A 72089-nucleotide genomic window follows, 5' to 3' on the forward strand; every position below is an offset into this window, starting at 1 on the left:
GTTTAGTTAGGTTTAAGTAGTTTTAAGTTATAGGGGACTGATGACCTCAGAAGCTAAGTCCCATAGCCCTCAGAGCCATTTGAATCATTTTTTTTTAAACCTAGTAATACTTCAAGATCAAGCATTCTATCGAACTCTTTCAGGAAATCTGCATTGAAATCCCAACAAACAATAATCTGCTTCCTTCTGCCTGACAGACTGCAGAACAAAGAATCCAAGTTTTTCAGAAATAGCTGAATATTTCCCAGTAGGGACCTATACACAGCTACAATTATAAAAGTACCATTCTTTAGTTTAAGCTCAGATGCACATGCTTCTACTTGTTGCTCAACACAAAATGAATTTCTCACACTGTGACAAATTTTAACATATATACCAACTCCTTTCTCCATAGTGCCTCTACTTACATGTTCCAAAAGCTTCTATCTATCCACATGTATCTTTTCCACATTTGTGACTATGTGTTGTTCAGACTGGCACAGTACATCTATTCCACCCTCAGTTGCTAAGCCTTCCAAATAAACCAGAAGCTAATCTAGTTTGCTTTTTTAATCACCTGATATTTTGATACAATTTACTAACATTATTTTACACTGTGCTTTTATGTGAATCTTCAGATATTTTAAAATCTCTAGTACCTGCCTTGTTGATCTTCTCATCAAGCTTACTTTCATTCAGTGTTACAAAATTGGACACTGATCTTATTCTAAAAAATAGGTACTCCCTTGAGTTTCAGTGATTCCCTCTTTTAAGATTTTGCTGTCATCCCAGTCAATTTATCCTTCCCTTTCCCGTTGAGATGCAGGCCATGCCTTTTGAAGTCCCGTCTACCAAAAGCAGCAACAGGAACCAAACATGTGTCTGAGGAAGTAGCCACCTAAAGCAGCTGATCTAGCTTGATATTGGACCTCCTGAAAGAGCTGTTCAATTAGGGCCGATCATACTACACGAAAGCAGCAACCAACGCAACATCTGTATGGTTCGCTGCAGATGTTATTTTTACCAGGTCACACTCAACAGTGTAGCCCTGATCCCTATCAATACTGTTTCCCATTCTACCCACTATCACAAAATGATCCTGCTTTGTGACACCCTTGCATAATGATCCTACATCCTCCATTACTTGGCTAAGACATGCACTGGACTTGAAAAAAAGTTGTTACCTGATCTCTCTCACCTAAATTTTCCTGCTAGATCTGGACCATACCTCTTCCATGGCTACCACATAACAACAGGACTTTCCTCCTACTTTCTACTTTTTTTAAACAGTTGGTTTCCTGGGTTGGTTTCCTGGTGAAAATTTGTCGAGTATTAACTACACTTACATTTACCTGAGACTATCTCTTAGTTAACCAAGGTAGCAAGGCAAATCTGTTGTTTGTGCCAATGATGTAACTGTCACATGCTGTTCTCTTTCTGTAGCTCCTCTTCCTTGCTACCACTTTCTGCCTTCTCCCCCCCCCCCCCACCCCTCAACCTCATTAGTTCCTCCCTAGCTCTATCCAGTACTGCCTTAAGGGCTCTAATCTCCACTTTCTTTTCAGTTGTTTTTATATCCCTTGAACATACTGTGCAATACCATGGAATTGGATCATTTACTTAACCAATTCCCTTGCCACTACATTCCCCCCAGTCTAACGATCTGTCACAGCCGCTGCATAGAAGGGCAGAATTAATCCCATCGTTGATTATTCTCATGGACACCTCCTCATTGGCAGTCCCACCTGGGAGTGTAGAACTCGTCTCTGTTTTATTGGTACTCTTATCCTGATGATTCATGGTTGACAGACAAGCACGTAGTAAACCACTGTTCACACACCTACGAATCTTGTGTCGATATCGGTGTACATGGGACCTAAAAACAAGAACTAGCGGCCTACCGTTTTCCAAACTTTATCACTAATATTCCCTTGCAGACCTTACATAATGATAGGCTGACATGAAGGAACACTACGTAATATGTTAATTAAGTGTTAAGCCCGATATATATTTCAATCAAAATGGAAATAGTTCTGTTCTGCACAGGATGTTCGCTCATAAAACGGTATAAGAAGGTAATAAGGGTTATAGCACTCCCTGTATTTTGAAGTTTTAAGCATTATAAAAGAAACGTGAAGACACAGATACTCTTCTGTCATGTTATAACTTTCCTTCTATAGCAAAATGAATAAGAAACTATTCCAGGCGTATGTAATTTCACATCAGTTGCTCAAATTTTTTAAGACCTAACAAATTTCTAAATTGTGCTAATCGAACTCTTATACGGTTTCATAAGAGCAAGGAACAAATTTATTAGCAAACAGAAGAGGAGGAATAACGGTAAATCAAAAATAAATTGAAAAGATAAGGGAATTATCATGAAGAGGTGATTCCCTGTTCTCTAGAGGTAATCGTTGTCACAAAAGTAATATGTCACCCAGATTTCCACCAGGGTTAACATGTACGAGTAATGAGATCTATAATTTATACCAAATGTTAAATAATAACTAAAATATTTGGCAAAGAAAGTAATATTTTTTCTTATAAATGCATTGCTTGTGAAGATACATTCTTCTTAAGGAATCAGAAATTCCTATGTGATCGTTCAGTTACATATTACTAAAACACTCTTTCTGCATCAGTTATTCATTCATCGATTTTAAATTTTCTTACGTACTTTTTCCGTCTATCACTGTTTTTAGGACACCTTATGCAAGAAGCATTGTGTGCAGGATCTATTGATAAACGTGATCACTTCTGGAAAAATATGAATAGTGTAACTAGCTTTGTGCACCACATTCCTTTGTGATCTCAGGCGCAGTGCAGACAAGTGTTTTCCACCGACAAGGAAGTGAAGTTTGCCCAATCATAAAGGTTGCCCTGTTGTTGACGACACCACTGCAACATATTTTATCGTCAACACCTCTCTGATTGACATGGGGCGCATTATCTGCTAAGTGCTGAAAGTAATTCGATTTGAGACTTGAGATCTTCTTTATCATTACGGTACCCCACCCTAAAAGGCAAAAGTGACGTTCAGTTATCGATAAATAATTATCATTTGACAATGCCGCTCTTTATCTACGTTTCAAAAGATAGAGTAATATTTCGTTTCCTATCTCATTTAACAAAGCATAGGAATGCGCAAATATTTATAATCACATTTCTCATCATTCATATATGTTATTGGACTCAGAACATAAACAGTTATTTTCGTTGTTGTTGAAGAGTGAAAGAATTGTTCCTTGTTTGCATTTGAGGATTTGAAATTCTGTAGCGTATGTAACAGTACGATTTATTTTAATATTAAAAAGAGGAGACATAAAACGTTTGGATGTATGAGAAATTTACAGCACCTGCTAAATATCTGTCAAAATTACAAATTTGGCACGTCACAGTAATGAAAATGCAGGAAAGGCATAAACAAAAAGTTACAATCATATTCACTGTCGTTCAGCCTGTACGTGTAGCAGCCACTTATGGATTAAAAGAAATGAGAATAACAGTTGAACGTGGTGAATAAGAATGTCAGTATTCCCAATAGTTTTGATATTATACAGTCAGCTACGAAAAACTGATGCAAATGTCGTTTAACGCAGCTTGGGTTATGGATGAAGAAATCTACAAAGAAGTCGTAAGTATAATAACACAGATAATATAGAAGAAGAGAGAATTTCCTATGTAAATGGAAGAAGGTACATGTTTCATTGAAGGAATGAGTGCTGAATACCATTGCTACATATGGTGTAAACTTGCTCTGTGAAATACTGGTATATGAAAGGGTGCTGCAGATAGTCCTGAAATTATGAAGGGCCCTCACGAATCGCTTTATTTCAGACATTCTACTGTATCGAAATGAACAGTCAGATCATGTAACATGAAATCACCCATTTTGTGCAAGTGTCTCTGTAGTAGATATAGATTTGATTTATAATTAAATACGTTAAGAAAGGCTTAGATTCTTCATTTACAACCAAAAGTTATCCCCATAAGTATTAAGTTGTACACGAATTATGATTTTTGTAATATTTGTTTCAGAACATTTAGCTGGAACAGCGAGCTCACCAGATCTTAGAAACAGAAACAATGTGCCGAATGAAATTCGCTTTCAGCCATTCATTTCTTTCTGCTGTAAGCAAAGCGCGTCCCTTAGATTATTTGCGGATCATTTAACTGAGACTTGCGATTATTTTGGAGAAGTCAGATTCGTATGATCTCGCCATTGTCTCCAAACTGGGAATCTGCTGCTCTCGCTTCTGTCAGATTCTGGCTCCACAAAAGAGATGGTGCTGCTACATTACTACGACTCTTAAACGCTAAACACTTCACTAACTAATTTTATTCTGAAATCATTGTATTGCTTTACCATTCATATGAGATGCAGAAGGAAGAATGAACGCAACTTTCAAGAGTAACTGTTGTTCCATTGCTCAGTGACCAAAGAACTAAATTAATTTAGCAATTTATCTTTAACTTGCTAAGCGGGAACAGCAGTTAGAGGTGTCAGCTTCTCTTCGGTTTAAATAAGGTAATATTTCTGATGGCAATGAGGTACTCCTCTGCATAAAATATTAACCGTGTGTATCGGGGTGGGACGAAGCCTCAATCGAAGTTTTTATTCTTGCTTGGGGATAAATTACATTGGTAACTTTACTCTGGATGGAGTTGATTAATCTTCGCAGCATCGTTTTTCTGACCTAGAGAGGAGGGAAGGTTCAAGCAGTGGCTTACATTGCGTCGTCGTAAGTCTCTAGCTGTACAAAGTTACAACAAATAATGCAGCGTGGAGTTAGCAAACTTCTGGCTATCAGCGACATTGTTTATCTGCGCTGTAGCCTAACGATTAAGTCCCAATGTTCCAATACAGTTTACCATAAATATTTAATCACTGTAACTTGATTGGACAGTGGTTTACGTCTTTAAATCAGTTTTGAAAGTAGCTTCTAATTTGCTGCAATAGATAAACTGGGGATGGAAAGAGACCTGTAGACACCGGAAGGTTTCAGATAGATATATAATGGTAAGACAGAGATTTAGGAAACACGTCCTAAACTGTAAGATACTTCCAGGGGCAGATACGGACTCTGACCACAATTTACTGATTGTGAACTGCAGATTAAAACTGAAGAAACTGCAAAAAAGTAGCAATTTAAGAAGATGGGACCTGGATGAACAGAAAGAATAAGAGCTTGCAGAGAGTTTAAGAGAGAGCATTAGCGTACAATTGAAAAGGACAGTGGAAAGCAATGCAATAGAAGAAAAATGGGTAGCTTTGAGAGATGAAATAGTGAAGTCAGCGGGGGACCAAGTAGGTAAAGTGACGAGAGCAAGTAGAAATACTTGGGTAACAGAAGAGATATAGAATTTAATTGATGAAAGGAGAAAACAAAAAAATGCACTTAATGTATTGGGCGAAAGGAATACAAACGTCTCAAAAATGAGATCGATTGGAAGTGCAAAATAACTAATCAGGTATGGTAGAGGACAGATATAAGGATATAGAATCATAAATCACTAGGAGCAAGGTAGATACAGCCTACAGGAAAATTAAAGAGACCATTGGAGAAAAGAGAATCACTTGAATGAATATCAAGAGCTCAGATGGAAAACCAGTCTTAAGCAAAGACGGGAAAGCAGAAAGATGGAAGGAGTATATAGAGGGTCTATACAAGGTCGATGTACATGAGGACAATATTATGGAAATGGAAGAGGAAGTAGATGAATATGAAATGAGAGATACGGCACTGCGTGAAGAGTTTGACAGAGCACTGAAAGGCCTGAATCGAAACAAGGCCCCGGGAGTAGACAACATTCCACTAGAACTACTAATAGCCTCGGGTGAGCCAGGCCTAACAAAACTCTTCCATTTGGCGAACAAGATATATGAGACAAGCGAAATACCCTCAGACTTCAAGAAGAATATAATAATTCCAATCCCAAAGAAAAAGGGTGTTGACAGGTGTGAAAATTACGGACTATCAGTTTACTAACCCACGGCTGCATAATACTAATGCGAATTCCTTACAGACGATTAGAAAAACCGGTAGAAGCATACATCGGGGAAGATCAGTTTGGATTCCGTAGAAACATTGGAACACCTGAGGCAACACTGACATTACGACTTATCTTAAAGAATAGGTTAAGGAAAGACAAATCTACGTTACTAGCATTTGTAGACTTAGAGAAAGCTGTTGACAATTTTGACTGGATAACTCTTTTTCAAATTCTGTATATGTCAGGGCTAAAATACGGGGAGCGACAGCCTACTTACAATTTTTACAGAAAGCTGACGGCAGTTATAATAGTCGAAGGGCATGAAAGGAGAAAGTGGTTGGCAAGGAAGTGAGAAAGGGTTATAACTTATCCCCAATGTTATTCAATCTGTATATTGAAAAATCAGTACAGGAAACAAAAGAAAATTTAGAATAGGAATTAAAATGAATGGAGAAGAAACAGAAACTCTGAGGTTTGCCGCCTGCGTTGTAATTCTCTCAGAGCGAGCAAAAGGACCTGGAAGAGCAGCTGAGCGGAATGGACACTGTCTTGAAAGGAAGATATAAGATGAACATCACTAAAATCAAGACGAAGGTACTGGAATTTAGTCAGATTAAATCAGATAATGCTGAGGGAATTAGATTAGAAAATGAGACACTGAAAGTAGTAGGTGAGTTTTGCTGTTTCGGGAGGAAAATAACTGATGATGATCGAAAAAAAAGTATATAAAATGCCGAGTGGCACTGGCAAGGGAAGCGTTTTGAAGAGGAGAAATTTGTTAACATTGGGTATAGTTTTAAGTGACAGGATGTCTTTTCTGAAAGTATTTGTATTGAGTGTATCCGTGTATGTAAAAGAAACATGGACGATAAATAGTTTAGACAAGAAGAGAATAGAAGCTTTCGAAATGTGATGCTTCAGAAGAATGCTGAAGATTAGATGGGTAGATCACATAACTTATCAGGAGGTATTGAATTGGATTGGGGAGAAGAGAAGTTTGTGCCACAGCTTAACTAGAAGAATGGATCGGTTGGTAGGAGATGTTCTGAGGCATCAAGGGATCACCAATTTAGTATTGGAGAGCAGCGTGGAGGGTAAAAATAGTAGAATGAGACCAAGAGATGAATACATTAAGCACATTCTGAAGAATGTAGGTTGCATTAGTTATTCGGAGGTAAAGAGGTTTGCACACAGTAGAGCAACATAGAGAGCTGCATCAATCCAGTCTCTGGACTAAAGGCTACATCAAAAGTTAAAATCTTAAATATTCCTGTGCGTATTTTATAAGAGATCTATAATTAGTCACGACGTAGTTCACAATTTACCTCAAGCACTTTTTCATTATTAAGCTCAATTATGTATCAGAAACCACATTTACAAATTCTGGCTTATCATATTTTCCCTTTCTGAAACGAAGAAATCGCTGCTATCAAGGTACTGTCCCACGAAACGTTCCCAGAATCAACTTCGTGAAAAACTTCAATCGCTATAAACTTCATGTTTTGCATGATACGAAACTTTTCAGGCAACGTAATTATGAGAAATGCCTTCAGTAATTTCAGTAGACCTCTGTTTCAGGATACATCTCACTATTGCCTTTCAACTTGAATTTTCTGCAGGCACTTCAGCAAAATCAGTGTTCAGAGTGTAGCTCTTCACTGCCTTACTAAAATAAGGATTTAGACGACAACAGAATTTTAACGATGAAGAGAGTGTTTTATATTTTGCGTTACAAAATACAAAAGTGTTAACATATGTACAGTTGGGAATTTCAACGAGAAGTCTTTACATTTTACAATATTCTATCTGGTAGACCTCTTTAACAATAAATTCATATAATTTTAATAACAGTGAAGCGATGTTCTCATCGATAACATCCGCCAGCCTTATCAGATGAAGTGGCCTGCACTGCCAGAAAGTGATTCATTGGAAACACCGTTGGAATACCTTCTCGGAAACTTCCTCGAATGCATGTAACAAAAAAAAGAAAGAAACAAATTTTTGTATTCATTTTAACACAAACTGTTTACAAAAATTATTCACATAAGCAGAACTTACATCAGTTCGCCTAAGCATAGAAGTATGGACAGTGCCCATTCAAATTGACGTAATATATCTCCTCACCCCAACCTAAGCGATCTCTGGTGACGGCTACTTTAACAGGTTTTTGGAGTAACAATTTCAATGTATTTAAATGCATCTACCATCTTCCTTTACAACCATGCCGCACCGAAGTGTCTCATCACTTTACTTCTATTCGTTTTACAGTTGCACTGGCTGTAATATGTATTACATTACGTTCCGCACTATAACCTGAAATCATAACTTTTATTAATTTTATCCAACATTGCTACTGTAGGGACTTCAGTGTTTAGTCGCAGTGACATTAATGGCCATTTGGCTGCAGTAACATTGTTACAGTTTTGGTAATTTTCTTGTTAATACATGAAATGCCTTTAAAACCTTGACTCTATTTTATTAATGTATAGTTTAATATTTTTACATCCAATTTCAGGAGACTTTTAGCTTAGTCTTACAGGTTAGGTCAGGTGCATATTTTAATTTTTTTCTTTTTCGAGTAGTCTCTAAGTTAGGCTTAGAAGTATTTATAAGATTAACTTATATATATTTGGGAACATCTCGTAAGCGGTTATACTTAGTGTAAAGTTAACGAAACTCTGACTAATTTGTTTTCTCTTAGATTATCTTTCAAATTTCGCTGCCTTGGCCAGTTCCAATCACTTTTTTTTTTACTTAAGATAAAACCATTCTTTAAATTTATAACGTCAGTAGAAGCACCCTAATCCGTATGTATCTGTTAATATCCTGCCGGTTGGAACTATTTCTTGGTACTCACTTATTTACCGAGGGTTAAAACTCTCATTATTTATTTATCCTCAAGAACAGAGTTAAGATTCACTTTTGATTAAATATTCCTAGGGTATTCTTGCAATGTCTGTCAATGCCACCGATGAGTGAAAACCACATGGAAGTCTTTCTTCATTCCATGGCCCCAGTGAAACACTGGCATTAACTCGCTTAGTACATACAACCACTTGTGGAATTCTTATGTTATATCAATATTAACCATTCTTAGGCTCCTGTGTAGGATCATCATAATCATTTTCCCTAAACCATCCGTCTTGGTCCACCTGCCAAATTACGCTTCATGGTAATGATCAGGGCAGAATATGCTTCCATGCGTTCCAAGCATAATGTCATAAATATTTCAGTATGGATTAATGATAATTCCATATTTCACCTGTTTGTCAAAGCGAAATATTGTACATAAGACTTTCCTTAATGAACAAACTTTATTTTCCTTGTAACATTAATACATCGTATAGTTACTATGCGTCATCTGGCTCCTAAAATTCTCGTATTCTTCACATCCCGACATTTGTATTAATCTCATTCATTATTACTCTGCATATGTGTTCATTCAACTAAGTTCTTGACTTGTAAGAAATTAACTACTGTTTCTGAGTCGGTCACTTTTCAGGCATATTTTTCCATTGTTGTACTTTCGCCTAGCCTATCGATCTGAACTTATCGTTATTTTATTCATTGCCATGCTAAGACACATTAAATTACTACCCTACCTAAAATTTCACACACATGTGTAAAGCCTGTAAAAATAAATTCCTTTTCATTATAAATACTATTCTCATTAAGGTTTATACAAACTAGAAATAAAGGCTTCATTCGCTTTTTCTCAGGCTATAGCTTCATACTGTAAAGAGCGTTTACAGTCTGACTGACTGGATCACACAACAGAAGAACTGTTGGATGAGGAACTCTTATGATTCCGCACATACCTTGGAACATTCCTTCTTCTTTATTAAGCTTAGAGCTTCCAGTATGTGTATAAACCATAACCTTCTCCCCTACCTTGAACCTAGGAATTGCAGCTATGACATTATACCTCTTGAGTCGTAATCTGAATTGGTATCTAGTTAATTTTTTACCTTTTGCCTGGTTAATTTCAATAACTTTTTCATTAAGTCTGGACCATTTCATTAAAGTAAAAAATGATTCACCTTGTACTTTTTTGCCTATGGCTTCTACAGGTACCTATCCTATATTAATATGTGGCAGTTCATTCAATATCACCTCGAATTCAGGAAAGATATCTGCCCACTTACTATACTTCTCTCACCAGTAAGTATGATAAACTTGTCCTAACCCTTTCATTATTCCATCAACCAGGTTACTTCGGGGATAAGTACATGTTGAATATTTTTGTGGCTAAGTACATTTTTAAAAGACTTACTCGTACACTATCATTGGCAAATAAAATTCTCTTAGGGATATGTATGTCTTTCTCCAGACATCTAGATACGCTTCTTGAATTTGCCTACTTTAACGTATATAGTCTAATGTATTTATACCAACATTCTGGCATCACAAATGTATACTGTTCTTCATCTCTGCCTTTCAGCAGTTTACCATAGAAATCGATAGCATACAGTTCAAATAATTTCTCAGGAATTACAAGTGAAGTATCTTTTACTTTATGATGCAGTTGTCATGAACAGATAACACTTATAACTGTCCAACTCATATTGTGCATGTAGTAAAATTTCTTCATATGTTTTAACATTTTTTACGCCAAAGAACCCATATCCTTGTGTATGAGTCTGGGTACCATATTTCTAGGAACACAAATCCATCAACGATTACTCTCTACAGAATTATTCCAGTATGAAGTATCATTACGTATTAAACCAATTTCCTGTTCTCCCAGGTAAGTATTTTCGGCTTGCATGATTGAGATAAGTAAGTTTAGTTTAGCATTCCAGCTTTGCTCAGTCATAACTTTCTTAGGCAGTGCTTTATACCACTATTATGTTGCCCCTGTTTCATGAAATTAATTCTAAATTTGGTAGTAGGATCATTTGTACCTGACCGTTCTTCCATACCAGCTGTTAATGTAGATAATACTCATGGTACAGTATTTTTAGAGCCCTCTATGTATCTAATTTCAAAATCGAATTCCTGCAGAATCAATATCCTTAAGTCTAGGATGCTGTAATTTACTATTCATCAAGAAAGTGAGAGCTTTATGATCGGCTTATGCTATAGCTTTATTCCCTGCCAGGAGACAACAAATTCTAGTAAAACTCCATACTATTGCTAACACATCGTTTTCTATGACAGAACAGTTTTTCTAACATTTGTTAAGTGTTCTACTAGTGAACGCTGTACTAAGCTGACTGTCTCTGTCTGTGGGAAGTCCTCCTTGGAACACTTCACATGTGATACCGTAGTCGAAAGCATCTGTGGAGGACGTAAAAACCTCCTTAAAGTTAAGATGTTGCGGAATAGGAAAATTAACTACATTTTCTTAGATTTTATCAAACACTATATTTTCTGCCTCACCCCAGCGGCAATTAACCCGTTGTTTTAAAAAACGCATGATTGTAGGGTGAGTAACAAGGTCTTCCATTAGAAATTTTCGAAACAAAATGTTTCATTTTGAGTGTATGGACAGTTTCTTATGGCCTCCACTATTTTTGGATCAGGATGAATTCCTCTAATATCTCCTATGTGCTCCAAGAACATAACATCCCTGTTCCCAAACGATGACTGATAATTTTATGGTAATGCCCTTTCACCAGAACGTAATAAAAATTTCATCCAATAATTCCTTATGTTCATACCAGATTTTAGAGATCACAAGCAAGTCATCACAGACGTAATATACGATTCTTTGTTTCTTAAAATCTAAAACTGCATTGTGCTGTGTCAGCCAGTCTACTCCTACTAACACAAGGATATTCATGTGCATTACCACTAACAACAAATGATAAAATTTTACCTTACCCAGCTTAAAGGCTATATATATTTCCTCTTTAATTTTCCTTCCCTTTCCTCCTCTAATGTCCACGATTTGAGCTCCTCTTATAGGTAACAATGGACACCTCCAGGATTCTCCATTACTCTCAAAGAAAACCTGATCTACAACACTAATATCACTACCAGAATAGATAATATCTTCGCAATAGTCTCATATACCTTTCCTGCAACTATTGTTTTCACATTACATTGCTCCTTATGAAAGGTGCTCTCCTCCAATAATTCGTTTCGTAATGTCCTCTCTTCCTCTAAGTTAATCATGCCTAAAAACCTGGGCCTGCAGTAATCCATTGCTGGTCTCTCGTTATGGCCCCTACTGGAAGACCTTCGTCGTTCTCCGCGTTTTTTATGATGACTGTAGCCATGGACACTCATCATTTCCTGAAAAAGTATATTTCTGTACTCTGTGAAGTTTTCAATTATTTCTTCTTGTACTTCTATTTCCATGAATATTACTAACAGGTCTTTTTAATTGACAATATTGACTATGCCTGATTTCTCTGTTCTTTTACTAATTATTTCCTCTTTTAAATTGTTCTCGATTAAATTTAGGTCTGTCCTCCTTTCTACACTTTTGTAGAATATCTAATTGTTCAAAGAATTTAAGGATAGAACTTTTTATATTCCACTCCCTACCGATCATTTTTTCTGTTATATAAATTGGCATATGACTAGTAAATACCTTAATTAAATGACTTTCACTGATAGGTTCATCTAGAAATTTGACCCTCGTTTAATGCCACTCAAAATGTTTTCTGGAACCTCTCAACTTCTTTTATGTGAATTCGGATCGAGCGGTTGCAAGGTTAGTTTTTGTTGCTCGCCTTCAGACCAAAACTTCTAATTAAAAAGCCTACTAAACTCTTCCCAAGGGTGAAATTCTTTGGCTTGCAATGCTCTCCGTACGGCTGCCTCGTTTTCAAAATAACCTATAGTGAAATTTGTTTTCTGTCTGTCAGGCCATGTACTTGGTAACGCATCTTCAAAGGATTTTTGAAAACTAATAGGGTGCACTGAAGTTTTTGTCTTAAATGCAAGGAGAACAGTACCTCGCTCACACACCCCTTCGTTGGAATTGTTACCGTCCTTCGTGCTGTACTTATCACTATTTATTCTATCTTCGCTGCCGGTTTGGTTAGCTACACGCCCACTAACAATAATTGAAGTTTCATTTTGTAATCTTGCACAAGGCATAGGGACTTCTAAATCAGTAAGTTTCTTATTTAAGTCGATTAGCTGTTGTTGATCGCTACCGTTTCGCAGCGTATTATTTGCTCCCTCCAGGCTATGCCCAGTTACATTGCTGGATTGCTTAAATTGCATTTCAGTGAGAAATCAAGATTGTATTGATACTTGTTGTTTAAGCTACAGTAGTAGTTGTCTACCCTTTTAAGCCCATCTCTTAAACTAGACAAACCTTCTTTCTTTTTCTTAACTGAATTCAAGTTTACTTCTTCAATAGAGTCTGTTGATTCATTTGTTACTGCATTAGTAATTTCATTCACTTAATTACGTAGCTCGTTTTCATGTTCTTCTGAATCTCTAATATAATGTAAACATAGATTTGCTAAATGTTTGGCAACCTTTTGAATTTCACTACAAAGTTGTCCCTTCTCAGTTCGAGATTCATTGATGTGACTCTAGAGTTGTTCGCTTAGGACATTTATGTGTTCAGAAAGTTCTAACGTAAGAGATAAACTACTATTACTACTATCTAATTTTTTGGGAATCGTGTGGTTACTTGCCCAGTAATTTGCACCGAAAGCTGTTCCTCCAGAATTTGGCTATGAGTAGTAATTTGTTCATTAATCTGCTGAGTACCTCAGCAGTATGTTCTTGATTAATATTAGCGAAACGTTTCCTCAGAACTAGACGTTTATTCAGTAAGACTCGCCATTTTCTCGCTCATCTGCTAAGACAACTGAATACCAAGATCCCGATTATTGTTAGCTAAACCCTCATCAAACCTAGATACTCGTTCATTAAACTCCGTTTTCGATTCCGTATTTTGCTTCTGTAATTCTCTTTTTTAAGAAAGGCCTCAGAATCTACCTTAAATTATTAACCATTAAATTCTTTCTAAGTACAAAAGATATCGCTGAAACAAATTTCTCACAATTTGTGTAAAATGTCCTCTTATATGTCTTTCAATATGTCACGGGAAAATCTGTTATCATAAATATTACTCCTCGTTTCGAAAACTTCTCACCGTTAACTCTAATTATTGCTGTTGAGACGGCCATGGTGAAACCTTCGACTGCAACACGACGTCTCCGATTTCTCGTAGCTGCGGCTCGTGTGACCGCTTACGGCTTCTCTGTCTTGACGGCAGAATGTTGCAGTAGCTGCCGCGTGGCCCGCGTCTTCCATCCGCATCTGCTGTCGAAGCCTGATAGTGGACACTCGGAACGCCCGACGCTACTGCAGGTGTACTAGAAGTCGACTGCAACTCCGCGTCGACAGCGCACGCCGACTGCTGGACCACACCTGGACAAACTCAAATTAACGCTACACTGAATTCTCGTAGACACTACCTTCTCAAGGCGACTCGTAACTCGAATATCTTTTGTATTTATTTTCTAGAGAGATCGTGGATATGTCCGTCGCCCGTGAGGTCGTCCCATTAAATGCTGAATTACCATGATAAGAAGCTGTCTTCTTTCGTTATATACTCCTAGGCATACAATCTTAACCGTATGTACCGGAGAGAAAGGACGCCACAACCTCAGTTTTTATCTTTGCTTGGGGATAAATTTAATTGACAATTCGATTCCCGGCGGGGTCAGGGACTTTCTCTGCCTCGTGATGACTGGGTGTTGTGCGCCGTCCTCAGATTAGTTAGGTTTAAGTAGTTCTAAGTTCTAGGGGACTGATGACCATAGATGTTAAGTCCCATAGTGCTCAGAGCCATTTGAAACATTTTTTAATTTACTATTTTACTCCAGATTAAGCTGATTAAATTTCGCTGGAACGTTTTTCTGAACTGGAGAGAATAATAGGTCAAAGTGTGGCTTATATTGCGTCGCCGTAAGTCTTTACCTGTACAACCTTACGTGAAACAATGCAGCCTCGAGTTAGCAAAATTCTGGTTATCAGCGATATTGTTTGACTGCGCTGTAGCGCTACTATTAACTCTCAATGTTCCAACACACTTTACTGTAAATATTTAGTCATTGTAACTTGATTAAACTGCGTTTTATGGCTTAAATTACTCTAGAAAGTTCTCTCTGGTTTCCTGAAAATAATGCTAAACGAACGATGAAGCTCTTGCAGTATCTTATAAGAGACGGATAATTATTCACTACGTAGATCAAAACTGGATTCAAGTACATTTTAATAAAAAATCTATTGAATTATTTTCACAAACCGATTTTAAAAAGTCTGACTTATCACTTTTTCCCTTTCTGAAATTAGTGAAATCACTGTTACTAACGTACTTTCCCTCAAAATGGTCTCAGAATCGACTTCGTAAAAAACTTGACTCTCCATCAATTCGTGAACTGCCTGATACAATACTTTTCAGAAAACATAGTTTAAGTATGAGAGATCTCTTCAACAATGTCAGCTGTTGTTCTTGTTGTGGTCTTCAGTCCTGAGACTGGTTTGATGCAGCTCTCCATGCTACTCTATCCTGTGCAAGCTTCTTCATCTCCCAGTACCTACTGCCACCTACATCCTTTTGAATCTGCTTGCTGTATTCATCTCTTGGTCTCCCACTACTATTTTTACCCTCCACGCTGCCCTCCAATACTAAATTGGTGATCCCTTGATGCCTCAGAACATGTCCTACCAACCGATCCATTCTTCTAGTTAAGCTGTGCCACAAACTTCTCTTCTCCCCAATCCAATTCAATACCTCCTGATTAGTTATGTGATCTACCCATCTAATCTTCAGCATTCTTCTGTAGCACCACATTTCGAAAGCTTCTATTCTCTTCTTGTCCAAACTAGTTATTGTCCATGTTTCACTTCCATACATGGCTACGCTCCATACGAATACCTTCAGAAACGACTTCCTAACACCTAAATCAATACTCGATGTTAACAAATTTCTCTTCTTCAGAAACGCTTTCCTTGCCATTGCCAGTCTACATTTTATATCCTCTCTACTACGGCCATCATCAGTTATTTTTCTCCCCAAATAGCAAAACTCCTTTACTACTTTAAGTGTCTCATTTCCTAATCTAATTCCCTCAGCATCACGTGATTTAATTCGACTACATTCCATTATCATCGTTTTGCTTTTGTTGATATTCATCTTATACTCTCCTTTCATGACATTGTGCATTCCGTTCAACTGCTCTTCCAAGTCCTTTGCTGTCTCCGACAGAATTACAATGTCGTCGGCGAACCTCAAAGTTTTGTTTTCTTCTCTGTGGATTTTAATACCTACTCCAAATTTTTCTTTTGTTTCCTTTAAGGCTTGCTCAATATACAGATTGAATAACAACGGGGATAGGCCACAACCCTGTCTCACTCCTTTCCCAACCACTGCTTCCCTTTCGTGGCCCTCGACTCTTATAACTGCCATCTGGTTTCTGTACAAATTGTAAATAGCTTTCGCTCCCTGTATTTTACCCCTGCCACCTTCAGAATTTGAAAGAGAGTATTCCAGTCAACATCGTCAAAAGCTTTATCTAAGTCTACAAATGCTAGAAACGTAGGTATGCCTTTCCTTAATCTAGCTTCTAAGATAAGTCGTAGGGTCAGTATTGCCTCCCGTGTTCCAACATTTCTACGGAATCCAAACTGACCTTCCCCGAGGTCAGCTCTACCAGTTTTTCCATTCGTCTGTAGAGAATACACGTTAGTATTTTGCATCCGTGACTTATTAGACTGATTGTTCGGTAATTCTTACATCTGTCAGCACCTGCTTTCTTTGGGATCGGAATTATCATATTCTTCTTGAAGTCTGAGCGTATTTCGCCTCTCTCATACATTTTGCTCACCAGATGGTAGAGCTTTATCAGGACTGGCTCTCCCAAAGCCGTCAGTAGTTCTAATGGAATGTTGTCTACTCCCGGGGACTTGTTTCGACTCAGGTCTTTCAGTGTTCTGTAAAACTCTTCACGCAGTATCATATCTCCCATTTCATCTTCATCTATATCCTCTTCACGCAGTGCCGTATCTCTCATTTCATGTTCATCTACTTCCTCTTCCATTTCCATAATATTGTCCTCAAGTACATTGCCCTTGTATAGGCCCTCTATATACTCCCTCCACCTTTCTGCTTTCCCTTCTTTGCTTAGTACTGGGTTTCCATCTGAGCTCTTGATATTAATACAAGTGGTTCTCTTATCTCCAAAGGTCTCTTTAATTTTCCTGTAGGCAGTATCTATCTTACCCCTGCTGAGATAAGCCTCTTCGTCCTTAGATTTGTCCTCTAGCCATCCCTGCATAGCCATTTTACACTCCCTGTCGATCTCATTTTTGGGACGTTTGTATTCATTTTCGCCTACTTCATTTACTGCATTTTTATATTTTCTCCTTTCATCAATTAAATTCAGTATTTCTTCTGTTACCCAAGGATTTTTACTAGCCCTTGTCTTCTTTCCTACTTGATCGTCTGCTGCCCTCACTAGAAAGAAACACATGTTAGTATACATTATTAACATAATCTGATTACAGAACTTATTACCGGCTGGTGTGGCCGAGTGGTTCTAGGAGCTCCAGTCTGGAACCGCGCGACCGCTACGGTCGCAAGTTCGAATATTACCTCGGGCGTGGATGTGTGTGATGTCCTTAGGTTAGTTAGGTTTAAGTAGTTCTAACTTCTAGGGGACTGATGACCTTCGATGTTAAGTCTCATGGTGTTCAGAGCCATTTGAACCATTTGAACAGAACTTAGTTGCATAAACAGAGCTTACCTGAGTTCAATGAAGCATAGAAGTAAGGACAGTGCGCATCCATATTTGTGCACTACAGTACGAAAACGAACTTCATCACCTGAGCAAGAACCGTTTTATGGGGGAAGAGGATAATGCATCATGTTTTTAATTAGAAAAATATAATTGACATTATTGACTGATATGTGCCTTCTCTTACTACTCTTTTATCATGACCGTTCGTGAGGGTATGTTCTGCTGATGTACTCGTACAAATACGAAGTTTCACGGAAGTCTGCCGCATTTATTGACAGGAAGTACAGTGCCAAGGTTCTCTAAAAATGTATGCGGGGTGTATCTTCATAATCAACTGTAAAATATTATCAATATCTACAGCAGATTTATTCACGAACGTCACGTTTTTCGACTCTTTAGCACATCAAAGCATACAAAATTATGTATTCAGGAGAGATCTTTAATGTGATGGGTCGTGTAAGTTTCAATACGTGAGTATGTTTCGTCAAAGCACTAAATACGATTTATAACTTCAAAAACACTCGCATATACATGTCAGGTGTTCATTTTATTTTTGTCAAAGACAATGATATATAAGGGTCTGATCGACGGAAATTTGATATTTGCACCGTAAGAGAAATGTCTCCAGTACATATCAAACTACGTAAATATTTCTTCTATTACATTACAAAACACATGATACGCTCGTGGCCTAGCTTACATGTTAAAGTGCGCTTGCCAACAAAAACACTTTGATTTTTGTACGATTCTTTAAAACAATCAAAAAGTATCTGTGCGTCGCTTATTCATGGTACTGATCTTAGCTTGTGGGTTAAAGTGCACTTGTAGACAGTAATACTTCGATCTTTGTACCACACCGTACGTAACAACTAGCCGCAATAAAATTGAAACAAAGAGCATCAATGTTGCCATTTTATACACTGTTACAGATAAGCATCAAAATGAATTGTAACAAAATGTGTCATTAGTAACTATTTTACACTCAAATCTGCAAATTCAAACACATTTCTTTCTTAACTTCATTGCTTTGACGCCACAGTAAGTATTTATATTGTTTTAACACGATCACTACAGCTTCTTTGTGTACTCGAGGAAAGTGGCAAGTTGACAGTGTATATGTTTGACCTGACACTGGTTTGTTAGCTACTGTACTGCATGAAGTATCCTAACACCAGAATCTGATGGCCGGTACTGTCTCCCTCCCAGCCTGGGGACTGCCGTGAAACATATATGTTCGCTTATCCAAGTTTCAGACGAGTGGGGAATGTTGACGCGTAAAATGGCAAGTGTTTTGTACTGCAAAATTAATGCTTAACATGGAATCACTATAATGTTTGGCTGACTTCGAAAAGTAGTTGAAAGGAATGTTTGATAGCATAGCAACCCTTGTTTCTTACCTGTTGCAATGTGCATTAAATTGAGATTTTAAAACTACTGTTCAGCATGTTATATCATCAATGTATAAGGCAGTTTCCATTGTGGAAGAGCATAAGTCAGTCCTCCTCTCAGACTACGGCACAAATATCCACACACACAGACTCTGTCAGCTTCGGTGTGGGAATACTATTGAAGATACAGTAACTGGCACCCACTGCCAAGTTATGTCAGACACGCTATCAACTTCTGGTACCACAATAATATCTGAAATTCAATAGGTGACACCTACTGCCAAGTAATGGCACATACACTGTGGGTTTGAGTGTTTTCTCCTGCACAAGAAGAGGCTCTAGCTGATCATGTCAAATGTTACCAAAGCTTTTCAATAATACACAATAACATATTGACGAAAAACGAATTTGAATATGCAGAACAAAAAATTTATTTGAGATGGTGACGTAAGGAGCAAAATGTTACAATTTTCTATAATCCTTAATTTTTTACTGAATACACAATGGTAGCATATGGCGAAATTTGGTACAATTTTGTTGATGCTAATTATTGCTTGGTACAAAGTTCGAGGTACAATTTCATTTCAACTTATAAGATCGTCCAGTACTACCAATAATTGACCCAAGTGTGTTTTGCTTAATAATACAGAGAGTTACTTACATTTCTCAGAGTAATGGTACGAACCAAATCAAAGTATTGTTTTTACAAGTGCACTTTAACCTGTAAGTTACAGTACTAGCGCAACATATGTTTTGCGTTTTTATAGAAATCTTCATGTAGTTTGATAAGAAATAGAGACAGTTCTATTTTGAAGCTAAGACCAAATTTTCGTAACTGCTCTCTGTTAAATCTTGACCATCATTTTCTGACTCAAACAAAATGAGCATTTTCCATGTTTATACACGTGTTTATGAAGCTAACATATCATGTTTACTGCTTTTCAAAAGTTATACTTGTGAAACACTCTATTAAACGTCTCTTCTAAACACATCTTTTATGCTTGCTTTGCTGTGCCAAAGTGTCGCGAAATGTGATATCGGCGATTTACATGCTATAGATACTGGTATTATTTTAAACTTGATTAAGGAGAGCCGTTGAACCATATTTCCGATCAGTTAACATTGCAGTCTTTCCAAGTTTGTATTTGCACACGAGCGCGGAACGCCACCCAAGGTAGGGCTGCTATAAAACAGTAACAAAAACTTACATCAGCCAGTCTCAATAGGGTCAATTATATTTTTCTAGTTTAGAAATTGGTGCATTATCTTCTTTCCGGCTAAAATGATTCTCATCCACTTGATTAAAGTTCTTTTCTGAACCACCAGTAACGTAATTTATTTTCAACCTAAGATAAACTGCATCTCCTACTTACCAAGTTTTTTTAGCTGTATGTGTTTCGTACAGTTGCAGAACAGTAATACAGACAGTTTAGGTGTTGCAATAGTATTGTGGCACTTAACTTCAGAGTGCACAATAACAGGCACCAAGAGTAACTCCGTAAGTTACACAGTAATAGCCCTCTTACAATAGCTGACGCCTACCATCAGGTTATGGCACAAACACGCTGTCGTAATTTGTTCTTAGAACATCATTTGAGGTCAGAATGTCTGTTTGTTTATCTGGAACCGTCAACTATCGCTGTGTTGCTTGTTCAAATTAATAGTGGGAAAGCAACAAGGAGACTTCATCCCCAACCGCAGGTATTTCGACAGGTGTCCACCTTGTCATTTTCAATGCAAAACTGCAGCAAATAAACGCTGAGCAAAATGACAGGGTGTGTACCTCCCGAAATAATGGCTTTTGTCGAGGAGTTCACTCACATGCATTACCGTAAGTTATCTGAACATTATGAATGCTGGGAGGAACTCAGGTCTCACATCACAGTAGTGGCCATTTAGGGAATTATTTTAGGTAACATGTGTTTGTACAGCAACCGAGCAGTAAAGATCAAAATTTTTCTGTCGAAATGCTTAATATGGGATCCATTGCTCATTGCACCATGTGGGGTACAAAGACTGAATTTGCTTAATATCATGTGCACCTTCTCTGCAAGTTACTTCAATTATAGCATGCGTATTTCTACAAAAAACACACACAAATTAGATGTGGAAATACTGTAAGATATACCACCGTTTTCAATATCTTTACATATTTCTGATCAATCAAACGGGCTTTTAGACATATTTTGCACCCATTACAGCTACTACTAGCACAATATGACCATTTATGATTCTTAACACATGTCCTATCAGCCTGTCCCTTCTGCTTTTTAGTGTATTCCATATGATCTTTTCTTCACTGATTTTCGTTCCATGTATTATACGTCCATCTAATTTATAACATGCTTATAATACCATATGTCAGTCATTCCGAATCTCTTCTTTTCGGTTTTCCCTCAGTCCATTATTCCCTACCATGAAAGTATGTGCCCCAAATGCTCATACCCAGATTTTTTTTCCTCAAATTACTGCCTATGTTTGGTAACAGTAAAATCTTCCTGGCCAGAAATGTCCCCCTTGCTTGCGCTAGTCGGCTTGTTGCCTCCACCTTGTTTCGTTCATCACTTGTTATTTCACTTTCTAGGTAGAGTTATTCCTTAATTTCGTCTATTTCGTGATTCCCAGTGTCGATGCCAAGTCTGTAAGCAGTCTGTGCTACTTTTCAGTGTTGTTGTCATTGTTCAGCTTACGCTTAATCCGTATTCGATATTCATTATACTATTCATTCCTTTCATGAGACCCTGTAATTTTCCTTCAGTTTCATTGAAGATAGTAATGTTGTCAGTGAATTTTATCGCTCATTCCTTTCCCCTGATTTTAATTCCACTCATGAGTCTTTCTGTGATGTGTAGACTGAATGATAGCAGTGAAAGGTTGCGTCCCTTTGTTACACCCTTTTACTCTGGGCACTTTCGTGTTGTGCTGTGACTCGCATTAGTGATGTTTGTACGTTTCCGCCCTCTGCTGGAGGCCAGACGGTATCGTTTAGTGCCATGGTTGCGGATGTTTGTCGTCTTCTCGTGTTGACTGGCGCCACTCGGTTTTGCAAGTGTTGCCTGTCCGCTAGTGGCAGCAGCGGCGGCATCCATATGTAGTAACTGTAGCCCTATCTTTTTGGCGACGTCGTTGTTTTCCAGGTAGTGTGAGTGGGCAGTCCGGTAGGGATCTCAGGAAGAGCCAGGTCCGTGCAGTGCAAGAACACGCCGGGACTACTGTTGGCGCGCATGGACTGCCGGATGGAAGGGCTGTGGTCACGAGTGAGCACGACCTCGTCGTAAACCAGACCAAGCAAGCTTTAAGATGAGTGCATTTCAATCCAAGAAGAGCGGAGTCAGTCACCCGAGTGGGCCCCGTAGTAAGTATGTGATGTTGAGACAGATTATCATCGCGCCGCCATGGGCAGTTTGGTGGATCCGCAAACCGCTTAGCACTTGAAGACCCAACTGTGAATTAATAAAGCAGTGAAAAGATTTGTTTCATTCTGCCAGCCGTCGTCAGAGTTGTCACAGTGAGCTCAGTGTGCGTTGTGTGGCTAATGAATTTGATGTCATTCATCTGGTACTTGGTTTTGGCTCGCCTTGTTTCCGCAATGACATGTGGTTGCTAAACCTGGTTGGCCACATTTCAGTTTTGCCTCGCACGCAAATCGGGTGGGGTTTTAGTTACTGTTAGTTAGTCTGGTGTTCTGTACTGTGACTTGTTGCTTCTGATTTTCGGGTTTGTGGAATCGGATGGAAATCTGGTAGTGTTTCATTCTCATTCCGAGCGCTCTAAACACAGCATTCTGGGGACGTAGTGCACATCGCCGGTTCCGGATTTGGCGTATTGTTCCATCCTTGCATTTCGTTTATTGGACATCAGGTAACTTCAGCAAGATTATCATTGTTGTTGGTGATGTTGTGGTCTTCAGTTCGGAGTATGGTTTGATGCACCTCTCCACGCTACTCTATCCCGTGCAAGCCTCTTATTTCCCCAGTACCTACTGCAGCCTACATCCTTCTGAATCTGCTTATTGTACTCTTCTCTTGGTCTCCCTCTACGATTTTTACCCTCCAAGGTGGTCTCCAGCACTAAATTGGTGATCCATTGATGCCTCAGAACATCTCCTACCAATCGATCCCTTCTTCTAGTCAAGTTGTGCCAGAAACTCTTCTTCTCCCCAATTCTATTCAATACCTCCTCATTAGTTACGTGATCTATCCACGTTATCTTCAGCATACTTCTGTAGCACAACATTTCGAAAGCTCTTCTTGTCTAACCTATTTATCGTCCATGTTTCCCTTCCATACATGGCTAAACTCCATACAAATACTTTCAGAAACGACTTCCTAACACCTAAATCAATACTCGATGTTAACAAATTTCTCTTCTTCAGAAACGCTTTCCTTGCCATTGCCAGTCTACATTTTATATCCTCTCTACTTCGATCATCATCAGTTATTTTGGTCCCCAAATAGCAAAACTCATTTAGAACTTCAAGTGCCGCATTTCCTAATCTAATTCTCCCAGCATCACACGATTTAATTCGACTACATTCCATTATCCTCGTTCTGCTTCTGTTGATGTTCATCTTATATCCTCCTATCAAGACACTTTCCATTCCGTTCAACTGCTCTTCCAAGTTCTTTGCTCTCTCTGACAGAATTACGATGTCATCGGCGAACCTCAAAGTTTTTATTTCTTCTCCATGGATTTTGTTGTGGTTGGCAGGAGAGCCAACCCGTATAACTAAAGGAGGCCGAAGTGCACGCGTTTTAGCTCACGCAGGCTGGCGTGAGGTCTGGAACATGACAAGGGAAGTAGAATTGAGAAAAACGGATGTAGCTGGTGGAATACTTAACTTTAATCCATTAATGGAGAACGTCGCTCTTTATGGTACATGATTTACAATATCAATAGTGCGGATACTGGAGCCTTGCTAGGTCGTAGCATATTACGTAGCTGAAGGCTATGCTAACTATCGTCTCGGCAAATGAGAGCGTAGAAGTCAGTGAACCATCGCTAGCAAAGTCGGCTGTACAAGTGGGGCGAGTGCTAGGAAGTGGCGCGCTGGGTCTGCAATTACTGATAGTGGCGACACGCGGGTCCGACGTATACTACCGGACCGCGGCCGATTTAAAGGCTACCACCTAGCAAGTGTGGTGTCTGGCGGCGACACCACAGATTTTAATACCTACCCGAACTTACCTTTCGTTTCCTTTACTGCTTGCTCAATGTACAGATTGAATAGCATCGGGGAGAGGCTACAACCCTCTCTCTTTCCCTTCCCAGGCACTGCTTCCTTTTCATGTCCGTCGACTCTTATAACTGCCATCTGCTTTCTGTACAAACTGTAAACAGCCTTTCGCTCCCTGTATTTTACCCCTGCCACCTTCAGAATTGGAAAGAAAGTATTCTTGTCAATATTGTCAGAAGCTTTCTATAAGTCTACAAATGCTAGAAACGTAGGTTAGCCTTTCCTTAATCTTTCTTGTAAGACAAGTCGTAGGGTCAGTATTGCCTCCCGTGTTCCAACATTTTCACAGAATCCAAACTGACCTTCCCCGAGGTCAGCTTCTACCAGTTTTTTCATTCGTCTGTAAAGAATTCGTGTTACTATTTTGCAGCTGTGACTTATTAAACTCATAGGTCGGTAATTTTCACATCTATCAACATCTGCTTTCTTTGGGATTGGAAATATTATATTCTTCTTGAAGTATGAGGGTATTTCGCTCGTCTCATATATCTTGCTCACGAGATTGTAGAGTTTTGGCAGGACTGGCTCTCCCAAGGCTGTCAGTAGTTCTAATGGAGTTTTGTCTACTTCTGGGGCCTTGTTTCAACTTAGGTCTTTCAGTGCTCTGTCAAACTCTTCACCCAGTATCATATCTCCCATTTCATCTTCATCTACCTACTCTTCCATTTCCATAATATTGTCCTTAAGAACATCGCCCCTGTATAGACCCTCTATATACTCCTTCCACCTTTCTGCTTTCCCTTCTTTGTCTAGAACTGGGTTTCCATTTGAGCTCTTGATGTTCATGCAAGTGGTTCTCTTTTCTCCAAAGGTCTCTTTAATTTTACTGTAGGCAGTATCTATCTTACTCCTCATGAGATAAGCCTCTACACCCTTACATTTGTTCTCTAGCCATCTCTGCTTAGTAATTTTGCACTTCCTGTCGATCTCATTTTTGAGTCGTTTGTATTCCTTTTTACCTGGTTCACTTGCTGTATTTTTGTATTTTCTCCATTCATCAATTAAATTCAGTATCTCTTCTGTTACCCAAGGATTTCTACTAGCCCTCGTCTTTTTACCTACTTGATCCTCTGCTGCCTTCACTATGTCATTCCTCAAAGCTACCCATTCTTCTTCTACTGTGTTTTTCCCCCATTCCTGTCAATTGTTGCCTTATTCTCTCCCTGATACTCTGTACAATCTCTGGTTTAGTCATTTTAACCAGGTCCCATCTCCTTAAATTCCCACCTTTTCGCAGTTTCTTCAGTTTTAATCTACAGTTCATAACCAATAGATTGCTGTCAGAGTCAACATCTGCCCCTGGAAATGTCTTATAATTTAAAATCTGGTTCCTAAACCTCTGTCTTATCATTATATAATCTATCTGAAACCTTTTAGTATCTCCAGGGTTCTTCCATGTATACAACCTTCTTTCATGATTCTTGAACCAAGTGTTTGCTGTGATTAAGTTATGCTCTGTGCAAAATTCTACCAGGCGGCTTCCTCTTTCATTTCTTAGCCCCCAAGCCATATTCAGCTACTACCTTTTCCTCTCTTCCTTTTCCTACTGTCGAATTCCAGTCATCCATGACTATTAAATTTTCATCTCCCTTCACTACCTGAATATTTTCTTTTATCTCATTATACATTTCATCAATTCCTTCATCATCTGCAGAGGTAGTTGGCATATAAACTTGTACTACTGTAGTAGGCGTGGGCTTCGTGTCTATCTTGTCCACAATAATGCGTTTACTATGCTGTTTCTAGTAGCTTACCCGCACTCCTATTTTTTATTCAATATTAAACCTTCTCCTGCATTCCCTCTTTTTGATTTTGTATTTATAACCCTGTATTCTCCTGAACAGAAGTCTTGTTCCTCCTGCCACCGAACTTCACTAATTCCCATTATATCTGACTTTAACCTATCCATTTCCCTTTTTAAATTTTCTAACTATCCTGCCGGATTAAGGGATCTGACATTCCGATCCGTAGAACGCCAGTTTTCTTTCTCCTGATAACGATGTCCTCTTGAGTAGTCCCCGCCCGGAGATCCGAATGGGGGACTATTTTACCTCCGGAATATTTTACCCAAGGGGACGGCATCATCATTTAATCATACAATAAAGCTGCCCTCGGGAAAAATTATGGCTAAAGTTTCCCCTTGCTTTCAGCCGTTTACGGTACCAAAACAGCAAGGCCGTTTTGGTTAGGGTTACAGGGCCGGATCAGTCAATCATCCAGATTGTTGCTCCTGCAACTACTGAAAAGGCTGCTGCCCCTCTTCAGGAACCACACGTTTGTCTGGCCTCTCAACTGTCTCGCCTCTCATTAGTCATTCGTAGGACTGCCACTGCCCTGAGTTACCATCTTGTGAAGTGAATGGAACCCTTGGGTCTCCATCTCATCCCTCGCGAAAGTGTTTGTTGCCAGACCTTCTCACAGGTCGATTGCTGGGGCATTTTCTGTGACTGGTCCTTGTGTTTTATTATTGTATTATTTATTACCATAGCTTGTAATGCCTACATTAAAGGTTATGTATGTCTAGTTTATAGTTCCGTTCGCCTTCTGGAATAAATCTAGCAGTGTATGGGTTGTGTTACAAGGTTACCGTCATTTTATTTCACCCATTTGATGGTCAGTTGCTTGTTTCTTTTAATTAATCTTTGTTTGTATTTGCTGTTTTATAGCAGGTTTCTAAATTTCTTATGTAATTGTCGTTCCTGGCGTGTAAGGCCGTCAGCAGTGATTGTGGCCATTTGCTTTTAAAAAAATAATTCGCTATTTTCATTTTAGCAGTAAGCCTTAGAACCTTATTCCTGGCGTCTGATACCTTCTGCTGTGTCTTTCAATACCTGTAAGTTGTAACTGCAGCGAGTTGTTAAACATTCTTGATTTATTGCCAGTCTTGGCGTGTAAGGCCTTCAGCTGTTATCACAGTGGCTTGCTTTTTTCAAACATGATCTGTATCTTTTTTTATGGTTATTTGCTAAATTGTAACGCACTGAAAACACTATTATTTTCCCTGTCGTTTATTCCTTCTTTAATAACGTGTGGTATTTTTTTGTTTATTGTTGAGTCTAGAATTACTGTTTTAAAAATAAATGTGTGTAATTGTAAACGGCCACCAATAGTAACTGATTACGGCCCCGTCCACTATCGTAACCGAATTCTGCCTTCCCTTGACTACCATCAAAGTCTCAATCATATTTTCCCGTCTTTCCCTCCAGCTCACTCTTGTTTTTCTCAGAATCTGGGCATTTCTGCACCGTTTTACATAGTCCAATGCCTCTTCAACTTCTACAAATCCTGTGAACATGACTTGATTTCCTTATTTGCTGCTTCCATTATCAAGCACAACATCGGAACGGCCTCTCTAACACCTTTACCAGACCAAAAAAAAAAAATGATCCCCATCAAAAGACAATGAATTTTCTTTCCCTTTTTCTGTTTGTTATTCTTAGAGGCATGAACGATCAAGCTAAATAGCTGAATAGCAGTTTGCTTGCCACCTGACCCAATGATATTAGCAATTTCGGAGAAATACAACCTAAACCATTTGCTTTATATGATCACAAGTCCTCCGAAGCTCTGCTAAACTATGACCGTAATACTGTATCCCTTGTGTCTTCCATATCGACTGTTGTCTCTCATTCTATAACGTCGTCGGAAGGTTCATTCCATTCTCAGAGACATTCAATGTCTTTTTTTCTTCTTGTCTGTTATCTAGTCTCCGTTTAACACTGGAATTCCAATTGTACTCTTAATCTTGAAACCCTTGCTTTTAATTTCACCTACGGTTGCTTCAATTTTTCTACGTGCGGAATCAGTCCTTCTAATGACTTTTCTTTTTTAATTTCTTCACATTTTCCTTGCATCCATCACTTTGCATTAGATGCGTTTCCTATTTTCATTCCTAAGTGGCTTATTTTGCTGTATTCCTGACCTTCGCTGAACCTTCTTATCCTTTATTCTTTTGTAGGTCAGATGGAGTATTTTTTCCGTTAACCAAGATTTATTTGCAGTTAACTTCCCTGAACCTATGCTTGTCCGTCCAAATTCTGTAGGTACCCTTTTAAGAGATAGCGATGCACCTATAACTGAACTGCATACAACGATATTCACTATCACAATGTCTACAGCCTTAGAATCTCAATTACATCTCATCATGCTAAGTAGTTCAGGATACCAACAAAATTAGACGTATATCTTATAAACGGCATATTTATTGAAAGCCATTCTTCACGCATCAGTAACGTATTTCTGTTTCAGTCAGTCAGATGTACTCAAAATCATAAGGTAAGTCAATGTAATCGCTGAGTTGATGGTCGACATGTTCAACTTCGATCAGATACAGCTTTTGAGGTATCAAGAACTGTTGTGTACATGTTATAGGTATATGCTGTCTTCTGCTGAAACTTCTGCAGTATTCATCGTGATACTTCAGTTTTATAATAACTATACATTTATAAGTGTAGACGCGTCCGTGCTTACTTAGTTGACGTATTCACAGTGATGCTATTGACTACTTATTTTATTCTATCATAAGTAAATCATTTATGTTCACAACTTTTATGATGAGCTACTACTACCTTTGACTTTTAAACTCATGAAGTAATATTTCTTTACATGAATAATTTGCAAAACATGTTACATGTCAGGACTGAAAAAACAATATACACACATGCAATCGAATCATATACGTGAAATAATACCATCATCTCATTTAACTCAAGCGCCTGTGTTCCAGATTTCACTCTCGCGTTTCCAACAGAAACAAGCATAACTACACTTAACCACACCTCTCTCAATTCTAATAAGAAGTAGTCTACGAATGTACAGCGTGTGATTTTAAGTCTTGGAAAGAAGTATTTATTGTGTGTTTTCCCCACAAATAAAATTCGAATTTCATGAAAGTCCACACTAGACAGAGAGCTTCAAACTCCGTTACTGAATATGATCACTTGCATCCAGTAAGAGGTCGTCTTACAATCCAAATTATCTTGAGTGTTTGTTATCCATATGTCTAGCTAATCTGGAGTAGGTATGCCCCCAGGCACTGCAAAAACACATCAGAGGCTAAATCAGATTGTTGTGACATGTCTGGGTGATACAATATATTTGCATTGAGTAGAGTTTTACGTTTTCAAAGCCGGTTTGACACTGATTGGTCCATATCTAGGATTATTCTGCCGCAACAAGTTTAACAGGGCATCGCTGATCCTCAACTGAACAGGAATAAATGTTCTAAAGAAAGACACTAGGCCCAGATAAGTTCTGGGTTGTTTTTTGTTCTGAGATCAGGGAAAATGTCTAGTTACATCTCGTTTCCCGGGATCTGGGAAAATACCTTAGGGTGATACGATGTGTCCTAGGAATTTGACCTTTTCCTTTCCAAATGCAGACTTCCTTAAGTTGGCTGTGACACCGTATTCTGAGAATCGGTGTAGCACATGTCCTAAAAGTCGTAAATGATGCTTTTCCTAGGTATACGTTGCTACTAGTAAGCCATCCACGTAGGCAGCAGCTTCATACCTACTTCTAGATCTAAAATTTTGTCTGACGTAGAAATGAAGATACCTGCGATCACATTAAAGCCGAAAGGCCAACCACAAAATTCATATTTTCTGCCCCCACATACAAAGGCTGTGGACTTCCTACCGTCTCCATGAAAGTTGACAGGCAGGAGAACGGTCTGCTACTGCCATTCCATTGTTCAGCTGCATATGGGTATACTCCGTGTATGCTGCTGCAGATGCTATTGACACTGGAATTTTACACTCACCCTTCTTTCCGCCTAAAGGACTATTGGTAAACGGCGGATAGGTATTGCAGCTCCCTATTCTGCCAGACTGCACCTGATTACTAGCAATTAGAGGTTCCTATGCCATATCAGTACCACAAGTTAAACTGCTTCGCTGTTTTTCTCACCCCTCCCCCCCCCCCCCTTTAAACCTGATCCAGTCATGGCGAGAGGTTCATTTTCCTTATCGTTAACTAAGTTTTCGACCCCTTCTGCATAGGTCTTACGCTCTTGCTCTACCTGCTGTGCTAATGTCGTAACCTTATGCAGTAGCCCAGATTCGAATCTCTCCATGAAGTTCTTTACAGCCATACCAGTTCCTTCCTGTGTTTTCTTTACGAACTTACTTCTCGGTTTCAAATTATTCAGTTCTACAGACAGTTCCTGTCCTCCCTCAGGCAAATTCTTACATATAATTTGCAACTCGGTAATAGTACCTTGCATCTCCTTTACACTTTTAATCTGCGTGTCACTCTCATTTTTCACCTTTTATTGTAACTTCCTCCTGTACCTTGTCAAAATTCGATACCTTTTTACCTAGCTTATCTACTTCCTGAAACAGATTAACGAATAATACTATTTTTAATTTTTTCCCTTTTCAGAATGATTTGAGGAATCAGTGCGCAACTTATTACTTACGTCATCAAATTTTAAATTGTTCATTTGAATCTTCTTCCAGTTTTTGTGTCACATGATATCTAAAGTCATTAAATTTTTGTGTTTGTTGTTTTGAAAAATCTTCAACATTTCATATTAAATTATTAAATTTCTGTCTTAGACCATTAAAGTCTTTTGTTTGTTCGTTAAATTTTTCTGTTTGTTCATTCCTAACGTCTTTAAGAGTTTTCACCATCCCTTGCATAACTTGTACCAACGTTGCGGCATCATTCTGAACACCTACTGAGTCGCGTCTGACTACACTTGGGTCCGTTTCGCCCGAAGCACTAGCCTCACGTGAAAAAGTACTTCCCGCTGATATTTGTGAATTTATTTTGTCTGCCGTAAGTAAAATCATGTCATTGAAAACAAAATTACTATCCTCAATCGCAGTTGAGCTTAAACAACGGTTTTATCTGTCGTCCTTGCTTTATACATCTTAACAGTGTTGCTTTCCTTCTCCAGATGATTTTTTATGCTATTGGCAGAACCTGTATTTTTAAAAAGTCGTATTTGGCCGTATCATATGAGAGTTCTCATGTCCGAAAGAACAGACACCATATCCATATAATGTATATAGTTCTGGTAACATCGGCCATGACCTTCTTCTTCTGTGCGGATGCATACGTATTCCCCGAACTCTTTCGGGACTTGGTAAGAACGTCTTCCACGAGTAATGAGTGTGTTGGGGTGGGGCACAACGAATGTAGCCAGTGGACATGCCAGGTGAGAATGTGGGCCTCGTGGGAGGCGTGAGCGAGATAGTCCCTGCAGTCGCACAATCCTCTGTGCCCTCGGTGGCTCAGATGGATAGAGCGTCTGTTCTGTAAGCAGCAGATCTCCCGTTCGAGTCCCGGACAGAGCACACATTTTCACCTATCCCCGTTGACATATATCAATGCCCGTCAGCAGCTGAAGGTATTAATATAATTCAAATAATGTCGTTCTTCTTTCTGGTGCAAATAGGGACTATCAGCATTGTTCCGTATTTTAGCGTTATACATGCAGTTGGCCCACTTTTCCTTGGGTGTAATGTTATGCGTTTGGTTACTGATTTCATAAGATGATTATTTAGCCGTAGTTCGGTAAGTGTTACATTTTATATTTCATACCATTGAAGCCAGTACACGCTTTAGTCACTACTCCCTCCCCCGTCCCCCTAAACGTAATTTTGGACGTATAACTTTTATGTTGTAGGGTTGAAGAATTTTTACGTGGTTTCATTTTTAGAATTTTTCTATATTGTCATTATATTTGTACTGGGTTTTACAGTTTTCCTAGATTTCCTGAAGATACCTTTCAAAACAGATGAAACCTGTCGCAAATGAAGAACTAATAAGTCCTTCTTTCTTGCAACCACGACTGAATTCTCTGTATATTTTAGGTATGTCAACTGCTTCACTTACCTATGCCTGGCACCGTTCTTCTTACGGTCGGCAGTTATACTTGTCATTTAAGTACTGGTGACGTAAGGGAGGTGCGAATAATGTGGATTATTTCGTGGTGTGCGGCTGGCGGGTATTTTCATCAGCAGCAATTCACGACCGTCTCTCGCTACGATTACCACTGAAACAGTCGAACTGTTAATATATTAATTCTCAATTTAACAGAATGATATTTACCTCTCATTTCTTTAAGAGAAGGATACATCTGCCTCACCGCGATAAATGACCAATGGAGATTTTAATTTGCCGGATATAGACTGGGAGACTCAAACGTTCATAACGGGTGGCAGGGAAAAAGAATCGAGTGAAATTTTTTTAAGTGCTTCATCTGAAAACTACCTTGAGCAGTTAAACAGAGAACCGACTCGTGGCGATAACATATTAGACCTTCTGGTGACAAACAAACCCGAACTATTTGAATCAGTTAATGCAGAACAGGGAATCAGCGATCATAAAGCGGTTACTGCATCGATGATTTCAGCCGTAAATAGAAATATTATAAAAGGTAGGAAGATTTTTCTATTTAGCAAAAGTGACAAAAAGCAGATTTCAGAGTACTTGATGGCTCAACACATAAGTTTTGTCTCAAGTACAGATAGTGTTGAGGATCAGTGGATAAAGTTCAAAACCATCGTACAACATGCCTTAGATGAGTATGTGCCAAGCAAGATCGTAAGAGATAGAAAAGAGCCACCGTGGCACAACAACCGAGTTAGAAAACTGCTGCGGAAGCAAAGGGATCATCACAGCAAACATAAACATAGCCAAAGCCTTGCAGACAAACAAAAATTACGCAAAGCGAAATGTAGTGTGAGGAGGGCTATGCGAGAGGCGTTCAATGAATTGGAAAGTAAAGTTCTATGTACTGACTTGGCAGAAAATCCTAAGAAATTTTGGTCCTATGTCAAAGCGGTAGGTGGATCAAAACAAAATGTCCAGACACTCTGTGACCAAAATGGTAATGAAACAGAGGATGACAGACTAAAGGCCGAAATAGTAAATGTCTTCTTCCAAAGCTGTTTCACAGAGGAAGACTGTACTGTAGTTCCTTCTCTAGATTGTCACAAAGATGACAAAATGGTAGATATCGAAATAGATGACAGAGGGATAGAGAAACAATTAAAATCTCTCAAAAGAGGAAAGACCGCTGGACCTGATGGGATACCAGTTCGATCTAACACAGAGTACGCGAAGGAACTTACCCCCTTTCTTGCAGCGGTGTACCGTAGGTCCCTAGAAGAGCGAAGCGTTCCAAAGGATTGGAAAAGGGCACAGGTCATCCCCGTTTTCAAGAAGGGACGTCGAACAGATGTGCAGACCTATAGACCTATCTACCGTCGATCAGTTGTAGAATTTTGGGACACGTATTATGTTCGAGTAGAATGACTTTCTTGGAGACTAGAAATCTACTGTGTAGGAATCAGCATGGGTTTCGAAAAAGACGGTCGTGTGAAACCAGCTCGCGCTATTCGTCCACGAGACTCAGAGGGCCATAGACTCGGGTTCACAGGTAGATGCCGTGTTTCTTGACTTCCGCAAGGCGTTTGACACAGTTCCCCACAGTCGTTTAATGAACAAAGTAAGAGCATACTGACTATCAGATCAATTGTGTGATTGGATTGAGGAGTTCCTAGATAACAGAACGCAGCATGTCATTCTCAATGGAGAGAAGTCTTCCGAACTAAGAGTGATTTCAGGTGTGCCGGAGGGGAGTGTCATAGGACCGTTGCTATTCACAATATACATAAATGACCTGGTGGATGACATCGGAAGTTCACTGAGGCTTTTGCAGATGATGCTGTGGTGTATCGAGAGGTTGGAACAATGGAAAATTGTACTGAAATGCAGGAGAATCTGCAGCGAATTGACGCATGGTGCAGGGAATGGCAATTGAATCTCAATGGAGACAAGTGTAATGTGCTGCGAATACATAGAAAGATAGATCCCTTATCATTTAGCTACAGGTCAGCACCTAGAAGCAGTTAATTCCACAAATTATCTTGGAGTACGCATTAGGAGTGATTTAAAATGGAATGATCATATAAAGTTGATTGTCGGTAAAGCCGATGCCAGACTGAGATTCATTGGAAGAATCCTAAGGAAATGCAATCCGAAAACAAAGGAAGTAGGTTACAGTACGCTTGTTCGCCCACTGCTTGAATACTGCTCAACAGTGTGGGATCCGTACCAGATAGGGTTGATAGAAGAGATAGAGAAGATCCAATGGAGAGCAGCGCCCTTCGTTACAGGATCATTTAGTAATCGCGAAAGCGTTACGGAGATGATAGATAAACTCCGGTGGAAGACTCTGCAGGAGAGATGCTCAGCAGCTCGGTACGTGCTTTTGTTAAAGTTTCGAGAACATACCTTCACCGAAGAGTCAAGCAGTATATTGCTCCCTCCTACGTATATCTCACGAAGAGACCATGGGGATAAAATCAGAGAGATTAGAGCCCACACAGAAGCATACCGACAATCATTCATTCCACGGGCAATACGATACTGGAATAGAAGGGAAAACCGATAGAGGTACTCAGGGTACCCTCCGCCACACACCGTCAGGTGGCTTGCGGAGTATGGATGTAGATGTAGATGATACAGTAATAAACGAGGTCGCCTTTACATTCGAAGACTGCAAATGGCTCTGAGTACTATGGGACTTAACTTCTAAGGTCATCAGTCCCCTAGAACTACTTAACTATCCTAAGGACATCGCTCACATCCATGCCCGAGGCAGGATTCGAACCAGCGACCGTAGTGGTCGCGCGGATCGAGACAGTAGCGCCTAGAACTTCTCGGCCACCTCGGCCGGCTCGAAGACTGCAGGTTGTGGTGTTTCCAGGTATCATTTTCAGGGTGAGTAATTTCAAAATGAAAGAAGCTGCGTCGCCTTCCAGAAGACACACTGTAAAAAAAAACGTTTACACAGATACTCAAAGGTGCCGACACTCATGTATCACGTCTACTCAGGATCATGCACGGGAGGAGACAGACAGTTCAAGGAAGGAAGGAAGGAAGGAAGAATGGGTTCAACACCCCGTCGACATCAAGGTCATTAGGGACGGAACAAAAGCTCGGATTGTGCAAGGATAGGGAATCGAGAGTGCCCTTTTAAAAGAACCATCCCAGCATTTCCATGGAGCGACGTAAGCCAATCACAGAAAACCTGAATCTGGACGGCAGGACGCGGGTTTCACTATCGCTCTCCTGAAGAGCGAAAAATTTGATATCGGTTTAATGAAACATAAAGAATATAAGTACATGTTCATTTTGCCTTTCGAACGTCACTCTTTATGGCACGTGCATGTTTATATTGTATCTATAAAGGGTTGGGGTTTAGTGATACTAGATATTGTGCGTCAGTGACAGAGGAGAGCAAAGGTCATTATTTTGTCAGGGATGGCGGTAGGGAAAAGGCAGTTTGTGGGTGGTGGGGTGGGCTACTTCTTTGGCTCAGTGGATGAGGTGTGAGTGAAACATTGGTGGTTCCACTAACAGTTATTTATTGATACATAAGACCCTTTGAACGAACATAGTGGCACAAAGTGCTTTTACTCTCTCAGTTCCTAGCGGCAACGGAGCGGTGGATTCGTAGCGTGCAGGTTTCGGTGACAGCTGATGCGGCGATGGCTCGGGTTGCAGCGGCCGCGGCGTATTCTTCCACTCACTGCTATACCCGTGACTCACAGAGGCGGAGGCGCTGTCTTCTCCTTGTGAACTGCGTTATTAACAAGCGGCTACGGCGTAGCGCGGAGTGCTCCGTCCCAGAATCGAAACAGTGACTCCCAGTTTCGGCGTCTTCTGGCGGAGTTTATCAACCTCTAGGTTCACAGGTGAGGCAGCAATCCCTTCGTCCTCACCAGCCACTTGAGTAAGCAACACACGAGCTACTCTCTGGTAACACCGGGGATGGCATCTTCTGCGTTGACCTACTGGCGCGGTAACGACATCTTCTTCTGCTGACCAGTGTAGCGGCTAAGCCGTTGTAGAGAAGTATGACGTCCGCTGACCAACTGTCGGCCTGTCCGTCCAAGCGACGTTTCTTCGTGTCTTCTTTCTCCCCTCGATGGATCTCCTCCAAGGACCCCTCGAAAGACCCCTTCACGCCCGTTTGTCGCAGGTAATTTATTGGGTTTTTGTGCCAATACCGCGAAGTTTCTAGGGCGGCATCTGACTCTCGGTCGTTTGTCTATGTTTCTAACGTTGGGCAGAAAACGTGACTAACGTCGGCACACGTGCCGGCTTTCCTTGTTCGACTGCTGCCATTTCCGAACAATGTGGCTTAACGTGTCAAAGTCTCTAAAATGTCACTTAAACCTATAATAAGTCTTTGCGTATTCTGTTACCATAAGTAACTAGTGTTATACATATCTATTATACGCCTTATACATCTTTTCCCCGCACCGTATTCCGGTACGTATTAAATGACATATGCTTTATGGGTAAACCAAAATAAGATCTATGACACACTAAGCAAAGACGTCGTCAGTCATTTCATTGACTTGATGCATCCTGTCCCACAAGACAGAACATAGATGAGCAGAAATAATCCCATTGCTAGTATTATAAGGAATTTCTTTAGAATTCACTATTATCTTTTATTAAAAATTTTGTTCTGGTTCATCCTCATTGGAGGTTTTACTTTCTTATCGAAGTGTTGTAGCTGTGAGAACGTTCCTAGGATTGGTATCCTCTACGGGCCACAATTTACTGAGACATACCCTGCCGAATTGGCAGAGCGGTTCTAAGCGCTACAGTCAGGAACCGCGCGACCGCTACGGTCGCAGGTTCGAATGCTGCCTCGGACATAGATGTGTGTGATGTCCTTAGGTTAGTTAGGTTTAAGTAGTTCTAAGTTCTAGGGGACTGGTGACCACAGTTACGTGCCGTAGTGCTCAGAGCCATTTGAACTAACACATCTGGGATGAATTTGAAGCCGACTGTACTGTCCAGGTTGTGCAGAAGGAAGGGGACGGTCGACTAAAAACATCAACAAGTCCAGCTTTCAGCGTTGCTGTGTTTCAACAGTTTAAAAGGTCAATATCAAAAATCTCTGAAGCAGGCTGCACGTAAAAGTGGGGTAAGCCGGTCAAGTTAACGGTGAATTCTGAAGGCTGAAAAGTGGAAACTGTACTTTCCAAGATTGCTGCCCAAGGAAGACACGGATCCAAGTATGGAGTACTGCGAGTGGTTTGTAGGCATGTTTCGAGAGGATGAACGGTTGGCATGGACGGTTATGTGGTCCGAGGTTCAAATGGTTCAAATGGCTCTGAACAATATGGGACTTAACATCTGAGGTCATCAATCTCCTAGAACTAAGAACTACTTAAACCTAAGGACATCACACACATCCATGCCCAAGGCAGGATTCGAACCAGCGACCGTAGTGGTCGCACCGTTCCAGACTGAATCTCCTAGAACCGGGTACGAGGCACAATTCAAACAGGACACTACTGTAAATCACCACATCTGAGTGTACTGGGCTCCCAAAAATCCTCTTCTTCATATGGGCAAACATGTTAATCTATCGGTTGTTAATGCGTGGGGTGGTCTGTCATCGCGGGGTTTGACTAGCCCATCCTTCTTTGAAGATACAGTAAGTAGTGATGTATATCTTCAAATGGTGCAAACATGGATTTTACCTGCCCTCCCAGAGGTGTTTGTAAATGAAAAATGGCTCTGAGCACTATGGGACTTAACTTCTGTTGTCATCAGTCCCCCATAAATGAAAGTTTTTGCCTACCACAGTACGACGGGCGCCTTCTTACCACAGAGGTGTCAGAACCCACTTGGACGAAAATCTACCTGGACAATGAATACGTCGAAGCGGAGCTGTTGAGTATCCACTGCGGCCTCCAGATCTCACGCCTCTTGACTTCTGCCTAGATGGATCCTGGTAAAACGAAATTTATCGACGGGCGCCAACTACACTGAACGAGCTACGAGAAACGATTGAGGTGTCCTGTGCAGGTATCACACTGCAACACTGACAGCCGTAGTTCAGTCAACAGCTCAGCGGCATCAACGTTGTTTGGCTGCTAATGGGGGACACTTTGAATATGTGAATTATCCTTTACCCCTGCAATGATTGTAACGATATGTCATTCTGATCCATTAATTTTGACTATCAAAGATCATATACATTTTCTTGGAGCTCTCTGCATGTCCTCTGTTGCTAAAACAACCACGTCGTTTGCAGACCTCAAACGCCATATTCGTCGTCCTCCAGTTTTTATCCTTTTACCCTGTTGTCATCAAGTGGACAGTGGACCATTAAATTTTCAAAGTTCAGACTGAAAAGTGTACGAGACAAGCAGAAGCCTTGAATTACCTCTTTTCCTAGTTCTTCGTATTTTGTACTATCTTCTCTCCCTCTCACTGACGCTTTTTGGTTGAAACATAACCAGCCTATACATTGCTTGGTTTTCTAGTCCACTCTCTTTTCTGTCATTATAGGTGCAAGCTTAACCTAAGCCACACTATTAAATTCCTTGTCTAGGTCTGTAAGACATATAATGACTCTTCTCTTTCCAATCAGCCTCTCTCTCAAAATTTCCGAGAGTCCTATTCTATGAGTTGTGCATGTATTCAGTCTAAAACCAAATTTCTGCTCAGATTCATCTCCATTACCTGTTCCAGTCTTTTATTAATGTTCCTTAACAAAACTCTGGCTGCCTGCAAAATGAGGCTAGCTACACTGTGCTCACTGGATTTCTTTGTTCCTGCTTTCTTTGGTATCTAAATCGTTACTGTGGTCATTCACCAGCGTCTTATATTATTTTTACTTGCAAGGAGATCGCGCCTACTCATCATCACTGATTTCGCCCGAGTTTATGAGTATGCAAGGCCTAGTCAGAGATGAAACTGACTAGAGCAAGAACTCCGGAAACCCAGGCTTTTAGAAAAAAAATAGCTCTTTTGGCCCAGGTCGCGTGAGACATGAGCCATTTATGTTAGGGTTTATGTTAGGGTAATTTCCAGACAGTGCATGGCACAGAGGACAGATAATCCGATGACGGTAGTGTCGAGTACGTACACGGAAAGTTTTTTATTTTCAATTTGTACTTTATTTAGACAGTAGACAAACTAAAATAACGCTGAGTTCATTAATATTTGTAGCAAAGCCATGAAAAGGAAAGGCAAAGGCGAAGTTTTGAACAGGAAATAAATTTCCAGAAAACGACTGCGAGGCGTACACGAGCACTTCTTATGCAGTTTAGATAAATATATTATTTTACAGTTCATGATTTAATCGCCCTGTGGTGATATATATCTCCCAATTGTGTCACTTTCGTTCCTGGTGAAGCCCTGCATATACCAAAAATTTGGGCAAAGTCGGTAATGACGAGTAGGAGAGTTATCTTATTTGTACCACAGTGTGAGGCTGCTCCTATAATATAATTTATTTTATAAATTTTAAGTGTACTAGAACTCAACAGATAGCAGAAGTAATTCGATGCCTTGAGCAGCTGTGCAGTAAACTATGACAGCATATAGGAAGATGGTTCCCTGAAAGGTATAGGTGACTAATTGATAATACGGTGCGAGAGTGAATCATGGGAGTGGGGAGAAGTATGAGTACCTAGAGAATGACTCTTGCTTCGCAGCCAACTTCAATTATTCTGGCTCGGAATACAGAATTTTCTTTATTAAATTTTAATTATTAAAGTCCACTTTTGACGTTGCAAATACTAGGTCATCAGGGCTCTAATAAGGCAATATCGCTATGCAGTAAATCAGTTAATTCAGTACAAAAATCAATACTGTTGAATTACCAAAGATGAACGAAGAACTAGGAAAATTTTACGATGTAAGCAAGAGATTTCGGCCGTGCGTCAATCTCGTCAGTCAGCGATAAGATGTATTCAGAACCTGTTCTTTTGTGATATTCTGCATTATCATGCTCTCGAAATTTACTAACTGTTTGAGATGAATCGTTTACAAAGACTGCGGTGTTTGCTAATAAAAGCTTCATAATGGCATCCAGGAACTTATTTCAAATAAATTAGCAACCCACACGTCCACTTATAATCACAGGTATCCGGCTTGCATCTTCTGGTGCATTCAGTGCAGAACTGCTTCGAGGGACAACATGCATGAGATATTCTCAGAAAACAGGTAGGAGGAAATCCTACGTTCCAATTTGGTATTATAATCCAGGGAGGATATAGTTACCTAGCGCCGTCTCGGTGGGAAGGTTTAGCCAGCTATACTGTATGTCACGGATACCACTCTCCGTGGAATCATGGAAAAAACTGAAAAACGTTTGTGAGAGTTAGTACAGCAAGACGATTTTTCACATGGAATCCCAATACTGGGGATGATCCTATTCTCCTGAAAAACCGATATGAAGAGTAGAAAATGGTATTTGAAAAAGTTCAAATGTATGTGAATTTCTAAGAGACCAAACTGCTGAGGTCGTCGGTCCCTAGGCATACACACTACCTGGTCTAACTTAAACTAACTTACTCCAAGGACAACACACACACACACCCACGGCCAAGCGGGGACTCGAACCTCCGACGGGGCCAGCCGCGCGCACCGTGGCCAGGCTACCCCGCTCGGCATGCTGTTTGAAATCAAGTTTGTCAGAAATACACTCCTGGAAATGGAAAAAAGAACACATTGACACCGGTGTGTCAGACCCACCATACTTGCTCCGGACACTGCGAGAGGGCTGTACAAGCAATGATCACACGCACGGCACAGCGGACACACCAGGAACCGCGGTGTTGGCCGTCGAATGGCGCTAGCTGCGCAGCATTTGTGCACCGCCGCCGTCAGTGCCAGCCAGTTTGCCGTGGCATACGGAGCTCTATCGCAGTCTTTAACACTGGTAGCATGCCGCGACAGCGTTGACGTGAACCGTATGTGCAGTTGACGGACTTTGAGCGAGGGCGTATAGTGGGCATGCGGGAGGCCGGCTGGACGTACCGCCGAATTGTTCAACACGTGGGGCGTAAGGTCTCCACAGTACATCGATGTTGTCGCCAGTGGTCGGCGGAAGGTGCACGTGCCCGTTTACCTGGGACCGGACCGCAGCGACGCACGGATGCACGCCAAGACCGTAGGATCCTACGCAGTGCCATAGGGGACCGCACCGCCACTTCCCAGCAAATTAGGGACACTGTTGCTCCTGGGGTATCGGCGAGGACCATTCGCAACCGTCTCCATGAAGCTGGGCTACGGTCCCGCACACCGTTAGGCCGTCTTCCGCTCACGCCCCAACATCGTGCAACCCGCCTCCAGTGGTGTCGCGACAGGCATGAATGGAGGGACAAATGGAGACGTGTCGTCTTCAGCGATGAGAGTCGCTTTTGCCTTGGTGCCAATGATGGTCGTATGCATGTTTGGCGCCGTGCAGGTGAGCGCCACAATCAGGACTGCATACGACCGAGGCACACAGGGCCAACATCCAGCATCATGGTGTGGGGAGCGATCTCCTACACTGGCCGTACACCTCTGGTGGTCGTCGAGGGGACACTGAATAGTGCACGGTACATCCAAACCGTCATCGAACCCATCGTTCTACCATTCCTAGACCGGCAAGGGAACTTGCTGTTCCAACAAGACAATGCACGTCCGCATGTATCTCGTGCCACCCAACGTGCTCTAGAAGGTGTAAGTCAACTACCCTGGCCAGCAAGATCTCCGGATCTGTCCCCCATTGAGCATGTTTGGGACTGGATGAAGCGTCGTCTCACGCGGTCTGCACGTCCAGCACGAACGCTGGTCCAACTGAGGCGCCAGGTGGAAATGGTATGGCAAGCCGTTCCACAGGACTACATCCAGCATCTCTACGATCGTCTCCATGGGAGAATAGCAGCCTGCATTGCTGCGAAAGGATGATATACACTGTACTAGTGCCGACATTGTGCGTGCTCTGTTGCCTGTGTCTATGTGCCTGTGGTTCTGTCAGTGTGATCATGTGATGTATCTGACCCCAGGAATGTGTCAATAAAGTTTCCCCTTCCTGGGACAATGAATTCACGGTGTTCTTATTTCAATTTCCAGGAGTGTAGATGCTGGAAGAGATCTTTGAGATAAAATTCACTAAAATTTGCAGTTTGCGGTTAGCAACATCGAGTTAAAGTTGTGTGTCCTCGCCGAGCCTAGATAGAGTGCCGCGAAACGTACAACTTCGTTTCGGGGAAAAGTTAAATCGCGTGTACGAATTTCGAACATTTTGAGAGTGAATCACCAAGAATACATAATACAGGGTCTATCAAGAAGAATAATCCAATTCGGCACGTCTGTATTTCTGAAACTAATAAACATATAGAATGGGTTTTGTTTTTTTAATGAACGGGAAGCTAAAAAAGTTTTTTCGGATCTTTTGATAGGTGTTCAATACGCCCCCTGAGATGCACGGAATACGTCACTGCGGTATTCTGATTGTTCCCACACTACATCGAGCTTGTCTTGAGTTACAGATTCCACAGCTGCTGTTATGTAATGTCTCAGTTCATTCATTGTTGTTAGTAATGGAGGCACATATACAGAGTCTTTTACAAACCTCCACAAGAAGTAATCACATACAGCCAGGTCCGGTGACCTTGGAGGCTAGTAATGTAAGGCTGAATCATTTGGTCCAGTGTCACCCATCCCTCGTTCAGTAATCCTATGATTTGAAATTCTCTCATTTTCTGATGACAGTGTGTCAGTGTCTCATCCTGTTGATAAATGAAGTCGTTCGACTCAGTCCCCAACTGTGGGAAAAGAAAGTTCTCAAGCATATGGAGATAAGTGCTTCCTGTAACAGTGTTCTCTACAAAGAAAAATGCACCACACACCTTTTTCCGTGAAACTGCCCAAAACACATTAAATTTTGGGGACTCTCTCTGAGTTAGTTCAACTGCTTGTGGTTGTTTCACACCCCATATTCTCATATTACGACGGTTCACCATTCCTTTTAAATTGAATGTTCCCTCATCATTAAACTCTAAGCATGGAAGAAGACTGGCATCCTCCATCTTGCCACGAACGAAATTACAGACCTCTACACTTCGTTGTTCGTCACCTTCATGCAGCGCTTGCAGTAGCTGAATTTTGTTTTGTTGCACCTGCAAACGTGGACACAATACATGACAGACGGACATCAGTGGCATGTTGAGCTGTCGAGTTGCACGGCAAACGGATTTCTGCGGATTCCTTGTGAAACTAGGGCGGGTGCATTCGACCTCTCAGTCAGACACTTTGGGGGCAGCCCGCCGATTTGCCCTTTCAAAAACAACCTGTTTCTCGGAATTTCTCATACCATCGTGTAATGCTCTATGCAGTAGGAGGATCCACACTGTACCTAGTACGAAAGTCACGCTGAACAGTTATTACTGACCCCCACTGCGCAAAACGTACAACATAAAACGCTCTGTTGTCCCCACACCAATTTTACTATGACTGAAGTGGGCGCACAATGCTGATACCATTCTTGAACCATGTACAACTAGAGAGTTTGCTCTTTCCAACAGTTTTCTCTTCACATTCAAACCTCAAGTAACGTAACAGTTATGTCTTTTTAAATCGGATGACTCTCTTTGATATCCCCAGTACAGTATAATGAGTTTTATCAAATGTTTGTCATCATACATGAGGCCATCTGAGTGAAGTGGTAGGAAGGTGAAGTCTGGAATAGCGGAAGGACATGTCAGCTCTCCGGTGCTAATGGCCTCTCGGCAGGTGGCGTCCAGATGCCATGGCCGAAATGCAAAGGACGTAAACAGGCATGTGTACACTGTACGAGGTGTTTGTAAACTGAAACTGCAAATAGTGTTCATGTTAAGTGATGTTTTTAAACGTGTTTTTCTGAGTATGATTGTTTTCTCACTGGCTCTGCTTTATAATGAAACAGTATAACTGAAGAATACGATTCAACGTCCAAAGGAAGGAGATTCATTAATTTATTATTTGAGATGCTCAAACACTTTTGTGTGCCTTCTGGCCAGAGAAATAAAATAGTTAATAATATATAAATAGCGTGGAAAAAATAAAAGCTTATTAGTAAGTGCAGTCTAAAACAATGTCTTAGTTATATGTAATCATAATAAAACTGATGATGCCTAGAATCATGGGAACTCTGGACCCATAACAAAAGTCACAACTGGAGCCTCAACCAGTAAAGAAAAGGGCATGGTTGAAAAATGTGCAAATGGTGGCTGCCAACGATGAAGAATAGTGCGACCGCAGTCCAAGGCATCAGTAGATTCAATAAACGAGTAAAGCATGATTTAAATAAAAATAATTTCTCTGTGGCATCTGCAATAAAAGAACGACTGTCGAATAATAACTTCTTGTTAAAAGTGTTGTGATAGACGCCAGGTGCTATTACAGAGTAAAGGGAGAATAAATACCCCATATATTGGGTAAATGAACATCTGGAGCGATGATAAGTCGCTAATAAAGGCACAGATTTTTATATTAGTGTTTATGTTATTTTTAAATGTTCAATAATGCTTTCATCGGTTCTATGACATGGTAAGCAGATCACAGAAAAATGTGAGTCAAGTACATAGTTTTGAATGTATAAATTTAATGAAATGACATATCACTAGACATTACCATCAAACAATTCATTGTCTTGAAAGCTAAATTTAAAGTATGGCATTTGCTATATTACTTTTTATTCGCTGTTTATCATATTAAAATTAGTAATGCATGGAGGTGTTACAAGAATATGAAATGTGGAATGAGCGCATTGTGTGGATACTAAGAAACTGATAACTAATATGCTTTTGATAGTTAGATAAACCTGTAAAATCTGCTTCTCCTTTAGTAAATGTTGCAACAAAATTAGTGCAGGTCATGATGAGATACTACATCTGTTTTTGAAGTTTGGAAAGAAACCTACATAAAGAAGTAAGGACCAATTGTAATTGTTTAAAAAAAACAGTTTTGAAAAGAAGTCACAAAAGGGGATGTGTGAGGCATTTAGAAGCCTTAAGTAGATCTGCAGAATAGGACAGCAGCGAGTAGAAAGCTGGTTCTCACGAAGTTGGTGCTGACGAGTGGACAATATGGCACGGAAGTGATCCATGGGAGTTGGAGAAGTATGCGATCCTTGAGAGTGAATTTTTGTTCACAGGCAGTGCCTACGGGCACTACGAATGTCCTGATGCGACACTGAAAACTTCTTTATTAGATTTTAGTTATTAAAGTCTACTTTTGACATAACAAATACTAGGAGGAACCCACAGATCATCGGAGCTTTCACAATATAATACCACAATGCAGTAAGCCAGGTTAATTGAGCAAACAAATGAAAATTTTTAAATTACCGAATATTTACGAAGAGACAAAAAGTTTTTACGATTCAAGCTGGAGACCTTGGCTCCACCCCAAGTTCACAACCCGGTGATACAATGTGCTCAGAGCCGGCCCTTAAACAGCAGTCAGCTTTACCACGCTCAAGAAATTTACTGTCATTTTGAGACGAATCGTTTCAGATTAGTAAATTACTTCTATTTTACAGCAGTAGTTTTATTTCAAGTAAATTAGCAATTCGCATGTCGACTTATAATCACAGGTATCCTTCTCGCATCTTCTGAAGAACCCACTGCGCTAACAGAATTCCTTCGAGGAATAATATTGTAGTGGCGACTTCTGCGACCGAATGTATCAGAGTGACAAAATGTGGCCGGAAGACACCAAATGTAGTGGGTGGGTGCAGGAGGTACCGTATGAAAACTCAACGACAACTTTCAAAGTGATTTGTTGATTTTTAGCTACACTACCCTTGTTGCTCTTGGTCTGCGTCACAGGGCCCCTCAATGCAGAGAAAGCACCCCAGCGGCCCGTGTAATGCAATGCTGTGTCGAGCAGGCCTTCTACGGCACCTGCAGAATTCCGATTACGTCAGGTTGGCTGCGCCAGCAGCCGACGCAGCAGCCACCGTCCTCTTTGGCTAAATGCTGCTCCGCCCGCGGTAGCAAGCCAAAGAGTGACCAGCCGCTGGCTGGCTGCGGACCCCGCGACTGCCTCAGAGGGTCGAACCAAAGACCCGCCGCGGACTGGGACGCTGGTGCCCCACCTGTTGCTGCGTGTAGCCCAGCGGGGTGATACGCCCCGTCGTCCAAGAGAGCTGCCACGCCTGAATACCCCGCGTCGCCCTCAGAGGGTCGGACAAGTGACCGCCGTGGACTGGAATGATGGCGCCGCATCTGCTCTACGTGTAGCCGCTGGTGCGACACAACCCGCCGTCCAGGGGAGCCGTTACATTGCAATGAATCTCGTTAGAAAACGGCACCTATTTATACTCGGCTGAGCGGCTCTGTTTTGCTGATGCACCGCTCTGAGTCAGGTACGCACAACACTTGGGTTGCGCCGGTGGGCCGCTTCTGCCTGTAACTTGCGACACGCAAATCGCTGCTTTTACTTTTTTCAGCGGCTCGACGGAACTGTGGCCTCCATTCTAGTTCGCAACCGTTGGTGCACACAGCTCACTGCAGTCCGACCCACACCCGGCTCTATCTTGTGCGCTCAGAGATGTTGCACCGAATCTAACTTTATTATCTTATGTCTACGACGTATACACAAAAAGCAGATAAAATCAAATACTTCGCGCCTTACAGGAAAGCGTTAGCTAACTAGGACTGTCTCGAGTGGGAAGGCATGACCACCGTAAGTCATCTCTACCACTTCCTGTGGAATCGCGGGACAAATCGGTGTAGTACAGCACGGGTAGTTCGCAACCGCTCTCCCATTTTTAATTGAAGCTGTTGCACTATTTACTTCTTGCACACATGTGTGTTCCCATCTCTTACAATTGTTGATTGACCTCCAAACACGACTAATGAATTGGCAAGCTGCACCGAAGTTATTATCAACAATTTTATCTTAGTGAGTTATCAGTGGGTGAAAGGTGTTATATTCGTAGGGATTAATGCTGATGATATGTCAGACTTTAAGGGACGATGAAGAACGGTAACTGTACAAAATTGTTAAGGCTATTGTGACCACTTGTTAACAAATTTCCTGTTGGTCTCTCTCTCGGATTATTTAGCCGATATTTGTTCGACAATTTTTCTGACGTTTCTCCTGCACTACTGGCTGGCATAGAGAAATCTCCACTCTTCATTTCTGATACGAACAGGTGTCGTGCTTGCGGCTGCAGATTATATGTCCTTCAACGTCCGAAAGCTTTTCCGCGGTCAGTATCGCTGTGGTTCTCCCCTTGCTACTTAACAACGGAAGTTCATTGCAGCAAGGGGATCCAGCTCCTTTCACCTTGAGGCATTCATCTTTGTTATTGATACAATTGTCATGAGGATTTATACAGCTTTCAAGAACAAAAAGGTGTGGTTGCTTTTCCGCAAGAACTTCCATGCTGGTGAATTTTCGAATGTGGCCGACACTGCAAATAGGACGCTTTTATCATTTGCAACGTAATACACTATTTGTTCTCTTTGTCGATTAATATACAGACTTTACGCCGACTTTGCGGAATATATGGCCGACTAGGTGTTAGCCGGTCTCTGTGGCCGAGCGGTTCTAGGCGCTTCAGTTGTAAGTAGGCTGTTTAGTTTTTTTTTATTGGTAACGCCGCCGCTACGCTCTGTATGAAAATCACTGGCTGTGCCGTGTCCAGTCTGTGGCTGGTTGGCATTGTTGTAATACTCGCCATTGTAGTGTCGGGCAGCGGCAGCTGAATGCTAACAGCGCGTAGCGTTGCGCAGTTGGAGGTGAGCCGCCAGCAGTGGTGGACGTGGGGAGAGAGATGGCGGAGTTTTGAAATTTGTAAGAATTTGTGTCATGAACTGCTATATATATTATGAATAGTGAGGTAAATACATTGTTTGTTCTCTATTAAAATCTTTCATTTGCTAACTATGCCTATCAGTAGTTAGTGCCTTCAGTAGTTTGAATCTTTTATTTAGCTGGCAGTAGTGGCGCTCGCTGTATTGCAGTCGCTTGAGTAACGAAGATTTTTGTGAGGTAAGTGATTTGTGAAACGTATATGTTAATGTTAGTCAGGGCCATTCTTTCATAGGGATTTTTGGAAGTCAGATTGCGTTGCGCTAAAGATATTGTGTGTCAGTTTAAGCACAGTCGTGTATAATTGTTCAAAGAGGACGTTTCACATAGACCAGTCTTGTATAATTTTTCTAAGGGGACGTTTCACAGTCCGGAACCGCGCTGCTGCTACGGTCGCAGGTTCGATTCCTGCCTCGGTCATGGATGTGTGTGATGTCCTCAGGTTAGTTAGATTTAAGTAGTTCTAAGTCTAGGGGACTGATGACCTCAGATGTTAAGTCCCATAGTGCTCGGAGCTATTTGATTCCGGTGCGTATAGCGACCTAGAGACGTATGTATAAAAAAGAAGTATGCAATGCCCTTATGTAGTTACGTAATCGATTTCTATTTTTTTTCTGTGTGCCGAATCTGAAAGCAAGCATTACACTTTCGAATTTAAAAAATGCCTCGATTCATGACATTAGTGCAGAAGTAGGACATTTACGTACTGCTCTGGCTCACCTAGTGCAGCAACAGCATTCAGCCTCACCAAAAGCCTCCCACGGTCCATATGGAAACGTGCGACTATGTGTTTGTCCTTCTGTAGTTTTGAGTGAGTCTTCAAGCGTCTTGGAAGCTATAAGAGACCCTCGGCTTCTAAAATGCGACGGGCTTGAGGCTGTTGTTAAGATCGCCTAACGTTGCCTCCAAGTTCCAGCAGACATGAGATTGCTCTGAGGTTTGTTGGATTCGAGTAACTTTTAGAGCTGTGTGCTAAATCAGACTAATGTTTGCGATATTTATTGTAATAGTTTATTATTGTCAGATTTTGCTGTTGCGTCTTCACCTAAACTCACCAATCATGCCAGGTGGTGTAGCAACTCAATATCATAAACCATGCGCATTAAATTTGCACTGTCATGGAATAATCTATAAACACTGAGCCACCGACCATCCCGCCAGCGTCGTCTACACCACACTTGCGTATACGATATTAAAAAATGTGAATAATACCCCAAAAAAGACATCTTTCTAATGTATTCTATGCTCTTCAGGCTCTCTCTGTACCACATTTCATCAGAATCGGTTCAGCGGTCCAAGAAAATGGTTCAAATGGCTCTGAGCACTATGGGACTTAACTTCTGAGGTCATCAGTTCCTTCGAACTTGGAACTATTTAAACCTAACTAACCTAAAGACATCACTCACATCCATGCCCGAGGCAGGATTCCAGCCTGCGACCGTAGTGGTCGCACGGCTCCAGACTGCAGCGCGTAGAACCACTCGGCCATCCCGGCCGGCTCAGCTGTACAGTCGTGAAAACATGACTCAGTTGCTTTCGCGATTGATAATACTGGCATTACTGTGGAAGAATGAATTAAACACTTTGAGAACTGAATAAGCATTATATTGATTACGATGAATTATATTACGTAGAACTTATCAACCAACAAAAGCATTATCACAAATACTATAAAATTCGAAGGTCTAAGAGCAAATAGCTTTTTCAAAGAGTAATTTTTATTCCATATTTCGCGTTACACTGTTCAAATCAATAAATACGCTGTACTAAACACATTCCCAAGCATCCTGTGCTATTCCTCAGCGTTCAAGCTAGTTTCATACCAAACTTTGTCAAAATGTGTTCAGCTGCGAGAGTGTAACAGTATGGATTCTATCCGTCATGTTTCAAGTTATGGCAGAATGGTCATACCAGACATTTCTTCTTCCGACGTGTACTTCTTAGAGTTTTAGTTTACGTCACATTTCTTGAAACTGGTGGAGTACCCATTGTTCCCCAGAACGATTTTCAGGTGTTGTATACGGCAGCAGAGATGCTGCGGCTCGCACATTCGTCTTTCGTCCCTATCAATAACACGTCTTTTTTGTTTCGGATGGTGATTTGACAGTTACACGCTGTGTTCCAGGTTCTCACCATTACTACTAAGCAGCACATCCAAAATGGGTAAGTGTCGATCCTCTTCTACTTCGATTTTTTTAGGTCATCAACCTTCTTAATGGATTGATGCTACACACTATCAGTTCCTCTCCAGAGGTTATTTGCTTCACCTAAGAGTACTTTTACGTCAGTATAAATACTCTACAAGCCACCGTATGGTGCGTGGCGGAGGGTACCCTGTACCACTACCAGTCATTTCCTTAACTGTTTCACTTGTGAATAAAGCGAGGTAAAACATGTCTGTCCATTTGCATCTGCACGAACGCAATTTTTGTTTCCTTATCTTCGTGATCCTTACGTGAAATTTATGTTGGTGACAGTAGAATTCATGCGGTTCTGTAGATTATCACAGTGGTGTATCACAAAAGAATATTGTCTTCCCCCCAAGCATTTCCATTAGAGTTCACAAAGCATCTCCATAATACTCGCGTGTAGATCGAATCTACTGATAACAAATATAGCAGCCCGACTGTGAATTGTTTCGATTTGTTTCCCTCATCCGATCTGGTGCAGATCCCAAACACTCTACCAGTACTCCAAAATGACTCAAGGAAACATACGAGGTTTCCTTTAGAGATGAACCACACTTTACTAAAATTATCCCAATAAACCGAAGTCGACGATTCGCCTTCCGTGCTACAATCCTTGCATGATCGTTCCATTTCGTATTGTTTCGCAAAGTTACACGTAGACATTTAAACGACGTTATTGTGTCAATCAGCACACTAACAAGGGCGTATTCAATCATTAAGGGTTTTTTTCTTATTGCTCATCTGCATTAACTTACATTTTTCTACATACAGAGCTAGTTGCCATTCATTACACTAACTACAAATTTTGTCTAAGTCGTCTCGTAACTTTCTACAGTCACTCAACGAGAACACCCTCCCCCCTCCCCCATGCACCCCGGCATCATCAGCAAACAGCCGCAGACAGCTGCTCAACCTATCAACCAGATCATTTGTGTATACTGAAAATAACAGCGATGCTGTCACACTTAACTGCGGCACTCCAGACGATACCCTTGTCTCTGTCTCACTCGCCGTCGAGATAACGTACCAGTTTCTATTACTTAAGAAGTATTCGAACCACTCATTTATCTAGGAACCCATTCCGTATGCTCATACGTTCGTTAACAATCTCCAGAGTCAATCGCTTTTAGGAAATCTAGGAATATTGACGCTGCCTGTTTCCCTTCATCCAAAGTTCGCGAGATATAATTCGAGTAAAGGGCAAGCTGAGTTTCGCACGAGCGAGACTTTCTATAAAATTATCCTTACTCGTGGACGGAAGCTTTCCCGTCTCAAGGAAATTTATTATGGTCGAACACAGAATAAATTGAAGAATTCTGCAGCAAACCTACGTTAAGGATATTGGTGTGTAATTTTGTGGATCCGTTCTTTTACTCTTCTTATATACAAGAGTCACCTGTGCTTTTGTGCAGTCGCTTCAGGCTTTGCACTGGACGAGAGATTCACGATAAATGCAGTCTAAGTAGGGATCCCAGTGTCATTAAGTTGTCTTTGTAAAACTGAAGTGGGTCTCTAATCGGACCTGGCAAATTATCTGCTTCCCTTCAGTCGTTTCTCTATGCCAGGGATTCCTGTTACTATGTTCTCCATACAGGAGTTTCTGCGGTGATCAAACAACGATATGTTGTAGGATATCATAGGTGCTTGCAGAATGTCTACGGAGACCTGCCAGTCATCAAAAGCACACTGAGTCGTTGGGCTCTGGAGGCATATCATATTTGATGTCCTCCATCATGATACAACGATCAACTCTGAAGTGTATTGTGCTACACTCAGGAAAATAATTAAATGACTTCAGCATGTTAGTCGCCACAAAACTGCAAAAGGACAACCTGCGCACCCGAGGGGATCTCACAAAACTTTATTGGCTTGTTATTAGTCATGGTCCCTACAGTCAGGATCTCATGTCTTCCGACTTACATCCCTTTGGCTCCATGAAGGCTCCGACGTCTAACAACAGAGTTTACCATGCCGGCATCCAGGGTTTCCCAGTAATTTGGTTTTAGGCAGTCGCTTTGAACGGAAACTATAATGAAAACAGGGTTATGTAACCAGAAGAGTGGGGAATATTATGGTGTATTCGACTCTTCAATAAAACAAACCCTTTTTCAGAAAAAGAAATTTGTTGCATTACATATTAAATGCCCCTCGTATATATTTCTTCAGTAAAATGTCAGCAGGTAATTTTTGAGACACTGAGCACTGATTAAAACAAGCTCAAAGGGTACCCAGTGTGAGGCAGAGTAGATCCCATTGCCGTCCATCACCCTGCTCCACCCCCTCAAACGTCCAGATAAGAAACCAAATGTCAATCCTTTTCTGCCACTCAGACAAACGTATAGACTTATTATAATTCTGAAGTAAGCAATAACATCGGTATTAACTGTTAGGCCATGTACTCAAAGGCGCTTTTCACGAGCTCTTAAAACAGTTTAACCATTCACTACTATTAGCCTTGCAATTGAAACTGTTACATCATTGGTTTCTGACAGTGTCCAGTGGCGCTATATCTCCAGTTCATGGTATTTTTATCATGCTATCAGTCATTCTCAAAAATAACAAAAAATTTGAATCTAGCCCAAGAAGTGTGATAATAGGCGTTCCTGGAGTGTAGCCGTTTAAAATGACCTCAGTTATATTGGACAGGTGACGTCGTCCATATGGTGCGATATTCCTACAAGTTCATTAGTTGCACTCTTCAGGCAGTCCTGGTGACTGCTCATCTTCTGCAGGACTCCATATTTTATACTTCCTCCTTCACGCTGTTGATCGTGTGCCCATGTTGCCCAGGCACGGCTCCGTTGTCGAGGTGGAAGATTGGAGGGGAAAGTGCAAGGTCGGATGTAAAGAATGTTTTAAAAAAATATCACTATTTGTCCTCTAAATATTAATCAAAGGTATCGATATATCGAAGGAAAATATATCGGCATATCCGGGTATAAAAATATCAGCTGCGCGTTGTAAATATATTGCGGTGTTAGAGTTCTACACGTAATTATTTATTTATTGTTAGGTATTCTGTACATCGGCTAGCTGTTAGCCTGCATATCCCCTTTAGAACAAGAATTGAAAGAAAAACACTTAATTTGAAAATCTGTAAGTTAATAGTAGGACTTTGTGCAGATGAAAAGCTTATATTACAATACTTTTTTCGTCAACTGTTGTGTTGTTAGTCAACAGCTGTGTACAAGGTGCATTGTAACGCAGTACTTCAGTCCAATTAACCTCTCATCCCTTATTTTGTTAAATTGTCATTGGCTACATGTCGAAATAAACCTTGTTTTGTCATGATGATGTAGGAAAATTGCGCGGTGCAACTAAACGTCGCAGCTTCTGTTAGTAGCGTCGACCGCCGATTGCGTCAGCACTTCCCCTCACCCTTCTCCACCAGCCGAAAAGACCATTTAGATTTTTGTTCGTGATTTTCATCACCTGTTTTGGAAGAAGGCAGATGTGATGAACTAGCAAACTACTTGCTTTAAAATTGTTTTTTGCACAACTGGGTTGCTATTTCTTCGCGTCAGAAATGCTGTTATTTGATTCATACTACCACCACAACCCCCACCAGTGCAATCGGACTTCTTCTCTTGTGCCCCCTGCACTTGCTTCACACAGTCAAAGTTAGAGATGATACGCGATGAAAGCTCAAAAAGTAGTAAGACTCCTTCACACAGTGAAAGCTGAATTAAACAATGGAAAATACAGGATGAAAATGACAGTTGCTGCTGACCATACAGCGGAGATGCTGAGGCGCATATAGGCGCAACAAAGACTTTCACAATATAAGCTTTCGGTCAACAAGGCCCTTGTCGGAAGTAGACGACAGATACATACAAACACACACACACATACACACACACACACACACACACACACACACACACACACACACACACACTGGCAGTGCGGCTGCAGCTGCTAGAAGCTGCAATCGTGGATGTGAGTTGTGTTGGCGCGCTTATGTATGTTTGTGTGTGTGTGAGTGTGTGTGTGTGTGTGTGTGTGTGTGTGTGTGTGTATGTGTGTCTGTCGTCTGTTTTCGACAAAAGCCATATTGACCGAAAGCTTACATTGTGACAGTCTTTTTGTTGTGCCTATCGGTGACCCAGCACTCCGCTGTATGGTGAGTAGCAACTTTCCTTTTCATAACATTGAAAGTAAATTATGTTCTACAACAATTTCAAAAGGACTGTTTCAAATATTTACCGAAAATTGCGAAAAAACATGACACAATATAAAACATTGGTTCTCGATATTGCCATTTTGATATCGATGTATCGGGGAAGAATGTTTTGAAGATATGTATCGATATTATCTGGGGTAAATACCGATGTATCGATATTTTATCAACAGCCCAAGTGTCTGTGGTGCAACCGCCGGGGTCGGAACGTTACTGGTGAGGAGGCGCGTCTACGTGTCGTGATCTCAGCTCTTCAGCTGGGTCGGAGATTTTCTCCGCTCAGGGACTGGGTGTTATGTTGTTCGAATCATCATCATTTCATCCCCATCGACTTGCAAGTCACCAAAGTGGCGTCAAATCGAAAGACTTTCACCAGGCGAGCGGTCTACCCGACGGGAGGCCCTCGTCACACGACATTTCATTTCATTTCAGCTCTTCAGCTGGTGGGGAGCGAATGGATCTTGCCACACACAATCGTGCTTTGAGCACGCTCAACCATAACTTGTTTTGTAAACCACTGTCTACATTTATCAATTCGTGATGTAGCTGGGCTTCTAAAGATCCATACAAAACGCAGCCTCATAATGTGATGGCTTCTTTTAACAAGTTGTACCGTCATAATTCATACTATACCCTTTGGAGGAGCAGTGCTATGTGACGGTAGACTTCGTTGGTTCTTTTGTATCTCTCTGATGCCGGTGCTACGTGCATCTTTCTTGTACTATTCGGATGGTCTGACCTACGTACATCCTTCGCGAGCTGGCACTGGGTTTCGGTAGTCCTAGGTCATCCGTAACAGACCCGGACGCGTCTTTCGACTATGGTAGCGAGGGGAATATACAGAAGTTACGGTTCCAGAGTATTCCTCCGATTTTTTCCGGATGTGTTAGAGTCACTACAGGTTTCACGGTTTGGAAGCTGTGGTCTACGTTTGGTGGCGCGCTTGATCTGGTGGTTGGTTTAATCCCACTGCTATACGCTCGTGTTGAAGATTACGCGAATGTTCTCATAACGCCTTCGAGTCATCGCCTCCCCTCGAAATGGGAAGTCCTCCTCAGCACATTAGTGCTGTCGAGCTCGCCCCGACTTGAAATCGTTTCATTGCATTTTCGTTGTTCTCCGAACAGATTCCACCAGTTTTATCGTAGCAACATTACACGTTGTTGGATTACTGACGTCGCTAATCTTTTGATACGCTTTGTTTTACAAACAAGTTTCATAGATTCTGCACATTGCGACGACTTGCTCTTCAAAATAAGGGTCTTAAATTTAAAAATGAAAGTAGATTTTATATTCTTGTTTCACCCATTGAGGCAGTTTAATGTTTATTCGCTTCCAAAACTTTCAGATGTTTGGATGACAGCTCCAACCACTAATACAGAGCAGATTTCAACAGAAGTTGGTACACATGATACTGATTGTCTGGAAGTCACCGTTGTGGGGGCAAGGATCACTTACCTATCAAAGGGATGGGGATGAGGGTCGAAAGAAGTGTAGGCCACAGCGTGAGAGTACCCAGACGTTATTTATCCATTATTTGATAATGATAGCACTTAGTGGTTTGTAAAAAACTATACAGATAATTTCAAACTTTTACGAAACCTTCTTTCGTTGACAAACCTTACAAAATGAGGATGAAAAGAAAGTTAATCGCTTACTACATTTTCTCTGTTCTGGTAGTGAAACCTCCGCATCAGGCACAACTTCTTAGCTATTAACATTTTGCAGAAAGTCAGAGCATATATTTCGATGCTTTCCAGTAAGTAAGCTCAGTATGGTGGGAAAGTCTTTTCAGCTGATGGTGAAATACTATATTCCGAAACGTGCGACCTAAGAGTAACTGTATAGAAGTCATTTAACATTCTTCAGACTGTGGTGACAGAAAAACGCAAATGTGAAGTACAATGGATTGAAAGTGTGAAACACTGCAGTAAATGTCCATAGGGCTGTCCCGCCGATCTTACTCACCTTTTAGAGAAGGCAGTTGTACAACTTTCCTATGTGCTAACTTTACCTTGTGCAAACCAAACCGTCCAATATTTCCTGAATTCTGTGAAAATTGCTCACGAAAGAGCACATTAAGAAAGGCCCAAGTCATCGAAGCAAAAAAAAGCAAAAAACAAAAAAACAATACAACTAATCAAACAGCATATTTCCCATTAAGAAATACGATTGTCAACGGAGGAAACGACATACTCTATGGGAAGATGCATTGCAAATATTTTGAGAACTTTTGAAGACAATGGTCAAGGCGAAAAGTTTCTAATGAACTGTGAACTTTTAGAAAAAGTAAATTTTTTCGGTACTGTTCAATTGTTCAGCAGATCTATGAGTGCCAAATTGTCCAAAGGCGTGAAGCATGACAATGTACTACCCTTTGTAACGGATAGCGATCCTTACTTGGTGAAACCATCAGTAAAAGCGATATACAATAATAAGGCGCGTGTGGCATGTTTTTCTCACGCGTTACCCAGAGTTACATAAGGGATTCGTAGTGCAATATGTCCATAATCAGTGTTTGTTTCAAAACGCTCCAGAGAGAGAAGCACTTCTCAGAATGACTTCAAATTTGGACGGCATATTAATGACACAGAGGAAACGTCACGGAAACAAAAACTATAACGAAAATTTCACCAATAGATAGCGTGTAAGCTCCGTAACCTGAAAGGGGTCGGCTACAAATGAAAAAGTGATCGCAATACGACGGGCTTGAGTTGCACATTATATCATGCTTTCTGTTAAGTTGTTGGTTTCAAACATTTCCTTGCCATCATGCCCCAGTCTTACAGTACGGGAGCCCTGAACTGATGCTTACAACCATTATAACCACAACTTCAACATTGTGAAATTGATAATTGAGTAAGTCGTTAGCAGTGACGCTGCTTCATTTGGATTAGCTCTTTAATTAATGTGTAGTGCTGAAATATCGTACATTAAATCAAATTTTAAAATTTACTTCTCGTTCCATAAATACTTTGGAGCAATCAGAAATGGTAGTAGGGAATCGGACTGAGAAAGTGGAAAATATCGTAAATAAATTGGAAGTTGTGTATGATAAACTGGGAAAAGAAGAGTCAAAGAAACTGGACACAGTGTTAGAAAAAACTGGTGTTTCATACATTGTTTACCATTTCAATGGTTTCGTTGGATGAAGAGTTCTGTATTTCTGTATTAATGAGTATTATTGAGATTCAAATGACAGTCTCCTTTTTAAATGTGCTCTTCTTGTCTCAGTTGAGGCAGAAAGAAGTTTTTCAAAGTACTAGGACTTCATGGATGACAATAGGAAATCTTTTTTATTTGAAAAGTTTCGCAAGGTATTCATTATATGACGCAAATTAGATCTCAAAAACAGAAGTAACAATAACGATGTACAACAAACACATGATAGGTTAAATATTTTCTGACAGTATTGATAAAAAGCTACTACAACTGAAACCTCCCCTTAGGAAAGTTTATCAATTACTATGCTGATAAACCTCTTACGTTATTTGATTTTCAAACAGATGAGCAAAACTGAAAGTACTCAGACATTTCTCTCTTTATTTATTCTGATCATCACTAAACTGACACACAATATTTTTAGCGCAATGCAGTTTGACTTTCAATAATCCCTACAAAAGAATGGCCCTGACTAACAATAACCTATACCTTTCATGAATCACTTACCTCACAAAAATCTTGGTTACTCGAACGACTGCAATATAGCGAGTGTTAATACTGCCAGCTAAATAAAGGATTCTAACTACTGAAGGCACTAACTATTGAAAGGCATAGTTAGCAAATGAAAAAAGATTTTGATAGAGAACATACAATCTATTTACCTTAATAGTCTTCAAAAGTCATTAAAAATATATGAGTTCATGACATCCAGTCTTACAAATTTCGTTTTTCTGATGGACACACGTCCAGATCGTCCGCTCTCAAAACTCTACCATCTCTTTCCCCACACGAACCACTGCTGGCGGCTCACCTCCAACTGCGCAACGCTACGCGCTGTTTACATCCAGCTGCCCAACACAACATTAGCGAATATTTCAACAACGCCAACCAGCCACAGACTGCACACAGCACAGCCAGTGATTTTCATTAAGAGTGCTACGTGACGTTACCAACATAAAAACCTAAACAGCCTACTTACATAACCCTCATGCTCCCCACAAAAATTTTACAAATTGTTTTGTGGAGTGGCCAATACAGATTTTCAATTTTTTTTCATAATTACAATAACAAAGATATCAAATGCACATACTTATTGATACACTGTTGGTCTCACAGTCCATAAAGACAGTCCTAATCTTTCATCACAGTAGCAATTGCAGTTTTTTCTCAATGTCTGAGCAGTAAAAGAAAATGCACATGGAAGTAGTGGATTTCCATGCAGTCTTGAAGAAGTTGTGTTGTCCTTCCAACGGAAAGACAATGCTGACTTTTGACATGCAGACAGGTATTGGGCTACAACAGAGCAAACCTACATCAGAGTCAGTCGAAGTTTTTAAGAATATCGGTAGGTAGGTCATCGCAGAGCAGACCCACTGTAGTCGTGGTAGAGAGTATGGTATTGCTGGGCCATCAAAGGTGCAGACCGACTGCAGTCCTTGTAGAGACAGCCAGCAGCCATCTGTTGCGACTGTGCAGGTGCACAATCACCATCGAAGATTCTTGCGGACAATTAGCACGTCCATAAACCACCACATGTGCACTCACAAAATTTTTAGAATTGTTAGAACGAGCAACGCTGTTAACCAGTCCCTTGCTGAATTATTAACACACGTGCAAACACTAACAGTACCTTTTTTCACATATTGTGCATTTGCTATGACAAACAGAAACATGTGCAGTGAAATGAAACCTAATTTGAAGAACTGGTGTCTATAGAATAGAAATTTACGACATTGGAATACAATTACAAAGGTACAAAGTATATAATTAAAGAACATAACAATACAGATAACATTTGTTGTATTATGGGCTTTACAAAAGAATCGAAATAACATATACATCAGTGTTACAGGAATTATGATATAAGCAAATACATACAAGAGCAGAATAACTTTCGAAACATCAACTTCACATATCAGCATTAAAACAAAACAGAATAAATAATGTCTAAACATCTTTACAAAGTAAATAACATATTAATAGAAAAATTCTACCACATAAAGCTTTTCAGATAAACACATAAAGACAGGAGAACACAAATACACAAGGGTACACAAACATGTAACGGAATAACACAAAAGGAAAGGACAGGGTTTCTTTTACTGCAGTATTTTGCAAACAAAACTTTCTTTTCTTCTTGGTGATCTCCCTTCATTCCTCATTATTCCCAAAAAGTCCTTTCTCTACCTGCTTTCTGCATTTTACTCATGCCCTCTTTCAAAATAATTATTCTTCATTGTACAGTAACTTTTTTTTACAAAAATTATTTTCGTAGTACTTCTCAATGCATTTCTTCCAATTCATCGCAACTCATTCTCTTATGTAGCCTACCCTCTCTTGAGCTAACTTAAGTCTACTGAGCTCAGATGCATAAACTTAGCGACGAGACAGTGCAGCAGCACGAAACAATTAACACAAACAGCAATGACAAAAAAATGCAACATTACAACTAATATGAGCCAATGTGCAGCAACAAGAAAAACGAATCAGTAGTAAAACTAGCTTAACACAAGGTAAAATTCAATAGGACAATGTCTGACAAACAGCAAAAACAAATGCAATAATTTATACCTAAACATGACAAAGCTCAAGTAGAAAAAATATTACTGTAGAGATGGGAAATGTCTAATACCTGTCAGATCTTAACACTAGAGTGATGCATCATAAAAACCTACTCTGACAAAAATGTTACCAAATCGTTGAAAAATTATGCATACAATTCCTGTGACGGGAAATGTCTATTTGTGTTCCTCCCTTGTTTTTCAGAAAGTAGATGCATTTCAGTAAATATCAGACAAAGTAGGCGTGTACCCTTCAGGTGTTACTGATTACATCAATCGAATGAAATGTATCACGGAAAACTTTCTTTGTACCTTTGTGATTCCAAAATCTTTAAAAACAAATGTTTTAAGTACAAAAATTAATCACTCAAGTGCGTCTCCTGTACCGCTAAATGTGGGTCTTGCTGTAAGATGATTCTGTGGAAGTGTCGTAGTTATCGTCCTCCGTGAACTAAGTTCTCCAGAAGTCAATGTACTTACCTCATCTTAAAAAAGTGTAATGCTTTAAGTGTAGATATCGTAGTTATTACGCTTACTGCTGTGATGAACAAAGTACTGTACTGTAACGTATTGTTGTGGTACAGAAAAGCCTGTCTCACTGTAGCTATACCACAAAGTTGTTACTAAAACATGTTTTACTTTCCAGAATAATACAGAAAAACTGTGCAGATATAAAACAGATACACCGCAAAACCAACTATGTAAATTGTGTCACACATAAGTAGCGTCGCGATATAATCGTATAGCTGTCGAAGAAACCACATACTGAGACATCTTTAATCTCACAGAAAGTACTTCAAATAAAGTAAACCAAAATGTTGCATTAAAATCTCACGTGCTACAATGTGGTGAGTATAAGGAAATAAAAACAGGTTTGATTTTATGATTACGAATCATGCATGACCAAACAGTAGATCTGAATTGCGGTCTGTTATCTGAAATGACTTTACTAACGTGTACAACTTCACGTAAGAAACTTCTAACAAAGGCGTTAGATACAGACCATCCAGGGGATTTACGTAACGGTGTGAAAGAAACAAATTTTGGAATAAGTTCAACAGCGACTAGAACGTACGAAAATCCATTCGATGTTCTGACAAGGGGTCCCAAGAGATCAACTGCAGCCAATTCTTTTAACTTAGAAGGAATGATAGGAAACAACGGAGCACGATGTGAGATGGTAGAAGGTTTAGCTTTTTGATAAAGTTTACAAATAGACAAGACTCTTCGAATTCTCTTTTCCATAGTGTTAAAATAACAAGTCGTCCAAAGAATATGATAACATTTTCTTGGACTAAAATGTGCGTAGCACAAATGAATGTACCAGATGAGCTTATTAACAAAATCGACTGGAATGCAAAGTGCCCATAGCTTGTCATCAACAGTAAGGTGTTTGGAGATTATGTTTCTAAACAGATAATAATGCCGAATCTGTGTGTGTGTGTGCCTTTTCATGCCATTTACTTTTGATGTCTTTGCAAATCGGATCTTTATCTTGTTCATGAGCAATGTCCTTTAAAGATGTGGTGATGAAGATTTCAAAGGCGACTTTCTGAATGTAAAGAATAATGAAATTTTTCTCGAGGTAGCCTTCTGAGCTACTTTTCTCAAGCCCAGCCGGTGCGCGTGCAGTGCGTACGCAACAATGTTCTCCTTGTCGGGAATTTAGACTATTGCGAAGTGGAATTCTTGCAGAAACAATGTCCAACGTTTTAACCTGTCATGATTTAATTTAGAAGACATAAGAAATTGCAATGCACGATGATCACTGTATACTTTTACGTGCTTACCAGAAAGAAAGAAACGCAATTTCTTAAATACCCAAACGATAGCTACAGCTTCTAAGTCAGTAACGAAATAATTTTTTTTGAGATTTTGTTAGCACACAGCTAGCAAAAGCAGTGGTTTTCTGAACAGTAGTGTCATTTTCTATGGCTTTAGAAGAATCCGTGCTAAGGCAGAAATCTTGTGACAGATCTGGATGAGCTGGTACTGGTGCGTTAAGTAGCGCTTCTTTCAAAGAATTCAATTCCAACTGTGCCTGTTCGTCCCAGTTTCAAATTGTATTTTTTTCCAATGAGAGAACAACTAGAATTTACGTATTCAGAAAACGACGGTAAAAATTTACGGGACCTAGAAAACTGCGAACTTGTTTTTTGGTGGATGGAACTTGAATGGTTCCGATTGCTTCTAATTTTTCAGGATCCGGCTGAATGCCTTAAGAAGAAATAATGTGCCCCAAAAACTTCACCTTTGTCCTACCGAATTCAGATTTTTCCAAGTTAACTGTAATTCCAGATTCTGTAAAAGTACGTAACACACTGTTGAGGATGCGATTATGTTGTTCGCATGAGGCTTCAGCTATCAGAATATCGTCCACATATAAGGTGATGGAACGTTTTAAGAAATCAGGTAATATGCAATTTAGAGCACGAATGAATGCCGCCGAAGAAATATTCAAACCAAAAGAAGTTTCCGAAATTGATAGCAAAAGCCGAAACAAATAAAAGCCGTGTATTTTCTACATTCTGCATGAAGTTAGATGTGATAAAAGCTGGATCTCAGATGAATAGAAAACAACACTTTTACAACATTAAAATTTCGAAGAAGTTCTTCCAACGTTTGCGCCCTGTCTGTTTCAGGAATGATGATAGTGTTGATTTGTTTCGAATGTAAGACAAGCCTGATCGATCCATTTTTCTTCTCAACAACATGTAATGGACTGTTGTATGGGCTTACTGCAGGCTCAATAATTCCCTCGTCAAGCATAGATTATATTTCTGTTCTAACACGGTCCCTATAATGTGCCGGAATTATGTCTAGTCTAACACAAAATTTAGTATGCTCACGAACACGAAATTGTTATTGAAATCCCGTGATTGTCTCTGTTTTGTGAGGAAAAACTGTGGAATGTGTTTGTAAAACCTCAAAAAGGTCTTGCCTATCAGTGTCATTACAATTCTCAATTGTTTTAATTTTATTCTGAATTAAGTCATTAGTATCAAATACGCCGTCGATATCATCCCTGTCAGTACTTGCAGAGTGATTGTTAGTGTCAAGTTCCGTCCAAAATTCCGAACTGTTGTCTAACAGAAGGTAAAGCCGATTAATTTCCTCTTCATGGTTTGAGAGCCAATCTTCAAATTTCAAAGCTATTGACTTACCTTCTTTCTCTAAACTTATTTCAGCATCATGAAAGTTTAAGATTGCTTTGTATTCATTCAAAAAATCTACTCCCAATATAATATCCGTCGATAGTAATGGAACAACAAGAAAGTTCATACAGAAACTGTAGCTTTGACAAAAGGATTCTAAGTTGGTTTGTTGGCGTACATCTACACTTTTTCCAACGATTGCATCTTGTAATTTAATCTTACTTAACATAAGTGTTGGGAAATCGTTCTCTTTGTTGTATTTGCTAATGTCTGTTTCACTAATTACTGAAAAGGGACTGCCAGAGTCAAGTACTGCCGTAAATTTTACTTCATTTTTGTAATGTGAATTACAGGATATGTAACATTGTTAGGTTTTACATTGTGTTCCTGGAGTAAGATGTCCTTAATGTCTTCCATTTTTAAGTAATTACTAGCCACGGCAGGTATGTCGTCAGCTTACAGTCTCTTTGTTCGCCCGCGTCGGTTTTGGGATTTAGAGATCTAACTTCTACAATTTCTCCTTGTCAAGAGGGCCCTGCCCTGTTTGAATCCTGCTAGTTCTGATGACATTCAGGTCTGTCGTCATGTCGGTAGTTTCAATAGTTTCCTTTTTGTCGGTCATGTGGTGGAGAATTTCTCCCAGAATCGTAACTGCGAGGTGGACCGTTGCGTCTGAAGTTATTTTGTCTCCCTTGAGACAGACTTTTTTTGTTCCCATATTGTCTGTTTCTCTGATTGTCTCTGTGAATGTCATTACCGCGGAGATGTCATCTTTTCCTGTAATTATTACTACTCTGCCAATGGTTGTCATACGGCTGGTGTCTGGTTTGGTTACGATTTGAGTTGTAAGAATAGCCTCGTCGCGTCCAGTTATTATTTATTTCATCGCGCAAATGTGACGGATGTGACCTGTAATTGTTGTGTTCCTGTTTTCGCGTCCCGCGATTGTCAGTGTCAATTTCCAATTCTTGTAACAGTCCCTGAAAAGCTTCAATGTCGTCTTTGCAATGTCCTGCCAAAATAGCATGTCGGAAATGTTCAGGCAATTAGATTAAGCAAATGCGGATGAGTTCTGAGGGAGTGTATGGGTTTGACAGATGCTGATTCTGATGCAACATGTCTTCAAAATATTTCACGAGACTGGAAAATTCATATTGTTCGAAATGTTTCATCATTATGATGCTATGTTTTACTCGGTCTTGTGTAGCTTGAGAGCAATATGCTGAGAGGAAGGCATGATAAAATTCTCCTTCACTGTGACAATCGTGAACGACCGATCGTATTCTTACAGCTGGTTCATTCTCTAAATAGCCACACATAAATTCTAATCTGTGCTCTAATGACCAGTTTAGAGGAAAACAAGGAGAATTGATGAAGCCAGGCTTGTTGATGAATGTCGTTGCCAGAGTTCGTAAATGTTTTGAATTTACGTGTAGTAATGAACAGTTTATAGTCAAAGTAATCGTGTCAGCGAGTTGCATATCGGTCATTGTTACGTCATGTCGGGGGTTCCATCTTAAAGTTCGGTGCACCTTGCCAATTTCTTTCATAATTTCCGAGATGCCCTGTGTTATTATTTTGTGGCTGTTCCGTATTTCTATGTCCATCTTCTCGTATTGGAGCGCGAGTGGCCTCTGAAATATGTAATTCTTGTATTACTTGCGCCAACTGATCTTGTACTGCCTGGATATCTCTTTTATGTTGGGTATTAATTTGATTTTTGTTTTGTTTAAATTTCTTAATTTGTTCATATGCTTCTGTGTCACTCAAGGCTACGGGTCTTATGTCATTCAGATCATCATCTACCGTTGTAGATAAGTTAGTGAACTGATATGAAAGTTCGGCTACTTTCTCCGATAATGAACAGATTTCCTCAGTGTGTTTTTCTTAACCAAGTTTCAGAGTGTCCATTTGTGTTGAAAACGTATCTACTGTGTCCTTTATGCGTAACCGAATAAGTAGATGCAACTGAGTCAATTTTAGCTTGCAAGGTGTCGTGATTTTCATGAACAATATTTAGCAGTTCCTTTATGGATGCTTCGTAGTACTGTAAAGCATTTTCATGACGCGAAAATATAGGCTGTAAATGCTCAGAAATTTGTGTTTTTACGTCATTGAAGACTTTTTGACATTTCGATTTGATTATAAATAACTCAGCAGTTAAGCCTTCACGTGTTTGTTCAAGCGTGGTGTCTTACTTTTGAAGCTGTTGCTCTGTTTGTCTCTGGTGTTGTTCCATTGTGTATAACTTTTAAAGATTTTGTTCCATTGTATCTAATGTCTGAAGCTTTTGTCCCATTTGTTGCATTAATTATAATAACAATGCACTGGTGTCTGAATCATGTTCCTCAGTGCTATTCGGCAGTGCGTTTCAACCGGCAATATTCGCATTTTGAAAAGCAGAAAAAGTGTCTTGACTTGTTTGAAAAAACGGCGAGGACGCAAAATCTGAATGTACAGTATTTGCAAGATTGTGTCCTGTGATTTCGGAATCATGAGGCGAGCTGTTGCCTACCGATCGATCGATAATGCTCCTCTTTTCACTAATTGTTTCACTGTCTACACCATTATTTGCCGCCCTCTCCACTTCCCTATGCACAAATACCAAATTACTACTTTGAATATCCGTTAATTCATTACACTATTATTTCTCAGTTTACTTTGGAGCCATCTCTCTTCCCACATCCAATCCACCATTGGTGGCGGCTCACCTCCAACAGCGCAACACTACGCGCTCTTCACATCCAGTTGCCCAACAGTACAATAGCGAATATTCCAACAATGCCAGCTAGCCACAGACTGCACATAGAACAGCCAGTGATTTTTATACAGAGCGATACGTGACGTTACCAACATAAAAACCTAAACAGTCTACTTACACAACATCAAATTCCATAATTTAACTTGCATCTCATGTGCATGTTGTTCTTCTACAAATTGTTCGTTAGCATTAATAAGTTACTAATTTATTCTACAACAGAAATTTTTCTTAATTTTAATATTGTTCACACATGTTCTTTATTTTACTGCGCACGTTATCGTAATTTTTGGTCTTATAAGCATATTTTTAGTACATACAACCGTGATTTTTTGGTTGGAAGAAACATAGACCCACTGATTACGACGTCAAATATTGGGTTTTCAAAATACTATTGTTAATAAATGTCAGTTTGTTGCAGGGTGTAAGCTGCAAAGGTAAAAGGAAACAAAATCCGTCGAGGACACTAAATGTCCTGTTCAAATTCATGAAAAAAAAATACAATAGCGATTGTTAAAATCGTAACTTGTGAGAAGAAAGTACTTGTTCGGGGTGTGCTGTGTCTGCTAGTGAAAGAATCTTGTGATGCTGCAGGTAAGTTAGGCTAGCCGGACAGTAAAGGAAAAATGCGTCGAGCATAAGCATCACACAGATAATGAACAACCAACAGAGTCAGCTGTCGCAGACCACTGCATATCCAAAGGACGGGATGAATTACCATGGCACCAAGTAGCTAAAACAGTCCAACAGATCTTGAGATTGCATTTTAAAAGATGAGCGGTTCTGTACAAAGTGAAACTTTGGATCCAGGCTCGAGTGCGCTTAAAGCACCACGACTGTCCGTGGGAATATCGACTCACGCCACGGCATCTGAAAACCTGTGAGAACGCACCGACAGAGCCCCGTCCCCTGCGGTGACTGCAAATAGTCAGAGGGCTATAGGGCTGCAGATCGCACTCTCTCCTCCATCTCGCCAGCGGCACCGCGACGTCGTAATGAGGATCCGAGCTCGACAGCGGCAGGCGGCTTGCTGGAATTCTCGCCATTTGGACGGTGCCGCACAATCTAGAACCTAGGAACATTTCTGAAACTAAACTCTGCCCGAGCGGGCCATGAAGGCCCAACGCTACCGACAGGCCGCTGAGCCATCCTTAGCCCACAGGCTTCACTGGATGAAGATTGGAGGGGCAGGTGGTCAGTGTAACGCTCTCCCGGCCGTATGTCAGTTTACGAGACCGGAGCCGCTACTTCTCAATCAAGTAGCTCCTCAGTTCGCTTCACAAAAGCTGAGAGAGCATCTCCCTTGCAAAGAGAGATCGACGGACCAGATGGTCACCCACACAAGTGCTAGCCCAGCCCGACGGCAGCCTGACGGGAACCGGTGTTATTACTGTGGGCGGGCCTTTGGCCTAAGGACATTTCAAAATCATTAAACACGGAAAAAGCTGAAAAATTGTAGTAAATTATATCTAATCACGCTCTGAGAGACTGAAAGCTTTTGCTGGCTTCATTGTACCAGACAATGTCACACTGTAATATTCGGCCACACGTGAGCTTTACGCTGCCAGTTTTCTATCCAGGCAATAGAGGGATCACTGGGTGCGGGGAACTGAATGCAGATCAGTCACCAAAAGTAAAACCTTTCCTCAAAGAAGGTTGTCTATCACATACATTGCAATGTAGAGTTTTCAAATGGTTCAAATGGCTCTGAGCACTATGGGACTTAACATCTATGGTCATCAGTCCCCTAGAACGTAGAACTACTGAAACCTAACTAACTTAAGGACATCAGACACATCCATGCCCGAGGCAGGATTCGAACCTGCGACCGTAGCAGTCGCGCGGCTCCGGACTGAGTGCCTAGAACCGCTAGACCACCGCGGCCGGCATAGAGTTTTCACTGGAATAAAGTTGTACATCACATGAGATGGGCTTACACAGCAACGAATGTCTTTCTTCCCCCAAAAGCTAATCTTTTGTAGCTGTAAAGGTGAACATCCTGTAATAACGTTGTACATGAATGAAAATGCCGGATTTCGTTGACGCAAGTTTTACTCCAAAGGATATTGTATTTAAATAAAACTGCAGAAAGGAAAACAGATTCATCAGACTGGATGTGAAATGTCAAGAAATATAGGAGTAACAGTGGCAAATCTTCTACTTCTGCAGCTGGTAAAAATGTGCGTCAAAAACTGCATCAAAAGTGGTAGTTACAAGAACGTTGTATATGAGTATAGCGTACAAATTGAACACCGGGATAATTTGTTTGGACTGGCCGTTGGTTTGGGCGGTAAAAAACAGGACAATGATACTTTGTGCAACTCCCTTGTCTTCACAGGATATTTTGCAGTTTCAGAGCAGGAGGTTATTCTATTTGGGTCTCCCCCGGCACAGTACTTTTGCATTAATCGAAAAAAATGAGTAATAGCTTGAGGGTTACCTGTGAATATAGGTATGTAATATGTGAAACTTGTTACATAAACTTTTCATTATAAAGTAAAGAGCCAGAATAATTTAATTGCTGTCAAGGTTATTCAAGAAATTGTGAACTAAGAGCTAAACTTCAAAAATAATTGTAGGGAAATGTAGGCAATCGAATTGCAATGTCTGATAATGTCATTCAGTCTAAGGTATGTCATCCTCTGCTTAAAACAAAACAAAAAAATTACCATCCCTATGCCAGTTATCAGATTCCGTTTGTTCTATAAAGAGCTTCTTCCTTTATCAACAAATAAAATGAAGGACTTATTCGATATATGTAAATACTTGACGCACAACACAGCGACTTACATTTGAACTTATCTTCTCAGTAAAGAGTTCAGTTAATTTTTCCTCTGTTTATTTGCTCTACGTTCTTTTTTCTTGTGTATATAGAACTAAATATTTAGTTTGGAGGTTAGACAAATAGATTGTTTTATTTCAGTTGTCACACAATATATTCTGTTAATACTTCCCATTATTTTTGCCACTGTAACAGAAAATTAATATATTTTTGATTTAAAACGCTGTTTTGCAATGTGCTTTTACAGCATATGCGACGTTCTTACAAGGAAAACTACACCGAAATTAAGATGACTGTCTAAAAATTTTAAAATATGCTAAATACATTATGTTGTTCTAAAAATACATACTATATCGCTTCATCATACATGAAAAAACGTCTGAATAAATGGTTCCACAGGGAAACAACAATTGTTTCCACTTCCTGACAAGTTATGAAATCGTGATGTACAACCTTCTTTCAGAGACGTCTTCAAGTGTTGCTGCAGAGCTGAGGTGACACGTTTCGTCGATAAATCTTAAGATATTTATCACATGAGGAGACATGGCTGTCAGATCAGTTATCGCCATTGTATTAAGGTAGTTAAAAATAAAGTGCCTGTCACTTTTCACAGCTTCAAAACAATACGTGCAAATTAACTCTGTCGATCATAATAATAAAGTAGGAAGATACAGAAAACTGAATAATACATGATGGTACCTCTGGACGGAAGACTGGGTTAATAGACAAAGTTACGTTATTTTTAGATATGACAGCGATCACCATAGCCTGATCGACTGAGGCAAAATATTAGCTTGAAAGTCAGATAGGTTAACCATTAGTCTTCAAATTAAATCAACCATCCAGTTTATCGACAGATGACCTGGTGCGATAACTGACATTGACTGTGACCTTACCTAGCCAAATAGTAGTACTGCTCGCCATATCCAGCCTAGACCCAGAAAATCTAAACATTTCAAACAAGACTGCATCCTGAACTTAACTCTGCTTGCTACCCAGACAGGTAGCTCAACCTCGCGAGGTGCCGTAACAGTAGGCACTGGACTCACATTGAGGAGGACAATGGTTCAAGTTTCCATACAGTTATTTACGTGAATGGTTTCTGTGACACATATCCTAAGTCAATTCTTGGATGACTCCTTTGACACGGCGTGGCCGACTTCCCTTCCCAATCCGAACTTTTCTCTGTCCTATTCTCGACCATAATTCGATGACAAACCGTAATTTTCTTTCCTTCAGGTCGTTTATATTTCTGAAGTTTCTAGTAATTATATATATTTCGCACCATACAAAGCAGACTGCCAATAACGCACATTTTTAATATCAGTTGCAATGGAAATGATAGACACATATAAACGGAAGACTAATTACTCTAATGTGTACCTGTAAACTTTATAGAGTTTGTATCTACGTATCTATCTAAATTACTCCTCTGTATTTCACACTTAAGTGCCTGGCAGAGAGTTCTTCGAACCACTGTCAGACTACTGCTCTACCGTTCCTATCTAACAGCACTTGGAAAAAATGAACACTTCAATCTTCTCTATACGACCTCTAATTTCTCTTATTTTATTATGATGATCATTTTTTTCTTTGTAGGAAGGTGACAAAATGTATTCACAATCATGAGAAAGTTGGTGGGTGAAATTCGTGAAACGGTCTCGCCAAAAAAAAAAAAAAAATACTTTTGTTTTAATGACTGCCATCAAACTCGTTTGTCATATCTGTGACACTCTGTCCCCTATTCGGCATAATGCAAAACGAGTTGTCCTTCATTGAACTTCTTCTATGTCCTCGTCAATGCTATCTGGTAGGGATCCCACACAGCACAGCACCGCTCTAGTAGAAGGCGGGCAAGCGTAGTATAGGCAGTCTCTTAAGTAGACCTGTTGCATCTTGAAGGTGTTCTGACAACAAAATGCTATCTTTCCTTTGCCTTCCGTTCAACATTATCCATGTAATCGCCCCATTTTAACTTGTCCGTAATTGTAGTTCCTAGGTATTTAGAAGAATGGACAGCCTTCAGATTTGTGTGTTTTATCGTGTAACCGAAATTTAACGGATTCGTTTTTGCACTCATATAGATGACCTCACACTTTTTTTTTATTTTCGCACCATACAGATATCGTATCTAAGCCATTTAATAATTGATTTTGATCTTCTGGAGAAGTTCTTAAACTGTAACTGGCAGCATCATCTACAAACATTATAGAAGAGACGCTCAAATTGTCTCCTCTGTGAGCTTTCTGACAGGGAATTACGAATCCACTCGCACATTTGAAGAGATACGACACAGACATACCATTTGATAAGAAATCTTTTGTGAGGAGCGGTGTTAAAATCCTCTCGTATATCTAGAAACATGGAACCAATTTGAAATCCCCTGTCGATAGTGCTCATTACTTCGTTTGAATAAAGAGCTAGTTGTGGTTTAAAAGAATGGTATTTTAAGAAAACGTGCTGAGTTTGTGTCATAGACCTATGACCCTTTTTCACGGTGGTTTAGGAATAATGATCCACTGAGGAGTTAGAGCCGGCGACGTATAAAGTTATAGACGAATAAATGTTTACTGCATCATAAATGTCCCGACAGCGAAAAGGGGTTGAGAAGATGCGAAAACTGACACTCCCACTGATACCACGTACAAGAAGAATCAGTTCCACACATAGACGTCATATAACACGAATACAAATATTTTTCAGGACAAGAGGCTCACTTGATCACGTAACACCACAGCTTACTCTGCGTCAGTTCAAGGACAGAATTCTGTTAACGACTACCAAACTACTAGGATACCTGCATAATTCAAAGCCGATGGAAGTATTCAAGAGACTTCTTTCTGCACCAATTAATCAAAACTGATGGATCCATATTGTGACCGCATCAGAATTACTTAATTACCTAGTTTTAAACAGAAGGAAACAAAGTCGTTCCGATAAGTCCAGTGCATACTAACAAATTTACGCCTACGGCCGCAATAAAGGTCCAACTAAGACGGCACAGCCAAGCAATGTGGTAACGATACCTGACTAGACAAACTTACGTTCAGAACTGCAGCATCGTGTTTACCTTGAAACATATACAACAAATGAATAAGCGCAATGTTATGTATATGACAGGACCAACTTATTCAGCCAACCGAACATTTCACTGTGTTCCTTAATGCCATATCTTACTCCCTCCCCAGTAATAACGCTGAGGTACTTATTTAGGAAGTGCACTGTCCGTCCAGAACGTGTAGTTAGTTCGGTATTACGACGGCCAGCTTGAGTCTGGTGTTGGAGATGGTCTTCCAACTGTGAGGTATTACAATAACAAAGTGTTTATCAGCACTTGAATGTGCCAGATATGGTTCA

The sequence above is a fragment of the Schistocerca gregaria genome, chromosome 3 (genome assembly GCF_023897955.1).
Source record: "Schistocerca gregaria isolate iqSchGreg1 chromosome 3, iqSchGreg1.2, whole genome shotgun sequence".
NCBI lineage: Eukaryota > Metazoa > Arthropoda > Insecta > Orthoptera > Acrididae > Schistocerca > Schistocerca gregaria.